Here is a 71910-nt window from a genome sequence, read left to right as displayed (position 1 = left end):
TCTGCACTGGGCTACGAGACTAATGTAGATAATGAGTAACGTAAGTCTATCTCAGCCAAAATGTCTCCTGTAATATACACCCAAATCATAATATACATGCTTCAAACAACATTGATATGATGACATTGGAATTGTTGTGATCCAATATGGCCGCCACATGACATCTCAGCTAATGTGGTTTAGTGCTGTGTATATATACAGTGCACTTAACAGCTGGATGTGGGTCCGAGTCAAAAATCTACAGGAAGTCATATCCATCAAACACATCTTGGCAGATCTATAACAATTTGAGTGTGTGTTTGTGTAACATTTTTATGAAACTGTTACTGACACAAACGAAACATTGCTGTTTTCAGGTGGAGGATCACTCGGACTGCAGGATTCACAGCGGCCATTTCATTTCCCCGCTCGAACACGTTGTCCCGGGCATTTTGCCAGCAGAGTCGGTGAAAGCCAGGTAGCAACGGCAATCACACAGCGGCCCGAAACAAAGACTTTGTTATAAGGCCATTAATCAGTAGGTTAAAAGGCGCCATAAACTAATTTCCTTATAGCTTTCAGTTTATAGTTCCCAAAAAATGGAAGCAGCACAGACCGGTGTGTATCCATCTGGCAGGAACAGGAGACCATGTAAGTAAACGTTTTGCATGTATAGTAATGGAGCTGTGATTTAGCATTTCATTTACTCATTTAACAGAGTACAAACACAAAGGCAATAGTAAAAATGATTATTATTACCATCATCAATGTCAATAAATAAAATGCAAAAAATAAAAATAAATCCAAAGTGCTTGACTGCTTCAGTAAGGAGTTTAAAAAGCAATAAAAAATAAGAATCACGTAGGGACATCATATGAGCAACAATAATAATAATAATCCTAATAATCACAATCATATTAATATAAGTAATTAAAGTAAAACAACATGAGAAAAATAATAATGAGAGTAAATATAAATAAAATTATGTACTGTAGAGTTAGGGGAAAATTAAAATAATTAAAATAAAATTCTATCTAAAATAGTTTGGAACAAGAAAATAAAATGGAAGGAATAAGATGAGATAAGATAAACTTTATTGAACCCACAAATTCCCTCATTACAGCAGCACAATTGCACACAAGAGATAAGAAAGAATACACATTAAATGGAATAGAATAGAAAAATGTAAAAAATAATAATAAAATAATAATAATAGAAATAGAAGAATAACAGTAGTAATAGTAGTAGTAATAATAATAATGGTAATATGTATACTATATAAACACCTCAATGTATGTACAGATGAATAAGAATATGAATATATACAGATGAATAACACCTCGTTCATATACAGATAAGTGACAAATGGAATATTGCACAATTCACAGTAAAGCCCTGAGCAACAAATTGCAGAATATTGTCAAGTGTTGGCTGATGATGCAAAACAGCCAGCAGTGCCACATTATGTTGTTTTTGCATTAAAGAGTCTGACTGCTGTAGGGATGAAGGATCTGCGGTAGCGCTCCCTCTCACACTGAGGGTGCAGCAGTCTGCTGCTGAAGGAGCTGCTCAGGGACCCAAATGTCTCATACAGGGGGTGAGAGGAGTTTCCCATGATTGACACCAGCTCTGCTAACATCCTCCTCTCCACCACCACCTCTATGCTGTCCAGAGGGCAGACCAGGACAGAGCTACTCTTAACCAGTTTAAGACGTTTCCTGTCTCTCTCTGTGCTCCCGGCTCCCCCTTGGAGACTACTGCATAGAAGATAGCAGATGCAACCACGGTGTCATAGAAAGATTTTATCAGGGTCCTGCACACACCAAAAGACCTCAGTCTCCTCAGCAGGTGGAGATGACTTTGGCCATTTTTATACAGGACATCTGTGTTTAAGGACCAGTCCAGTATATTGTTGAGGTGAACACCCAGGAATTATGTCTCCACCCTCTCCATGTCAATACTCTGGATGTTCACCGGTGTGGTCTGGGGCGGCCTCATACGGAGGTCAACCTCCGTCTCATTTGTCTTGCTGCCGTTGAGGCAAAGGTGGTTTAATTCACACCAGTGAGTTAAAATGAAATAGAGTTTGAAAAAAAAAAAAACGCAACCCCGAAACATTCCTATAAAATTGTTTGGAAGAAAATAAAACAATAAATCAAATGAAAGTCTGAAAAGCAATTAAAATAGAAGGAATCATATGAAGCAGTGTTTGGGGGAAAATGAAAACAGAAAAAAAATTGCATTTTTATTGAGAATAAAAAAAATTCAAACAATAAATCAAATGAAAGTTGAAAAAAAACAAGTAAAATAGAAAGAATTGTATGAAGTATTGTTTGGAAAAGAAAATTAAGCAGAAAAAAAATCACCAGTAACTGAATATCTGAAAAATTAAATATAAAAATGTATAAATTAAAGTTTGATTGAAAATCCTTAAGGATGTTTTTATTCTGTTTTTGGGGTATTAGAAGACTAATAATAATGGACATGGAAAACATTTAAAAACACGTCTGGGCTCTTGGGGGCAAAAACATTTCTGGCTCTGTGTGTGTGTGTGTGTGTGTGTGTGTGTGTGTGTGTGTGTGTGTGTGTGTGTGTGTGTGTGTGTGTGTGTGTGTGTGTGTGTGTGTGTGTGTGTGTGTGTGTGTGTGTGTGTGTGTGTGTGTGTGTGTGTGTGTGTGTGTGTGTGTGTGTGTGTGTAGTTTTTCTGGAGGAGGAGGACTCTCATGGCCAGACCCATGATCAAAGAAGCAGGAATGGCGTCCCTGCTGCTGGAAAACCCGTATTATATCCTTTAAATCATACAGTACAGTGTGTGTTCTGAAGATCTGAATCATTTTTCAGTGTTCAAGATTCCTTGACTCTGAATTGCACATGGATACCGAAAACCCAAAGACCAGAAGTGAGTGTTGAAACATTTCAAATCACAACTTGCAGTGCCAATAAAATCAGGTGTAAACGTCACACTTATGTATGTAATCATGGTTTGGTGCCTACCAGAGTGATTGTACCCGAGCACCTACAGTATAGCAAAGCGCCTCGTGGCTATGAAGCGACTCTGCAGCCTTTAAAGGTCTCCGCTGCGTCACACTGCTCCTATTTCAATTATCGTCAAATGCAGATTCCATCATTTTTCACAAATGTCCAAAATAGTGTGTTCTCTCTGATGAAAAGCAGTAAATGTCCATATAGAGGATAAAGACGAGTGTTTGAACTGTACTGTTAGCTATTACGTACTGTTACTGTTTGGCTGATGGAAAAGTTTGCAACCCCTTTTGGTTACTGTGTGAGAAATGTACAAAATCAAAGCAGAAATCTGTGTTCATTTAATGTCTTATGTATTTATTTATTTACTGAAAACAGGCTAAATATTACAGCGATTAAGACAGCATTTACCTTCAATAACACACTTGAATGTATGATTGGTTCAAACATTCCAAATCTTAAAACCATTTTAAAATAATGCTATCGTTTTGCTATTTTTAATGTGGCTGGAAAACTTAGTTTAAAATGGCTTTTTAAAAAATAAGGGTGTGCAAACTTTTGCACTCACCTGCATGCTGCCACAATAAGTCATTTTAACAGGATTATTATCTGAACAGCTTTTAAAACAAAGCATTCTTCATCATACTGTGTGTATGTGTGTGTGTGTGTGTGTGTGTGTGTGTGTGAAGGCGGTCAAGTCTGAAGAACGTATCTGACCTGTTTGTGATGGGCGGAGCTCTCATCTTGGAGTCGGCTGTGCTCCTGCACTGGTTGGAGAGAGAGGGCTTCTGGCCTCTGGGCATGACCGGCATCTCCATGGGAGGCCATGTAGGTTCCTCATCCAGTCAGATACTATTCTGGTGCTTACTGATATATTGGTACTGCAGTATATAAAAATATTTTCATTGAAATTTTTCTTTTATAATACATGTGGGGTGGCCTAGAAAACCATTGCCATTTGGACACTTTCTACAACCAGTCCCTCCAGAATCGCAGAAATGAAAGACAAATCAAGCAAACGCCGCAGTATTCAGAGGAGCTTGCAGTTTTTAAAAATTACCACGGATTACCAAGACGTGTCATGTGACGTCATTGCAATGCGCATTCAGCCAAAACTCTATTCGGTTCACGTGCATCGAACATGATTACAGTTAAAAGGTCTCATTTTAAGAAACATCACCGCAAAAGACAATTTCGTGCAATTCAAGTAGTTTTCCGCAAAAAAGCATTGCGTATTTAGAAAATATCCGCAGCAAAATCAAGCATTAATCCTGTACGGGCAGGAAAATACGATGTTCTGAAAACTATACATTTCTGTACAGATTCCGTTTACCTCCAAAAGAGAAAAGGGAGAATAATCACATTTAAATATTCCATTCCACTAACACCAGTGCACTGACCACTTGTCTAAAAGCAAGTTATATTTATTGCTTCCATTTATTGCTTTTCATTTGCTTTTCATATGTGAGAAAAGATTTCTTTATATACAGTCATGTGAAAATATAAGTACACCCCTTGGAAATTGTGTGTTTTTGTTTTTTTTAAAACATTTTTGCAAGCAAACATTTGATCCTATTAATAAATTTGATAAAGTATATCAAATGACACATAAAACTGACATTTTGTAGTAATTTTCACAGTTTAAATGAACAAAAAACAGATCAGTCACATGGAAAAAGTAAATACACCTCTACATTTATCATACCTTCAAATCCATAAAATTAGAATCAGGTGTTCAAGATTGGGTGCCACTGATTAGAACCTGTTTAGGGAGTGCAGGTGGAACCTGTTATTTATACCCCTCTCATATCTAGTGTCTGGTGTTGCCTTTGTTATTGAGGTGTGTGGTGTCATCAGGCCAAGATCTAAAGAGTTCTGTAAGGCCTTCAGAAAAAAAAGGCTGTGGATGCCAATGAGTCTGGCAAGGGATTTAAAAAGATCTCCAAATTATTTGAAAGCCTTTGCTGTCTAAAAATAACATTAAAGCAAGACTACACTTTGCCAATGAGCTTACAGGCAAAGACCAGGCATTTTGCAATAATGTGTTCTGGACAGACAAATCAAAGTTAGAGTTGTTTGGCCACAGTAACAGCAGACAAGTTTGGCGCTGACCAAAGACAGCTTTTCAGGAGAAGCACCTCATACCACCCGTGAAGCGCAGTGGTGGAAATGTTATGGTTGGAGTTGCTTCGCTGCCTCAGGGACTGGATAGCTTGCATTCATTGATTCAAATATGAATTCTGCATCATAGCAAAGAGTGCTTGAAGATAATATGGGGCCACCTGACCGAAAGTTGAAGTTGAACTGAAAGTGAACCTTTCAACAGGATAATGATCCTAAGCACAGTAGCAAATCCACCAAGCAATGTCTCAAAGTGAAGAAATGGAGGGTAATGGGATGGTCTAGTCAAAGCCCGGATTTGAATCCCATTGAAATGTTATGGGGGGGGGACTGTAAATGGACAGTATATACAAGAAAACCCTCAACCATCTTACAACTGAAAGAATATTGCATGGAAGAGTGGTCAAAAACTCCAGCAAGCCAATGTCAGAGACTGGTGGACTGGTTTATGCAAAACACCTACAAGAAGTTATTTCTGCTAAAGGGGGGCAATACTAGCTTCTGAAGCCAAGGCTGTACTTACTTTTTGCACAAAACAATATCACATCACATATTTCTGTTGATTAAATGATTGGAAAAGCTACTTTTAATTGTGGTTTTATTCAAGTATTTCAACTTTATTAATAGGCACTGTTTCAAAGATGATCAAATGTTTGCTTGTCAAAAAGGTTATATATGCCAAAAAAGCCAACAATTTCCATGGGTGTACTTATTTTTTCACGTGACTGTATTTATGGCTTCTCAAAGTACACTTTATAGACAAAAGTATTGGGGGGTGAGGGGGGACCAAATTTAGGTAAAAATAATCCAATTTTATTGTTTAAATGATCTCCTTGGGCAACTGCTGAAATGATTGCATTAATGAGCATGTTTACTCGTATTCTCATTGCTGTTTTTTGTTATTACTGTTTTTTCCACACAGATGGCATCTTTAGCTGTAACCAACTGGCCCAAGCCGATTCCTCTGATCCCTTGTCTTTCTTGGACTACTGCTTCGAATGTTTTTACCACTGTAAGATATCAATCACGCTTCCTTCCGCCGTTTATATAAAGTATGCTTGCTGTGTGTTTAGGTCACGCCGCAGTAGACCTATACGGAGCAGTTTAGTGGTCATTGTGAATTTCCCTGTGTGTGAGAATCATTCCTCACTCTGCCCTTCCACAGGGAGTGTTAAGTCGGGCTGTGAACTGGAGGGAACTGGAGAAGCAGTACGCCATGCACACCGTCTATGAGGACGAGATCATCCATATGCTGGAGTACTGCGGGGTAAGACGACGACCAGATTAAATCGTAGATCCATCCTGTCTCTTCAGCATTCTCGATCGAAATGTGCATTTTCCGATTCTTGCGTCTAGACGGACTCTTTCCGGATGGGCCAGGACTTTGTGCGGGACGCCCCGGGCAGCTTTGACAAACTCTCGAACGTGTCCCTGTCTTCAGAGCTGCTACTGCAGCAGAGGGACTCTGTGGACGGGTTGAAGCGCATGCTGTCGTCTTCTGTGGGTGGCGGTCAGACACACATCGACACACTTCACAGCAAGAGAGCAAGCCACAGCGCAGGCCAGCGTCGCTCGCTGCAACGGGAGTCACTCTGCTTCATGAAGGGTGTGATGGACGAGTGCACACACATCGCCAACTTTTCAGGTTAGGAGAGGATTCAGAGGAGAAGAAGAGGCTTTATTGTTATCAGGAACGTCTCTGTGTAGGTCTAGTGACCCAGAGCTTTAAAAAATGTTTGTTTTAACCTTGGATGAGATATCTTGGTTAACTTGTCTAACACTAACACTATATCTGACCTGTTTGTCTCATGTTTGATATTCCTCTGTCATTTTTTACTCAGTGTGGCCCTCTGTCTGTCAGTTTTTATACTGTCTCACTATCCAACCCTGCTACCCCTCAACCCCTCTATATGACCATCCATCCACCCCTCTACCGTATTGTCCGATCTTCTTTTATGTTATCTTTTACCCCTCTATCTGACCTGCTACCCCTCTGACACTTCATATGTGCCTTATATCTCCCCCTCTAGTCGTCTGACTCTCTGTTTGCCTCTTTACTCCTCAGTCTAACTCTCTATCTGCCCTGACTCGGTTTGACCTTCAGACACACCTTCTACCCCATGTCACACTGTTCAACCCTCTGCCCATTTACCCTCTGTCTGATATTCTGTCTGCCCCATACCCCTATCTGACTTTGTCTGCCTCTCTATGCCTCAGACTTTCTATCTGCCCCTTTACCCCTCTGTCTGTCTGACACAATGTCCCAGCCTCGATCTGCCCCTGTACCTCTCTATAACCCCTTGTGTCTGGCCCTATGATGTGCTGTCTGTCTGTCTTATTGAAATTCTCTCTGTCCCTTTACCTCTTGTGATCTTCTTTCTGTCCCGTTCCCCCTTTCTGACTATCCTACTGCCTCTATACCCGCTCTAACCCTCTCTTTGCACCTCTTTGGTCCACCTAATTATGATACCTCTGTAGCACCTTTACCCCTTTCTGTCTGCTACTTTACCCTCTTCTGCCCCGTTTATCTCTCTACCCCATGTCTGATCTTTTATTCACCCCCTCTACCCCACTCTGACCTTTTACCCACCTTTTCACCCTCTTTCTCACCACTTAGCTGCTGTTTTACACTGTTTGACCTTTTATTTGCCCCTAAACTCCTCTGTCTGAGCTTACATTTGCCCCCTTTCTCATTTCCTATCTGCTCCATTAGCCATCTAATCTCCTATCTTGTCTTATCTGTTATCTTCATCTCTGATGTTCAGCCTGACCTTCTATTTGCCCCTGTACCCCGCTATGTGATGCTCTTTCTACCCCTGTGTTTTCTCCACAGTGCCGGTGGATCCAAATCTGATCATCGTTGTCCAAGCTAAAGAGGACGCCTACGTGCCTCGCTCAGGTGTGCGCAGCCTGATGGAAGTCTGGCCTGGCTGCGAGGTTCGCTACCTCAACGGGGGCCACATTACTGCCTATCTGTTTAAACAGGCAGTGTTCAGGTGGGCACGAATCAACACACACACACCTCACAACAGTACACAATAGTTTTGAAGCATTTTATTCCTCTTATAACACAGCAATTTGCCAATAATTACAATTTTTAATATATTAGTGACCGACTGTATGTATGTGTGAGGCAAGTTAGTTCCCTCAACAGCCGCTGTTTTTTTTTTCCCTTGACCATAATAAGACGAATAGAAACTTAATCTGACCAATCAGTATTCAATTTTGTTATATTTTATTTTGGCTTGGCATATTTTTATGTTAAACTATCTAATCAATTCTACAAGTATTGGCACCCTATCTGTCTGTCTAATCAACTCTACAAGTATCGGCTATCTATCTATAACTCTAGAAGTATTGGCCCCCTATCTATCTAGCTAATCAACTCTACAAGAATTGGCACCCTATCTATCTGTTTAATCAACTCTACAAGTATTGGCTATCTATCTAATCAACTCTACAAGTTTCGTCACCATATCTGTCTGTCTTTCTTTCTTTCTTAGCCAGTCTCAAAGTTTAAAATAGTTTTCTCAAGCCAACATCAAACATTGTTGTGACGAACGTTATCTATTTTAATATGGTTCAGTATTTAGTCATAGGATTGCTGCTATAGTGGTCCACTAAAAACAGACAACAATGATCCTAAAATGTACTAATGGTTTTTTTTTCTTCTGTTGTCTGACTCAAATCTGCAGACAGGCCATTTACGATGCTTTTGAGCGTTTTGTCCAGAAGTATCCTATATTATTATAACCACATATCCTCTTCCACTGTGCTCTGCCGAGGACACGGTAAAGGAAATGAATGAAACATAACATAAAACAACACAACACACCAGGACAACGGATCTGAACCGAAACCTCTCCACACCTCGGTGCTACTGAAAACTGAGTGGTATTTACACATCATTACAGTATAATGTTTTATAGACATTTAAGTCTATAATAACTATGTCCTTAATATCTCATGTTCTGAATTTCATTTCTGCCTTCTATCATAGTTCACTTTTTTTTTTTACCTCCTCAGCCTTTTCTTTGAAAAGTGCATTTATTAATCACAGATCACTGCCAATCGTGAGGGAGCATCAGATTATAAATCATGTTTTATTATTTGAAATAAAAGTATTAGCATTTTGCAATGGTATTATTATTTTTATCCCTTGAACAATTTATTTCCTACATGAAATAACTACTAATGTAATAAAAAAAACCCTTTCAACCCTTTACATTTCTGTATTTCAACTCTGAAATAAAAAAGCATACTTTGAAGCCTGACCTTATTGCTGTTTCTCTTATCTAAAAAAAGACATTTTTCCTAAAAATCTAAATTTGCAGGCTGGAGCCTCTTGTAACTGTAAGATTTGTTGTGAATAGAGCCCCAAATACGGTAGAGAAAGATTAGTTTGAAAATCACTCAAAGACTACAGTAAAGAGCTGATCCAGTGGTGACTGAACAGTGTGCATCTGATTGGAAATGACTTTGGGTTCACTGTGTGTGCACGATTCATCTTTAATACACTTTCACACCATTCACAGAGCAAAACACAACACTGTCAGATGACATTTTGTCCTTGAGAAAACTCCCACATGCTCCTCAGTTACCGTAATGTGCGATCATAGATATAGTGTTTTTCATCGTTTTAACAGAAAGCAATATTAGTGGTTAAAATTGCAATATTCGAGAATCAGGTGTCAGCCCTGAGAGTTCTTTATTTGTCCCTCTGGAGAACCCTATGAGGATTTCCCATTTACAAAAAACTTCCAGCTAAAACCATTAATGATCCAAAGAACACTTAAGGATTTTTTTAAAGAATGTTCATACAATGAATATGTTTTTTTTTTAATGTAAAAATATAATATAATCAAGATAACCTGTTAAATGAAGAATTTTTCATTGTCAATGTTTTCTGAGTGAAATATAAACAACTGTTATGTTTAGAGGATAGAAGTGTGGTTGAAGGTTAAAGTTATTAGACAATCACATCCAGAAATAGATTTTTTTAAACCTCTACTGCCTGAATCATCACATTTAAATAAATAAATTAATTATATATACACATACACAAATGGACTTTTATTACTTGGATTAGTTCAAGTAATAAAAATATATTAAATATTTTTTTTAGGGGAGGTAGTTGCCGTATGGCAACAATGTGCAATGGTGGAAAGTATCATACAGTTTAAAAAAAAAAAAAAAAAAAAAAAAAAACACCCACAAAATATATCTGAAATTACAATTCCAGTTTACTGCATTTTCCAGACTACAAGTTGCAGAGTTTTTTGCCACATAGTAAACATGTAAATAACTTCTAGAAAGGAATTACAGTTGTAAAAAGTATGTGGATTGATTTACTCACTCAAAATATGTAAAAAAAAAAAAAAAAAAAAAAATTAGATCCAAACAAGTTTAGAAAATAAGGTACAATTGCAAAATGTTTTAAATTTAAAAAATCCTTTAAGTAATTTTGCCTAATTATTGAAAAGTAATCACATTTTGAGAGCCCTCTGATGGTGACCTTCACCATAGAGTGTGATTACAGAAAAATAATTTCCTGGTCATGTGACATGGCATTTTTTTGTTGTGTCAAGGCTAAAAGACCCCTTTTTCCAGTTACACAGGAAAAGAGTAGTTTTGTATTATCGCCTATCAAAAAATTGGAGAACAATTAAGTGTTGCCATATGGCAACACCATGCAGTAAAGGGTTAATTAAAAATGTGTTAACATTTTTTACTTTATTTTTTGTGATGATAAATTAATATTTGATAATAAATTAAACCTAACATGTTAAATGTTGCACTAAATTTCTGTTTTGTACTAAGGGTACGCAAACTTTTGCACTGAATTATGCATATGTCTACAGTATATGAAAACTGTGCTTGAGGTGAATATTTTACCCTCTGCCCGCAAAAGATCAAAATAACAGTAATAATAATAATAATAATAATAATAATAATAATAATAATGGGGTGTATGATTATTTTCGTATAACAGCACCGTCTGTAGTGTGTTATCACAGCGATTTGCCAACAATTACCATGTTTATTAATATAAGAATTGTTGCACATTTTAACGGTTTATAGTTAAATTTAATTTTGTGGAACATCCGAGAAACAAGTTAGTTCCTGTTCTTATTTATATAATAGCTACTATAAACAGTCATTCCCTCACCAGTCTCACTTTTTTTCCTCTCTTGTGCAGATCTCTCTCTCTGGTAATTGGTCATTTATAATAAATTGGTAATTTATACATGTCAGAATTACATGCAACATCCATTTCATTTTCTGTCCAAAATTATTTTAAATAGAAGAAAAAAAAATTGACATATGTTTTTTTTAGACTGGATTCAATGTAATGTTTCCCCAAACATCAAATCAAACCAAAAATTTAAATAAGAGTAGAAATGTAAAAAATACGTTGGTGATGTCTGTGGTCTCACCCCGTGTTACCTGTACACTTTGCCCACAGTCAATATGGCGGCCAGTGCATGTTTTCAAGTCTGCTGAAGCCATTTCGCCCTCACTGTGCGTGTGACCTCTAACCCCGCGCAAACGTGCCATCATGCCAGCCCAGTCCGCCATATTGACTGTTGTCGTTTGCCTTGAGAAGAAGATAAGCAAGAACATTTGCGGCGCTTGTAAAAGAACAACAATTTTTATATATATATAAAAAACAAAACAAACCGAAACCGCTTTTCCGTCGAGCTCGCAAATCAGCGCAAGTCCGTGGCGAGTGGGAATTTATCGAGATGGCTAGGAAGAAGAGCAAACAGGCCGGAGTTGGGAATAAAGAGCAGAGTTTGTCGAAGAGCCTCGGCGGAGGAGGAGATGCAGGAGCAGCAGCTGCAGCCAGGAGCACTCAGGTAGCGTTAGCTCAACCGGCTAATCAGGCTAACTCAACCATGGGCTGCATTCCAAACGCCTTCCTGGTGGACTTATGGTACACTATGTAGGGCGTAGAATCCATTATCACACATCCTACACTAGTGCACTTATGTGGGGATTCCGGAGCTATTCAGGATGCGACTACAGCTTGGCTCCATCGCTTGCTTTACCTTATAGATCTTTTTTATTTAGACATTTCCCTATAGATTATACATGTTTCACTCGTACGCTGTTTAACGACTTGTCCGCCTTCGAGTTTCAAAAATTGTAAGTCATAAACATGTTTGCACTTAGCGAGCAAAGCCAACATTATATTCGGGCGGAGCACCTTGCCTGCTACCAGCCCGTAATACATGCATATTTTATTTCTTAAAACACAACCACTTCAGTGCAAACATTTGAACAAACTAGTTGTGCTTTTCTAGCTGTCTAGACGATTGGTTTGTTCAGGACGGCCTTACGTGCAAGCTGTAGAAACACGAAGCGTTATTTTCTTTACTCCGCACCCGCATTCGTGAAAATCCCTCCTTCCGCGCTCGATTGTGACGTCCTCCAAGGCAGCTTGCTGATTGGGTCCTAGGAACGTCTGTTTGACGGATTGATGTTAACTAGCCAATCAGACCGGAGGAGACAGAAATTTGTTGGAATACGGGTGGTGGTGATGGGAATAACGACTGGTCGAAGCTAATGTCCTCGTCGCTGAAGTCCAGCCAGTTTGTTTATGAACTTAATTACTTTTTTTTTGTATTTGTTGCTAGAAAAAAATTACCACCGGACTTTAATTTTGGGGTGAATAAACCTGTTTCTTGAGCATCCCTGCTGTACTTTCAGTTTCGCTCCAACACAATGTGACAGCCGCCACACAAATGAGCAAGGGCAGTAGGAGAAAAGTCACCGCGTTCAGGACACGTTTATAGGAAAAGTCCACTCTGGAACACATTAAAAATTGTTATATTCACCTGTATGTGATGTACACATGGATTTGTGGTGCTGGTTTGTTAGTTGGTCCTGTAGGGTCACTGTTCCTGTCAGAAGTTAGGATTTGTCCCGCTCTGACATCACAGGGTGACTCTGTAATCGCTTGTGCTGTCACACTGGCGTTTAAAACGAGTACTAACGCTCAGATTTTGTTCTTGGCACTTAAAAACGAAAGAGCGACCATTTGTTTTTTTTTTTTGTTTGTTTTTTTACTATAGACATTTTCTTCCAGATGTTTAAACGCCGGATTAAACGTTCCAGAATGCAGTGCGGCTGTATGACACTGAGCTGCAGCAGGGACTTGAATCAGCTAGTTCGTGATTGAAGAGGTGACGATGGCGTTGATGTTTACGTCGACATCAGTGTGAAAGTCGCAGCCAGGTTAGCTGATCGGTATGAGCAGGCAAGAGAGCTGGACAGACTGAAATACGAAAGCGTTAAAGCGCTGCTGCATCGCTCTCTTTAGAGATGAAACTGCTCCACGGTGGTTACTTTTCATAGGTACTCTTGATGTTAATAAGACAAAAACAGCCTAGGTTTATGGGAAAAGACTCGGATTATCATTTTTCCTATGAAGTGTTGTGGCCTGAGTTATAGGGTTGGACTTGGAGGTCATCACTGAGCTAGGGGCATGTCTTTTTAAAAAAATTTTTTTTTAAAAATTATTTATTTATTTTTTGATTGACAAGCTGTCTGAACAAACAAAAATCAGATGCACACGTAGAGATGATGTTTAAATAAAGACCCATCGGTTCTGTCACATTCTGCAAATCATACGAGGACACGTCATGGACGATCGCTTTTTTAAAAATTATTATTATATTGTTGTAAGGCTTGTGTCAGCGCATGCTGCTGCTGATCGTTAGTACGTTCAATTATTATTTTAAACTCATTACTCATCCAAGAGCTGGAGACAGTATACACATGCGCCTCCTGTAGTGAGTGTCCTCACTAAAGACGTCTCTGTTCATGAAGAACAAGAGAGAATTTTTTTTGTACCCATATTAATACGTATAGGGTGTACATAATTTAGGATTATTTCTACACATCACTTTTGAGTAAGTGTAAAAAAATAAAAATAAAAAAAAGTCAGGATCTTCGCAGGCACCCAAGCAAAATGGTGGAAATGTTTTATTTATTTAACGTATTTGGAAGGAGTCTCCAGTGTCAGCGCTTTGTAACAGCAAGAGGTAAAGCTCTGATTTTTTTACATTTTCAGACTTGGGGGGGAAAGTTTTCATGATGGACGACTTCTGTCTTACTTTTTGTCTTATTAACTTCAAGAGAGAGGAAAAAGAAAGGCTGGAGGGAGAACGACTGTGTATAGCTGCTATAACAATCTCAGACATTCCACAACATTAAATGTAACAATAAAAGGATCAAATAAATAAAGATGTTAGGATTTTTCAGATTATTTTCCTATAACTGCATGTGCCCATATGTTATATTCTCTGCTTAATGGATTGTTAAACAGTTTATCCATCTTGTTGGATTAGAGACTAATTTCAGTTGGTTTATTTGTGTTTTATTGAGCTCAGTCATTTATTATTGGGATATTTGTGCTGTTTGTCATTTTCCACAAAATATAGAATCTCGTGTTTGTAATTTTTGTGTGTTTATTAAACCGACTAGAGATTACAGTGAAAAATGTATACCGTCTGAACTGAACTCCTTCCTGCCCCACAGTCGGTGCACACGTGCTGCTTGCTGTGCCATCGGGAGTTTAAGGACTGGGGTTCGGGCCTGGCGAACGGGCTCCCGGGCCATGGCTCCAAGCTGGCCGATGCCGTCCCGGCGCTCTCGCAGGCCCTGCTGAGGGAGGCGCCCGGGCGCAAGCTGGCCGATGCCGTGCCTTCACTGTCGCAGTCGCTGCTGGGCGAGGTGCCGCTGTGGATCTGCCAGAGCTGCCGCAAGAGCGTGGAGGAGGAGGAAAGGAGGGCGGTGCTGGAGCAGAGTGCGCCGGTGAGTAGGGAAGGGACGAACTCGGGATGCCTCTTTCTGTACGCACGTTTATTAAGAAATTTTTGTACAAAATGAAGCATCCTTGTCTGTTTATTCACTAATTCTGAGCTGATTCTGGAAACATTACCCATGATCCCACTTTCTGGTGTCTCAAAGGTGTGTAAATTTTTAGAGCGATGAACAAATTCGCATCTGTTCTGCTAACATCATATTTGGACCGGTTTGGAGATTTTGAGCTACCTCGGCGACCTCCTTGCTTGTGAAGGTCCGGATAAGCAACCGAAATGTCCACAATTTCAGTTTCAATGCTTAACTGTTAATGACTGCTGTAAATAAGACCTCAGTTAGTATTGGTTATGTTTAGTTTAATGCTTCACGTTATCGCTTTTGACTAGCGCCAGGAACTCTGAACAGACGAGACCTCTGAATTAAACTTAAAACTGAGATTAAACGCTTGATAAATAATAGTTAATAAACACTTCTCTGACTTTAAACATTGTTTTTGTAGCTCTCTCTCTATCTATCTATCTATCTATATATATACATATAATATGTGTGTGTGTAATTTATTTATATATATATATATATATATACACACACACACATACATACATACATACATACATACATACATATGTGTGTGTGTGTGTGTGTGTGTAGAGATATATATATATATATATATATATATATATATATATATATATATATATATATATATATATATATACACACACACATTAAACAATCCATGTTATCAGTTTGCTAATCAGACCAGAGAAGGTGAACAAAATAAAAATCTGTAAAAGTATCTAACCCTTAAATCCATGATTGGTTTGATGCTATGTTAGTAATTGTAGCACTGGAGCACTTTTCCTCAGTGTGATGTGACTTCCCCGAAGTGACACACGGAGACGATTATAAGATCACAGCGTGTCACTTTCTGCCACACTTCTGCACTGTGGGGGGAAAAACCAGTCGTGCAGGTCGTGGCGCATGAATGGTACGAGCGATAGACTGGTGCTCAAAATAAACATCAGCTATTAACTAGTGTTGCGTCGTAATAACTAACCTAAATATCAAGATTTGCTTGAAACTCATTCTTCTTATACTTTTTCTTCTTCTTCTTCCTCTTATTATTATTATTATCACAATTATTACGTTTATTGCACTGTATACCACAGCACTGTTGAATTCATTTTTCTATAACAGCACCTCTGACGGCGGTTCACGCAGTGAGTCACAGGTTCATATGAATGCCCTCATTCTAATACATTATCGTTTATATTGAAACGGCTATAATATAGCGGACGCTTCATGTAATCGGGTTAAAAACCGTGTGTAATTGGAGATCTGGAAGGAGTCTCCAGTGTCAGTGGTAAAGGTGTTAATGTCAGTTCCTCGTTAACGTTGTTTTTGTCTTATTGTAACATACAAACGTAACTGTAAAGTGGTAAAAGTATGACGGCATCCTTAAATCATTATAAAAGCTGTAATTGTTGTCAAATTGCTGTGGTATATGAGGAATAAAACACTTCAGGATTTGTTGATTTAAAAAAAGAAAAAGATTACTTTTTCATCAGTAAAATAGATGATTTGATATATATAATATGTCAAAAGTGTTTTGTGGCATAATCATAATATGGATGTTCTTTATTTTATCGTCATAATGTCATGTACATTAAACACAACAGTGCATATGATTACTGTACAGTACAGTGCAGAAAGGCATCAGTCACACAAATACTGCCGGTGAAACAGTGTGCACATGATGCTGAGAATATTACTAACTTTATCTGCCTAACTGTGATCATCATTAAAGAGTGATTAATTGTGCGTCGTCATGTGCACGATACAGATGTTGGGTACAAATGCTAAACAAGAGCCACATCGTTTACTATTAAATTGAAGGCGCTTTCAAGAGCACAGTATTTAATCCTCTTATGATTTATTGCTCTGTGTGAGAGCTACTAAAACACAGCTCATGAATCTGGCCTTGACAGTTCAGACTAATGTGAAAACCAGCCTTGTTATTTACCACCCAGATTATAATGTTTAGTGCCTCCTTCATCATCATCATCATCATCATCATCATCATCATCAGCCTCCTGCTTCTTAAAATAGACTGAAATTGTACTCATCAGAGAGACAACGGTGTAACGGACGCTGCTCCATGTGTTTGTTAAACACAGTCAGTTTTGTCATCAGTGCTTTAGGACTGTTAGGAAAGTAGTAGTGATAATAATATTATTATTATTATTATTATTATTATTATTATTATTATTATTATTATGTTTAAACTGCATCTCAGTGGTTTAAAGCATGTCAGAAAAACAGAATAAAGAATTAAAAGGTAGCCACAAAGAAATGGTACAATAATAAATACAGCACTGACACTGGGGAAGTTTTATTTATATATATGTATATGTGTGTTTATAAATATAAAATTTGTCAGTGTAATTTAAAATGCAGCTCAGTGCTTGAAGTTTTTAAGTTATGAAGAAAAGAGAGGCATTTTAATAAAAAATGCAACAAATAAAAGAAAATATGAAATGTAAAACTTTTATAATTTTGATACAAATTATTTTATTAACAGAATTATTATATAACTGTAATATAAAAGTAATGTAAATAACCTGCTAGTAAAAGTAAGTCAATAGATATTTACTACTAATAAAATAAACATAATAAAATAAATCGTGACATCTTTTTATTATATCTTTTTTTATATAATGATGAAATGAATGGACCTTGGAGGCAGCTAATTGATTCATTTATTTAATTGTCTGTCTATTTGTCTGTCTATCTATCCATCTGTTTGTTTGTTTGTTTTGCTAAACCTGAAATGGTAAACATTGCACAGATCCTACACACACAGGTTCTTTTTTTTTTCTTTTTTTTTTTTTATTTCAGCTCTACTCTGTCATGAGCATAGAACAAACCTGTCTCGTGACAGTATTGCGGTATGATAATTTTTTGTAATATCGCCCACCCAGAGTGAAAAATATGCTTTAGCTGTTTCTTTTTAAATGAGTGACAGATGGAGCCTGATGGATTTGTCCTTGATAATGTGTTCCAGATCTTCGGTGCATAAAAACTGCAAGCTGCTTCATCACTGCTTTCATACGTTGAATATGGAGAAGGTTAAGACTAAACAATCCTGATCTTAAGACATAACCTTTATACATCATTTATCAATTATTCAGAGATGTCTAAAGGTTAAGAGGACCTATTATGCTCTTTTTTACAAGCTGTAATATTAGTCTTGGGTGTCCCCAGAAAATGTTTCTGAAGTTTCAGCTCAAAATACCCCACGGATCATTTATTACACTATGCTGTAATTTCCCCTTTTTTGGGTGGAAGCAAAAACACGCTGTTTTCATGCGTGTCTTTTTAAATGCAAATGAGCTGCTGCTCCCCGCCCCCTTTCCAGAAGAGGGCCTTGCCTTTACAGCTCCTGCTTCGGATACTATGGCAACAACAAAGGTGGGTCAAGTACACTGTGTTCAAGAGCAGCCAATGAAGACCAGAGGTGGAGTTTTTTTTGGTACAAACCTACGTAAGTCTGGAATTACTGATGACTCGTTTCAGGCTGTTCAGAATCGGTTCTTTCTTTTGGGAGACAATATACTCCATTTGTTGTGCACTTAGATTTTTTTAAACTTTGTGGACTTTTTACATTCACAAACCACTATATAACATACTACATGAAAGGTAATATCCGAAAAAGCATAATTGGGGCGCTTTAAAAAAAAAAGTTTTATAGTCAGTTCGAAAGGAAAGATGGACAGGCGTGATCCTGATTTTGAAAAAAATTTTTATAGTGTTAATACTCTAATACATGTTACTTTGATCTTTATTTTTGAAAAATTATGTGAAAGCTTGAACATGGCACACAGAACTGTGCCATAATTTCTAAAACCCTATTTTTCAGCCAGATAGCTTAAGGACCTGTTTCTGAGCTCTAAAAGGCTAAAAAATACCTGTCAATCAAACAGAGGAAACTCCTATAAACACTACAGCTTATGGAATGTATGTGTGTGTGTGTGAGTCTGTGTGTTCGTCCATTAATTCTTTCATTGTGCTGTAATAGTTTGTATTACACGCCTTAAATGCCTCTCACACATCAGTGCGTCCATATTAGGTTTTAGCTCAACTCACTATCTCATAACGTTGTACTTTTATACAACCGGTTAGTTCCGGTCCACTAAATTGTTTGGACAAATGGCGTTCCAAGAGTGCCTTTATTTACTCTAAACTCACGGGACGACTCTCCGCTCGTCTGTGTTCACCATGTAAAATTCCACTTCCTAGTTCGAACAAAAAACGGTTACTACATTAGTCATCAGCGAACACCACAAACGATACTTTTGAGTTAAATTATGAAAGCTCATCTGGTGAAGATGAAAAGGAAGAAGGTACGCTAATTTTACCGGACGCACCTTTAACAGGAATGTACAAATCAATGTGATGTCTGCACCGAAGCTACGACACTGATGTTGCAAACCAATACAATTTTCATCCAGATGTTAACTCTGATTATACGTACGTATTCTATGGCAATGCATGCCACAATCAGTGTGTTTTAATATTAATATTAAATTATGTAGCTTAACAGTGTTTGGGGTTTGAAGGCTTTGGGTGTGAACTTCCATTACCTGGTAGTAGGAGTTAGTGATGTGGCAAATTTCCGATCCACAATGCTTTGTGATTTCAGTGTTTTGAATATTTTCATGACACATGATATGTATATACACGTTTTCTAAGGTTTTGCTAACAAAGCCATCCGTACAGTTTTTTGTGATGCTTGATATGCTTGATTTAGTTGTGGCTTTTTGCACAATTTTTTGTGTTTTAAATTTTTTTTTTGCGAACAACTACTTGAATTGGCGGAATTGCAGTTGCACAATATTGTTTTGCACGGCCTTTCAATGTGACGTTTGTTCAGTCCCGCCAGGATTTTGTGATAGCAGAAATTAACATGAAATCAAGCAAACTCCGCAACGTTCTCAATTTTTCAAAATTACCACAGATGTTCCGCAGATTTCGGCCACGACGCGTCTTGTGATGCCATCACGACACGCATTCAGCCAAAGCCCTCTTCGGTTCGCGTGCGTCGAACATGAGTACAGCTAAAAGGTCTCATTTACCAACAAGCATCACTGAAAGACCGTGCGAAACAATTTTGTGCGATTACAATTTCGCCATTTCAATTAGTTTTCTGCAAAAAAAGCATAAAAAAAACTAAACAAAACAAACCGCAGCTAAATCAAACACTTTAGGCGGCAACAATCACAAGAAAACTCACCAAAATCCTATGGAGTGATTGCTGGTAAAAATATCTGTACTCATGTTCGACGCACGTGAATCGAAGAGGCTTTGGCTGAATGTGTGTCGTGATGACGTCACATGACACGTCTTTGCCCAAATTCTGAAAAATTGCAAGCTCCTCCAAATACTGCCGAGTTCATTTCTGCGATCGCAAAATCCTTGAGGAACTGACTGACAAAGCGCCAACAAGGGCCATTACAGGTTAAGAGACTTTTGTTTAACATTTATTGAAATAATGTACGTTTTTCCTCAAAGAAAAGTAGGGAAATGAAATGGTTCTAAAAGCACAGGAAGCTGACAATAACAGCTTCAAAAGGTTTAGTGTGATTTTATAACCTCACAGAATTTTTCTGCTGCCAAGCCCTGCCTGATGGCAACATTATGAATTGCATTGTATGAATGGCTCCTTCAAACATGCGATATAATCGTGTGACAAAATACAAAAGTCACCGCTACTTCTACATAGACGTGCCTGTGTTGAATATGACTATTTTGACCATGGTGCTAGTGTATATTGTGTATACAAATATATAAGCTACAGCTCTGATATGGTGCACTATTAGAGGAAAATCCATGCCACAGTCGTACCAGTGCTGTTCTTTAAAGGGCTCTTGCTAGATGATCTTATCCAAACAACGGCTTCCTGATAGTGCACTGATTATTTACACACCACAGCCGTTCAGTGGAAAAGGCTAAACTTCCGCCTCCCGTTTCCAGTTTTTATGTGTAAACTGTTCCACTGTGCTGGCCATTTATGAAGCCGTTGTCATGCGTTTCCGCTGCTTGAACAGACTCACTGGCTTTGTGTTTGTTCAGAAAATTTTAGTAATTGTACCTGCAGGTGACTGATATTGCAGTGTGTGTGTGTGTGTTTTGCAGGTGCCGTTGTCCCACTCGTCCTCTTGTAAGTCGCAGAACTGTGGGAATGGTTACCCCGAACAGAACTCTGTAGACTGGGATCCCAGCTCCTTTCTGTCGGCCCGGAAGCTCTCGGGCCTTTGGAACTCAACACACTCGAACACAGGAGCTCACTGCACCCACGGCACTGCTACTCACTCTCAGCAAGGTGGGACCTCCCTCTGGGTCTCACAGAGATGATTTCCTGCCATCATGTGATCATGATTTTAGTCATTTTTCTTCCGCATCACATTGCTCCTAACGTTCAGTATTTTCCTGGAGTGCTTTATGGTGTCCGTTGTCGAGTTCTCGAAACTGATTGGTCAGAAGGAGTTCAACAGCAGCTCTGATAGTAATTCGGTCTTCAAATGCAAATCACAGGTTTATATCCACCCAACGTGTTTTATTCCTTTCTTACAACATGGGAAGTTTACTGTATTTAACATTACAAGAAGCTCATTCTTCTACACATGTGACGTGATTTAGAGGCGACACTCCTTCCTCCTTCCTGCTGCCGCTCTAGAAATTTCAACACCTTCTGACCAATGAGAACGGCCCATTCGGCAGAGCCGTGCTATTCTTAGCCATAACAGGTCTAACAAGGTTATTTTTAGGTTATTCTTTCCATAATAAATTATTACCTCGTCTCAGCTATTCTACACAGGTCCCTTCTGGTCTATTTTTATTCAGGTCTGCTCTCATCCATTTCAATAAAGGATTATCTATTATTAATTTTTTTTCCCCTGAAAGGAATAATCTTGTGCGTTTTTTCTTTTCTTTTCAACCTAATCTCACATTTATACAGCACATTTATAGTATGATTTATTATAATCCATTCCCTTCTCTTGTGGTTAGTAAAATATTTTTTTCCCAAACCACTTCAATTTCAATGTCTTAAAGCTCCATAGTAGAGCTTCGTGTAGATCTGCGGTTATTATCCCTCACTGACTTTCCCTTGTGGCCGCTTGTGGTTGTAGCAGGTGGAACGGCAGGACCGACCTGTCACGATAAACGATCGTCTCACGAGGCATCCGGGACCAAAGTGTGTCCCTACAGTCACCCAGCGTCCCCCAGTGCCACATCCACCGCTACGCCACTCTCTACCTCCGCTGAGCTCTGCAAGACCTCGGCCAAGCACTTCAAAACCATGTGTAGGAGACCAACTCCTCCAGGTAGACATGCGCGCGCACACATGCGCACACTGGCTAAAAACATAAACTGCAGCGATCGTCACATTCTGCTCTTTTTATTTCCCCAGGTGAAGCGTTTCACCCAAACGAGCAGCACCAGCCGTCGGCGGATCTCTCCGTTCCACCCAACAGCCCGACGGGTCTCTCTTCTTCCCAGAATTCATCTCTGCTGCCCCCTTCCAGCAAACCCACATCCAATCAGCACGCTCCGTTCACTCCGCTAGTACCAAACCTTGGCGCCAAGCACTCGGCCGGGCAGGACAAACCCAGCGCCTGCAAAAACGCCAAACTGAGCTCCTCCATGATGGGCTGCAATCACCCGTGTAACGGACACAACACCAACGGCGCCGCAGCCTCCACTAACGTAGCTCATCTAACAGCCAGCTCGTGCAGGTACGCCCCACTATGGGGATGTAATGAGAGATGTGGGAGATTTTTCTTAATCCTTGCGATTTAAATAATTCAGTGTAATCCTTTGACCTCACAAGATGTCTTTTCTGAGGCAGTTCAGTACATTAGTGAAATTTTATTTTGACTACAGATTGGTCCAGAAACATGACTTTTTTTTTCTTTTCATTTTCGTTTCATTTTGAATTTTTGTTCTTTCGCAGCGTAAAGTGACGATGGCTGGGCCGTGTGTGTTTGTGGTGTTTATAGGGACCAGGCGTGTAAAGGGCACAAGCTGGTGAACGGTTCGTCGTTGTGCCAGCAGGCGGCGTGTGAGGGGGACGAAATGGAGGATGAGGACAGCGGCTCCGAGCGCAGCTCCTGTGCCTCCTCTTCCACGAACCAGCGTGACGGCAAATACTGCGACTGCTGCTACTGCGAGTTCTTTGGACATAACGCGGTAACTAAAATAAAGACATAAAGTTGCACTCAGATGAACTTGGTTATGGTCATGATTTAATATGAACCACTTGTTTCCATCCAAGTTACGTTTGGAACTGTGATATGGGAGATGATTTGGTTGTAGAGGAGCTGATATGATGTACCACAAGGTTCTGTTTTAGGCCCAATGTTATTCTCCTTTTATATCCAGCCTCTTGGATATGTAATTCCCAAAAATAATATTGCAAATAGTAATAATATTAATCAATCATCAAACTACTTTACAGTGCCCTCCACTAGTATTGACACCCTTGGAAATATGAGCAAAGAGGCCTGTGAAAAAATGTCTTTGTTGTTTAATCGTTATATTTTTGTTAAAAAATAAATCACAAAAATTCTTTGCTCTCAAGCATATCAAACGATTACAAACAGAACACGGGTTTATCAAAGAAATATTTGTTAAATATAGGTGTGCCACAATTATTAGCACCCCTATGAATTCATATGAGAAAAATATATTTGAAATATATTCCCATTAATATTTTATAGTTTTTAATACACCTGGTTGACTGGGAACAGGAAATTGTTCAACCCTGACTTCCTGTTTCACACGGGTATAAATATAAGGTAACACACAGGCCAAATTCCCTTAGGCATTAATAACAATGGGTAAGACCAAGGGATATATCTGTGATGTATGGCAAAAAGGTTGTTGAGCTTCACAAAATGGGAAGTGGCTATAAGGAAATAGCGCACGCATTGAAAATGCCCATTTCCACCATCAGGGTAATAATTAAGAAGTTCCAGTCAACTGAAAATGTTAGGAATAAACCTGGAATTGGACGTGTGTATATTATCTCAGCGCACTGTGAAGAGGACGGTTCGAGTGGCCAAAAAATCTCCAAGGTTCATAGCTGGAGAATTGCAGAATTTAGTTGCATCTTGGGATCAGAAAGTCTCCAAAACTACAATCTGTATATCACCTACATCACCACAATTTGTTTGGAAGGGTTTCAAGAAAAAAGCCTCTACTGTCATCCAAAAACATCCTCAACCATCTTCAGTTTGCCAGACGCTACTGGAACTTCAAAAGGGATCGGGATCTATGGTCAGATGATAGTTTTGGTGCACACAGAGAGGTAGACATTTGGAAAAGTACCTCATGTCTCTGTCAAATATCAACAGATATTAAATGAAAACTTGTCTGCCTCTGCCAGAAAGCTTAAAATGGGCCGTGGTCGGATCTTCCAAGAGGACAGTGATCCAAAACATACATCAAAATCAACACAAAAATGGTTTACTGACCACAAAATCAATGTGCTGCCATGGCCATCCCAGTCCCCTGACTTGAAACCCATATAAAACCTGTGGGGTGAACTGAAGATGAGAGTCTGCATGTGGAGAGATTCTGTATGGAGGAGTGGTCTCAGATCTCAGATCCATTGCCATGTATTCTCCAAGCTCATCAGGCATTATAGGAGAAGACTCAGAGGTGTTAACTTGGCAGCGGGAGGTAGAACAAAGTATTGACTAAAAGGGTACCAGTAATTGTTGCACATCTATATTTAACAAAGATTTTTTTGATAAACTTGTTTTGTTTGCAATTGTTGATATCCATTAGAGCAGACAATTTTTGTGATTTATTTTTTTATTTATTTTTTTAATCAAAAGTTTGAACAATAAAGACAAATTTTCACAGCCGCCTTTGCGGATATTTACCAAGGGTGCCAATATTAGTGGAGGGCACTGTAAATATTAAAAGATTAGAGTATTTAAAGGTATAATAAAGACACATTATACAATGTATGATGACTCATGCAATTAATATTAGCCCTTAAAAGCATTAGCAAGATCATACAATGATCAGAATGTTGGACAAACAAATATGGTCTTAATGTGGACGTAAAAGCATATGGCATTCCTGATGATCTGCGATTCCAGAGTTCCTGAGATTCAAGTGATTATCTGGATTAACAGAAGTGTTCAGGCTGGGTTATACTGGTTCAGGAGATCAGCAAGATATGCCTCAAATTGGATTGTGTAATGAATGCAAAACTTGAAAGATCTAAACTAGTGCTGTAATTAATTTTCTTTCTATAATACAGTACATCATAACTAGAAGCAATGTGCATGTGCAGTGAGTTATGCTAATAGCTAGCCTATAATCCTATAGTTTAAGCCATGAATCTGTTCAAAAGCTCGGGAAGTGCTAATAGGCCGAATTGTTTAGCTGATGCCGAGTTATTCTGTCAAAATAAATTTAAAAAATCACCTACATGAGGCATTTCGTCCTGCAGCCCCCTGCAGCTCCCACGAGCCGGAACTATGCGGAGATCCGAGAGAAACTCCGCTCTAGACTGACTCGTCGTAAAGAGGAGCTGCCTCAGAGGCAGGACCTGGACCCGGCTGTAACGAGCGCCATAGATCACCGGGACGTCGACGAGCTCCTCCACTTCATCAACTCCACAGAGCCCAAAAGGGTGAACAGCGCCAAGGCCGCCAAACGTGCTCGCCACAAACAGAAGAAGAAGGTACGGCTTCTTGAAGTCATTTGAGTCAATACTGAGGCACAGATTATACTAACAAAAACTCGCATCAAGTGTTTCTATAGTACAGATTTTAATATGGAATATTAATCTTTGCTTTTACATGCCTACGTTCTGTCCAGGAGAAGGAGCGTGCACTACAAGCATGCAGCGAGCAGCGTTTGTCCTCTTCTCCTCAGCCAGAGGAAGTGGAGGAACTGGAGGAGGAGGAGGAGCGTGCTCCAGATGGTGAGGCTGGACGGCTACTCGAGTGGCCTCAGCTGGAGCTGGAGCGCGTCAACAGCTTCCTAACGTCTCGCCTGGAGGAGATCAAGAACACCATCAAGGACTCCATTCGTGCATCGTTCAGCATGTACGACCTCAACCTCGACGTCAGCGACTTCCCCAAAAAAGCTGCCTCGCTAGAGGGCCAGCGCCTGCTGCCTCACCTCAACGGTTCAGCAACCGAGCCACAGCAGATCGACCTGGACCTCGCGCCGCTCTCGTTCAAAAACTTTAAAAAGAGCGTGAAGATTCTCCAAGGCCTTACCAGCGAGAATAACAACAGTAGCCCCCCTCCCACCCCCACTACGCCCACCCCCACAAACAACAATACCACCATCAACATCACTCCTGCGCCTAACGACGCACCCAAATCCAAAGATGAGACCAAGAACGCCACGGGCAACGCCGCCAAAGCAAAGAAGGGCAAGAAAAACCAGCGGCAGCAGCAGGAGCAGGTGTCCCAGGAGCAGCAGGTTAACTCCAAACCAGCTAAAGTGACATCTGGAAATCAGGAGAAAAGCAGTGAGGTGGAAAAAGGAGCCAGGGGAGGGTGCAGAGGAGCCCAGCAGCACGGGGAGTGTCAGAAAACCGGTAGCAAAAAGATAGAGGAGAGCAAGCAATCCTCCAAGCACAACGGCAACGCAGCCTTGAACGGGAACCATCACTCGGGTTCCAACACGCAGAGGGGGAAGAACGAGAACGAGACGCGAAGCAACAAATTGGAGCATGAAACGGATGGGAAAAGCAGCTCAAACAATGTATTCAACTTTCAGAACTCGCAGCAGCAACAACAGTCCAAAGGAAAGAATAAGAAGAACAAGAGCAAGACGGAAAAGTCCAGCAGTGCTATCGGTAAACGAATTTTTACAACAGGGTTGCACAGGGCTAAAATATCATACCACCATACTTGAGGACATTTCTACACAATATATAATTTAGCTAACAAACTGTCTGCAAAACGGTAGTAAAATAAACAAAACTTTTTTTGAATATATATACTTTTCTTTAATACCTACAGGAAAAAAAAATCTTAAATCAAATCAATGTAATCCATTTACTGTCATTTAATTTGTAATGATTAAAAACATAAAAAGTACTTCACCATACGAACAATATCTCAGAAAACTGTATTGTGTAATCATTTATCATGATGTCCATATTATATCAATATATGGACCAGCCATAGTGTTGTGTATTCGCAAAAAATGAGAGCCTTCTGATTATTTCTTTTTGTTTATTGATATTTTCTTGCTGTAGCCTTTCTTGTTTTATTTAGATCTATTTATATTTGTTTATTTATGTCAATAATTTTTTTTTTGCGCCTCGATAGATGATGTGTTCCTCCCTAAAGATCTGGATCCAACGGAGATGGACGAGATCGATCGCGAGGTCGAATACTTCAAGAGGTGAATCTTCATCTACAAATCAGCATATTATCCCGCTCAGGAGTGAACGAATCACACGTTCAAACGCACTTGTTTGCCGCACACCTACGAATAAACAACTAATATCCCTGATGCAAAATCTGCTTGTCCAGAGCTACTGGTTTGTGCACTCCTGACACTGATCTGTTGACGTACTCGTCTTAATCTCTTTGTGTCATTGTGTCTCCCTCCAGGTTTTGCCTCGATTCAGCTAAACAGACGCGACAGAAAGTGGCTGTGAACTGGTCCAACTTCAGCCTGAAAAAGATGCCGTCGAATGCAGCGCAGTAACACAGCACTCACTCACACAAACACACACAACACACACACGCCTGGATGATGGTAACCAGAGAACCCCACCAACTTCCCAGTAGGACTCGACTCTCTCGACCACCTGATTGGTCACTCTATAGTCTATAGCCACTGTACTCCTGATCTGATTGGCTGGAGGTCACCGTCTGTCTCCGCCCCTCCCTCAGTGTGCCACGGGACTGTAATAGTCACACAGTCTGTAATTGTCCACCGGAGAGTTTTTTTTTTTTTTTTTTTACTGTATCTCTTAGTAGAGCGAGATCACTCGCAGGAAATCTCATTGCTTCATTTTGTAGTGTGTAAATATAATGATTTTACAATAAAAAACAAAACAAAACTGGTTTTACACTCCAACCCATGGCACACCTCGGCCCGGTCACCCCACAATGTCTATTTATTTATTCTTCTGTTCCAAAAGGTACTTTTTAATTCTGACATGTGCTCATTGACAAAATAGTGCAGATACTGACAACATTACAGAAATGACATTGGGTGTTTTGGTCGCAGAGTGTGGAGGGGAAACTTTTTAGACTTGTCTGTATCAAACGTCTCAGTAGAAGCATTCCGAAATAAATGTTATATTTATTTCCCAGCACGTACCATTTTATACCGTTCTCCTCTCGCAGTAGTTGATTTTCCTTAAATTACGATGAAATCTGTAACTTATGCTATATAATAGCGCTATCAAATCTCGCAACAATTTCGCAGACTTGACCTGATTTTAGATCAGTATCAAGGGTGCCAACATTTTTATGGTTTAGACGCATTTGCGGTATTTAAGCAAAACACCGGAAAACTACCAAACGTGAATGAAAATCAAGGTTGTAATTTGAGAAATACACGTTTGCGGTTTCTTTTCTGCATACAGACGTTATTTACTACGTAAAATCTTGTGAGCCAGTAGAAATCAAGTAGGCAGGGCTGTCCTTTTTTTTGGGGGGGTTCTGTAGTAAGAGATGCTGCTTATTATGAAGTAGCACTCATGCTCTGTTTTATTACTGCTGCTTGGTGCACATTTTAAGGGGTGGATGGTGGTTTTTTTTAAAGTTTTTTTTTTTTTTAATATGTATCGCATCCACCATTATGTGCTAGATTTATTTTTATTTATTTCTGATTTGTTCCTCTGAGACGTGTGATCAATACAAGCCTGGGGACATAAAGTACTTAAAAAGGTTAGTGTGGGACCATGTAAAACATATTTGCCCTTTCCCCTTCTTCTTCTTCTTATTATTATGAGTATACTTGGACATGTTGGACAAATTTTTAAAAACGAAACAACAACAACAAAAAAAAAAACACTAATATATACAGCAATGGTGTATCTAATACCTGTGTCTAACACTTTCATCACATGAAATCCTCAAAGAAAAAGGGAAAAGGTCGATGAGACTTCCCTTGCATGCCTCTCCAAACTGACGGTTGGGTTCCAGATGAGCACTGAGCGTTCTCCGGGTTCAGTCTTGTCTTTGTGCTCCTGAGAATCCTCCTCTGTAGACGTACGGCTGTTCGGCTGCGTACCGGTCGCTCAGCCTCCCTCTCTCTGTAGTCGCTGCTTGTTGTAGTTTGGCTTAGACCGAGTTCAGATGGATTAAAAAAAAAAAAAAAAAAAACAACTTCCTGTCCCGGTGTTTTCTATGTCACGTTCGGTATCGAGGACCTGTATTTAATTTTTTTTTCTCTCTGTTAATAATCTTCAGCGCCATGGTACAACATTCATGGCGTTAAGCCTGATTATCGCTCTGCACGTGTTCGTATGTGTCGCCACCTTCATACCTTGAGTAGACAAAATCTTAAAATAACGATTCTGTCGGGACCTGGGAATTAAATCAATGACCGACGATGCTCCGTCTCTCTCGGCTCGAGATGAAAAACACGATGAGTTTTTTAAAAAATCTGTTCGAGCTGTCATTTTCCTATTCTACATCTCTGATGCTATCCAGGTTATATTGAAATAGGAGACATTATTTTAAATGTTTGGAATGTAGATTTATACTATACCATTAAAGGCCAAGTGTATGTTGGCTTTTTTTGTTGTTTTCTTTTTTTTTTTTCTTTTTTTTTTTTTTTTAATTATTCACTTTTGATACTGTGAAAATCTTTCATTCAGAAAGATTAAAACATGACAGTTTTGAAAAAAAGAAACAAGTGTCGTGTTTGATTTCTGTCGGAATTTTTAAGGAATTCTTACGATAAAATGGTGTAGTGTTGAGATCATTGGATTATATATGAAGAACAGGCAGACAAATCCACAAGTATTGGCACCCTTTAAGAGAACAGGCAGAAACGATTGTATAAAATTGTCAATCCAGTCAAATGGTAGGAAAAATTATCCTTTTTTTGTGTTAAAGCCACTGTTATAAAAAAAACATTTATATTATAATATTACCACTTGTGGCAAACTATGTATTTGTTTATTTTTGTATCCATCTATATAGTGATCTATTTTTTTAATTGACTCCCAAATATTTATTTATTTTTTATATAACTGCAAACAAATGGTCATTGTCTACAAAAAAAAAAAAGTTTTCAGTCTTCAGAAACTCTGCTTGTTGACTTATCCTGATGCGGTTTATTTTGCCTCTTGGGGTTTCAAAATCAAGCTGTTTGGAAAGGTTGCATGAAAGAAAACCTTCCTTAAGTGCAACACAGAAAAGTATTTTTTTGGTGAAAAAGGTGACATATGGAAACAATAAGAATATGACTGAAAAACAATCCATATTAACATCAAATGGCTACCTCATTCTTTGTATTTTAACATTATTGAAAATTTGTGGTTGAAATGTAAAAAGCCACAAAAGTCTCCTGTGTCTGCTTTCATTAGAGCTAAATTGGAGACTAAGTTGAACTGATTAAAAAGGTGAAATCAGGTGTGGATCCTGCTTGGTTGGAAATGAAAGCCTATACCCCCAGCCCCTTTGTGGATAAGAGTAAAGACTCCCTGCTTTAAAGGGTTTCTTCAACCATTACTAGATCAGCCTCAGTGATATAATAGTTTTCATCTGAGGCTTCAGTGAACATTAACAGTAGGGGTGCTATCCATCTTCTATACCGCTTATCCGTTTCAGGGTCACGAGGAAACCTGGAGCCTATAGCAGGGAGCATCGGGCACAAGGCAGGGTACACCCTGGGCAGGGTGCCAATCCATCGCAGGGCACAATCAGATATACACTCACACACCCATTCATACACTACGGACATGCCAATCAATAGGGGTGCTAATAAATTGTAAATCAGTGTTTGCAAAGTAAAACTTAAAAACACATTTTGTTTTAAATCAACTTAATGGTCATGTGTTGACCAACTAAATGTCACTTATTGCTTGCGTTATATGTTTATTTTTAATTGGTCAAGAAGGGTGCCAATAATTTCAGTATGGTTAATATAAATTAAACACAGTCTTACACAACCTCCAACTTCGTAAATTTCTATTGATGTAGGAGGCTTATAAACGACAAAGGTTAATTTTTCCCCCTCATTTTTTAATTTCTCTCCACACGTGTCTTCTCTCCATTATCGCCTTCACGTAAAAAAAAATAGATTGGCCCCTCCAGTTTGCCGTATGAACGTAATGCGTGCGTACTTTCCCGTTTTTCATACCCGTATTGTGCTAAACCCTGCATCAAGGAGCTCGATTAGTTAGTTGTCCTAGCAGAGGCGTGGTTGCGTGCAGTGTCCAATCAGCGCACTGCTTGTATGGCGCACTAGCAAATCTGCACGCTGGATGAGAGGTATTTCAAAAAGGGTAGGATAGAAAATATAGCTCTGTAAACAGTATCTAGCATACTAGCCAAACACGAATCTGCTCTGCATATCAGCACGAAATATTTGCTCAGACAGATAGTTAAACAAATCAACTCGCAATGGATACCGAAGTCAAACCCAGAAAGGTAAGGTAGTTTCATTGTGTAGTTATTACTATACTGACTATATTTTTTATGAAACTGAGCAAACTAGCAAACGTTAGCGTATGTACGCTCGCTAGTTCCTTAGTGGTTAGCAAGCGTATAGCACATTAATACAGGTAATAAACTTGCTGTTTAATGTACGAAGCGTCAAAGCTTGATTTTTAAATTAAGTACATGTTTTAATGAAATGTGCTAGGTGATCGTGGTCTTGGTGTATCGTAAGTTAAATGCCGAGCTAACTGAGTTTATATAGAGAACGCTACACCCATCCATGCTGAAAAAAACAAACAGCTAAAACCAGTCTAAGCTGGTTGGCTGGTCTTAGCTGGTCTCCCAGCCTGGTCATAGCTGGTAGAGCAGGCTGGTTTTGGACACCTTTTTTTTTTTTAGATGGTCAGGCTGGTCAGTGTTGGTCAGTGTTGGTCAGGCTGGTCTTAGCTGGTCAGTGTTGGTCAGGCTGGTCTTAGCTGGTCATAGCAAACCAGACTTATCTGCTGATGTTTGCTGGGTAACATATAGACTAGTTCAATGTATTTAAAAAAAAAAATAATAAATGATAAATCTCTGATTGATCTGATTGACTGTTTGATTAACTGGTCACATGATGTCTTCTGTTTTTCCTGAGAAAATAGATTTAACTAAACTTGTGTGTGTATAGGATTACAGGGTTGAAAAGGAGATATAAAATGAGAAGTTTAAGGGGGTTAGGCAAGTTCCAATTTAAATTAATTCAAAATAAAACTTAAGAATTGATTACATTTGACAATCACATTAAACAGAAATGGAAAAAAATGATAGGTGGGGTCAGTTCTGAAAGTACTTCACATTCACATATGATACTAATGTTGTTATTTATTATTATATCAAGACTGTCTGTTTCACTTGCAATTTGTGTCGAAGTCTATTGAATACTGACATTTTCAAAATAAAAAAGCTGACTATATTTGGTCAGACAACCTATGGTGAATGTATTTGTTCAGACAATATTTTAATCCGGTATGGTTCACAGCATGCTACAGATTATATGCTCCAATTTATTTGTGCATCCAGTTTAATCATTTTGCTGTAGAATTTTCCGATATAATTTAGATTATTAACAACTGAAATAAGTAGCTATACTGTTTAGTTAAGTTATAATAAGTTAAGCTATACTACCAAGCCTGCCTGTCTACCCTTGTAATTACCCTTATCAGTAGATAGAACTAATAAAACAATCTAATTAGTAAATAGATAAGATGAACACCAGCTTGACGGGGAAATCAGCTGACCCATCATTTAAAACCATCTGAACACCAGCTTTGCCAGGCTGGTAGACCAGCTAACCCACCAACCATCTAAAACATTGAACACCAGCTTTGCCAGGCTGGGAGACCAGCTTAAACCAGCAAAGACCAGCCAACCAGCCTAGGCTGGCTTTAGCAGTTTTTTTTTTTCAGTAGGGATGTCACGTTTTTAATAAAAAAACGCTGCTTCATGAAGCTTTGAAACCTTTACGAATCTTCTGTTTTGAGTCAGTGGTTCAGAGCAAGTATCAAATTGGGCAAGTCTCGTGATTTCAGCAAACGAGGCTTCGTTACGTCGTTACTGTTTCGAAACTCTGATGGTTGCCACTAACTAGGGGGTGTTAATCTCAAAGTGAACCAGTATCTACTATGGTTTTAACTAGTGCTGCAACACCTAATCAATAAAATCGATAATAATCGATTATGAAAATCGTAGTCAACGAATCTGATTATCGATTAGTTGGTCTGCGCGGCACAGGGGAGATTTACTCATTACATCTGTTCAGAAAACACGCTTCGGAGAGTAAATTCTAAAGTTGTGTCTCAAATGAAGTACTATACACTTACACTGTGCACCGATTACTCTACCATCTAGTGTGTGGATTTTAGAAAGGTAATATCATCTCAAATGGAACACTAGCAGGTTTTTACTAACCGGAAGTATAAGCCACTTCCTAGTCGGTGGCGCTTGACGTCACACGCACGTAATGCGACACCGCTAGCTTTAGCCTTAGAGTCACAGACAATGACTTTCTTCACTTTACTGTTTCTGTCAGCGTCACCTTTTATTCCCAACATGACCTCAGTCCTCATCAGACGGAGCCGAAATTATCACGTGACTCAGGAAGAAAGTGCGTCCTCTATGGCAGGGGTGGCATTTTATATTAAACACCGCCATTTTTTATTTTAAATAAACAAAAATAAGGCACTGAAAGTTTACCCCGCCCCATCTGATTAATCGATTAATCTAAACAAACAAATAAAAATAAGTAAATAATCGGCCAAGTAATCGATTACGGAAATAATCGGTAGATGCATCCCTAGTTTTTACTGATTTCGGGTCAGTTTTATTATGTATGTTAATAAAACTGAGATGAATCAATTGTGTTTGTACTGATCCATGATCAGTGCTCACTGCAGGATGCCTAGTTAATCACCTGTCGTGAAATCCCGCCAGATTTTACTATTAAACAAACAAAAAAGCCACAGCTAGATGTTGTGGGTTGTAGAGTTGGCAGGGAGAAAATGGACGATTTGGCATTTAAAACATATTGTAAAATGAGTGGAATAAAAAGACCAAGGTTGATTGTGTGGGAACATTTTGAGAACTTGGAAAACAATATTGTGAATTGTATGGTTTGTGATCAACACCTGACATTCCACAATAACACCTCAACAATGTTGCGACACATGCACTTCAAACACCCGCAAGTAGCTGATGGGCATCCTTAATGACATTTTTGTCAGTTTTAATTTTTGTAAACCATAATTTCCCTTTAACACACACACAGGCTTATAAGGCTTGAAACAACATATGTCAAATGAAGTGCATTGTTACAAACCATACCTGGACCTTAATATCACCACACTACTTCTCCTGAGTCATAACATTACCCCTTCATTTTGCTAGTGTTTTATAGGCAGCTTTAATGACAAACACGTGCGTGTATAATTAAAAAGGTAGAGTGATAGAAATTGCATGCAAATGCTCTGATTAGCAAAGACCCTAACTTAAACACCGAATACAAGCACTAATATTTAATGATTTGTAAATTATATTGAAAACATTGCACTGTTGTGAAGATATTTGCAATTGTTTTAAAGGTGCCGTTATGTTTGGGCCTAGAGCTCGTTGCTTTTACACGGTTTTGACCAGCAGGCGTCGCCAGCGTGTGGTGTTTCGAACGCTTCGAAGCAGTGAATCATTTTGCAAAGCAATTAGTTCAGTTGATTCGAAGCTTTGAAAAGCTTTGTTTAATGTACTATTAAATGGTACAAAAAACGTTTTATGTATCATTTAATGGTTTATAAATGAACAACTCGGTATTAACCGTCTAATTTACTGTATAGAGTTGCTCAAATGGTTGTTTATGTACTAAATAATATATATAAAGTGTGATTTAATATGAGCCATTTTTACACTAAGTAGTTTAGAGGTTGACCATCTGGTTTTACCGATAACTAAGAGGGTATTACCTGCTGATAACCAATTAATCAACCGATAGTTTTTAAAATTGATACTGAATGAAAACATAACACAAAGTAAAAAAAATTAACTTTATTACAAAAATACTGACACAAAAGTACTGACTGTATCATGAAAATGTACTGTACTTTTAAACATTTAAATACATATATAAATATCAGTATATGTTAACTACTAAGTAATATCAAAGTAAATAAAATATATACGTCCAAACTAGGGATGCACCGAAATGAAAATTCTTGGCCGAAGCCTAATATAATTAAAAACTTGGCCGAAAGCTGAAGGCCGAATACTGAACACTTTTTTTTTGTTTTTTTTCCATTTATTTTGCCTCTTTTTTTTCACCATTGCATAAATCAAATAGTCAGAATGTGCTTTTTACTATTTTGTCTTGCTTTTCAAAGAAAAAAATCTATTCTAAAAACAAAATTTCCAAATATTTATTTAACACAACATTTTTTTTTTCATTCCAGCAGGCATAGGCTACCAACAAGGCACTTTAAATAAATAACTGAGTAAAATAAAAATATTTTTATGTGGTCATCTTTGAGCCCCCCTTGAATAGCCTATGTTAGGCCTATAACTGACTGCTGAAAGAATGGAACACTCTGAAGCCTACAACAAAAAAGTGCAAAAAAAAAAAATGCGGTCACTAAATGAATTCTTTTAGTGACCGCTTCTTACTTGGTAAATTTCAGAAGTAAATTTATATAAATAAAATACCAACCATTAATTGTTTTACACTCAGTATTATACCTACAAAAGGTAGCTTGACAATTTTGATTGTATACTACGTATGATTTTCCTAAGTCAGTGGTTCTCAAACTGGGGACCGCATTGAAATTCTAGAACATTTAGTTTTTTTTTTTAAATTGATTTTACCTGTATGTAAGTCGGGATTGTGAACCTTTACACTATGATGCACAGAAAGATGAGAAATGTTAATAAATGAAATCAATTATACACAGCACACTAAGATGCACATCAAACAGAGACATCTGATGATATACCAATGTATAGTACTGTTAGCCACATGCTGATAAAACCTAAGACTATTTAAAATGGATAAGTTTTTCGATTGAGAACGTAGTCTCTTATCTGAGAAAGTTAATACAGAAGAGCTTAGCGTGGGGGGTAAAAAAAAACTATGCTGCGAGTCTCCACAAAGGGATGTACTCTGCATGGTGGGGGGGGCGCGCCTTGTGAGAATTAGCATAATCATGTGACTCCTTGTCAAACAAATTCACTGGGTAATGTTCACTGGGCAGTAAAAACAGTTGTAGCTTTTATTTTGTAGCAAGAGTGGAACATATAGTAATTTAGTACAATAAGCTACTGATAATTAAATTATAATTATGGAAAATTAAGTCAACATAAAAGACATTGACGAATGAATGATTATCCATGACCTGCCTACATACTACAGAAAGTATATGAACCATTTTAGCACTGCGCAAGTTAAAAGGTGATTTCTCGACAACTCTGTGCGACTTTTCGAATATTAAGTTTGTCATGATATTTTAATTTCCAGCGAAACTACACAGAGGAAAAGTCCGCTTCAGAGCCTTCAGACGATGATGACTACGTGCCGTATGTTCCTGTTAAAATTAGAAAACAACAGGTGGTACGTACTAAATGTTACCCCCCATTTCATCATTTTCATCTGTATTCTGATTTTATGTATTCTCGGTGCATGAATGATGGACATGTTGGGTTTTTGTTTGTTTGTTTGTTTGTTTGTTTGTTTTGTTAATCACAATTGTGTTCAAATTTGGTGTTGAACATGATGCATCATTTGCGATGTGGGTTTGGACTCTCAGTTGCAGAAGATGATGCGTTTCCGAGGCAAGGGTTTGACAGAGGAGGACCAGAAGGACAGCGGAGGAGAACAGAAGGATGAGGATGAGGGTCTCGGGCCACGCTCCAACGTCAGCCTGCTCGACCAGCACCAGTACCTGAAGGAGAAAGCCGAGGGTAGCGTAGACACTTGATCCTTCTGTGGCTTCTCATTGTAGAAAAGCATTTACAAGAAGGGTTTAAGGTGTCGACTTGAATCCTTGCTCTTAGAACTTGAGTTCTGTCCTGTTTGTTTGTAAGATGTTTTGTCTTCTAATAGTGGAATTAGATTTTTGACTGTTTGTGTGTTAGAGTTATGAACCGGTTCGTTTTTTGCAGCCCGGAAGGAGTCAGCAAAGGAAAAGCAGCTGAAGGAGGAGGAGAAGATTCTGGAGAGTGTGGCTGAGGGCCGAGGTGAGTGCATTTGGGAGATTGCAGGCAATTGAATGCACATGTAGTAAAATATGTAAATTGGGGATTCCTGAGTGGTGCAAAAGAAAAGCATTCACAATATCATATGGAGATCATGAGTTTGAATGCCACAGCCATCCATAGCCCGGAGTGTAGAGGGCAAAATTGGCCGTGCTCTCTGGGTGTGAGGGATGGATGGTATACACGCTCACCTGTCAAACACAGCGACACTAACCAATCGTGGGCATCTGTGAGCTCATCATGTGACACAGCATGATGTGGGAGAGCTGGTTAGTGGATATTTGGCAAGACCAAACTCTGGGAGGGGAAAAAATAAATTGATGCTGTGGTCAAGAAATCAGTTTATTAGAAGTTAAAGAGTTGATAAGCTCTTATTGGTGTTAGTTGAGTTGTGGTGAGGGTCAGGGTATGTGGTCATGGGGGTATTCACTGATAAAAGTGTAGATGTTTCAGTGCCTTAAAGAGTGATGTATAACTTTAAACAAGTTTTAGCTGGCTTTAATGCCAAGTAATGTTAATTTTATAAATTAATTCATTTAAGTTGAAAGGTCAAAAACACTTTTGTGTACTTGGCCAACATGCCATATGTGAGTAAGCATACATAAAATATATATGCATCATATCAGAATTTTGTGTGTCTATTTGTCCCCTTTAGCTTTAATGTCTGTCAAGGAGATGGCAAAAGGTATCACCTATGAAGACTCTATTAAGACCAGGTGACATATCTTCATCATATTGTACTAGTTATTTTCTGTATCTGTGTGATTATATCTTGCATAGTAGAGTAAACTATTGTGTTTTTCTTGCTCTGTTAAGCTGGAAAGCTCCTCGTTACATATTGAACATGCCCGTAGTGAGGCACGACCGGGTGAGGAAGCGGTACCACATCCTGGTGGAGGGCGACGGTATCCCTCCGCCCATTAAGAGCTTCAGAGAGATGAAGTTTCCTCAAGGTAAAGGAAAACCTGATGCTAAATTTCTGCAATATATTCATTTGCCACTCTGTTTATAAGACACATGCAACTATAAATCAGTGCAGGTCATGTTAAAATTGTAAATAATATTCTAATGTTATAATGACTAACAGCAGTGTCTAGAAGCAAAAAAGTTTTTATTGCACTTTTATTTTAAATCAGAAAACCACCTTTTTCTCTAATTCTATCAATTATAGCAGTGACAGAAAGAAGAAACGAAAACAATATAATTTTGTTTAAAAAATTGCATACCAAGAAAAGTATAATTATTAAATACATTTTAATAATGTAAGGGAAATAATAGGCTGGTTAAAAGCTAATGTGAAAAAAGTTTTTTAATGTATCTTTTAAACTGTAAATATGATTTTACTAGTATTTAATGTACCATGAGTACAATAGATATCGAAAGTGAATAATGACCTATGAGCTAGTTTTAGTTAATCTTTACAATATTGCAGTTATGTGATTAATTATGCCTAACTTTATTACTTAAAATAGTTCAGTCTGACAGTCATTTAAGTTAATCTTGTATATTATATATTTAAGTCAAATATTCACCAATGACTTTAAAACATATTTTGCAGCAATTCTTAAAGGTCTTAAGAAGAAAGGAATTGTGCATCCAACCCCCATCCAGATCCAGGGAATCCCGACTATGTAAGATCCCAGTACTAAAAACGTAGAGACGCTACGATTTGGTAAAGAGAAGCATAACGTGCCTCTGGTCATCGTTGTTGTTGTTTTTGTCAACGGTTTATTCCTGTCTGTGTGTAGTCTTTCTGGCAGAGATATGATTGGCATTGCGTTCACGGGCTCAGGGAAGACTCTGGTGTTCACTCTACCCATCATTATGTTCTGTCTGGAGCAGGAAAAACGCCTGCCCTTCTGCAAGAGAGAAGGACCCTACGGACTCATCATCTGTCCTTCTGTACGCTCGTGCATGTACACATGCCATTTTAACAGCAACGCAGTGAGAAGTAACAGGATTATACAGGGATATGAAGTTTGCTGTGCCTTTCTTTTCCTGCAGAGGGAGCTGGCGAGGCAGACGCATGGCGTCATCGAGTACTATTGCAAGCTCCTGGAGGACGAGAGTGCGCCTCAGCTGCGCACTGCCCTCTGCATCGGGGGCATGTCCGTCAAAGAGCAGATGGAGGTGGTCAAGCGGTAAGTGTGTGTTCTTAGAAACACTTTACTCTGCAGAGCCAAGACACATTAACTGCAGCTGTTCTCTGAAGATGAAATAGCATAATGAACACGTGACTCCGATCAGATCAGATAAGTTAAGTACATCCTAATCTGAGTGTAATGACGTGTTTTTCAGCGGTGTACACATGATGGTGGCCACACCGGGCCGTCTAATGGACCTGCTCAACAAGAAGATGGTGAGTCTGGATATCTGTCGATACCTGGCACTGGACGAGGCTGACCGGATGATCGATATGGGCTTTGAGGAGGACATCAGGACCATCTTCTCTTATTTTAAGGTGAGCTGTTTAATCATGGTTTCTAGCTTTTAAAGCTGTGGTCAGCCATTTTTTTTTAAATCTAAAATTTTCATGTAATATTTGATTTTTTTTCTTGTAATATTTGAAGTCCTCCTCAATAAAATTTCTGCTCAGAGGAGCTCCTTGGTCTGGAGAAACTGGGAGAAAATATATGATATGGCTCACTAAAAATAAACCAACCAGGTGAAAGAGGCGTTCATTGCTAGCATAATTCTAGCTGTGTGTGTGTTTTGGGGGTGTGGCTTTGTTTGTTTCTGCTTGCCACACAACTGCATTTTAGCCATGTCACTAGCTGCGTTTACATGGACAACAATAATCCACTCTTAATCCGATTAAGGCCATACTCTACTTAAGAAACTACCATGTAAACAGCAATTTTTACTTAGCTTAATCTAATTAAGGTTATAATCGAAGTAAGCAATAATCTAATTAAGACAGGTGGAGTACTCCTGTTTTAGTTGCATTATGGACTTGTATTACAGACATGTAAACACCTTAATCACATTATGAGCGTCATGTGGGAGTTTTCACTGCATTTTGCGACAGGACACGATCACACATGGCGGTGCAACTGTTTTACGGCGAACAAGAGAGTTCGGCTGCGTCCCAAAGCGCATACTTTCCTACTATAGGCCTGTAGTTGGGAAAAATACATGTATCTCGGCTACTATATAGACCGTAACTACGCGATTTAGGACACACCCATGGCTTCAAGCAGTTGTCTGTTTGCACGTACAGCATGACGAATAATTAACTGCACTTAAAGCGTTCGTAAAAAATTTAATAAAAACACCCAAAACTGTATACGGTACCATAACAAAGATGAACTTTATGTTGATACGTGAAATTCTGGAGGGAGTCGGACGGCGTGGCGCGGTGACGTAATGACGCGCTGTTAATCTAATTATGATCTATAACATGTAAAACGGGAACATGACTGGAGTATTCTAAAAGCGACTCATGTAAACACCTTAATCACATTATTATCTTACTCAGATAAAGGTCAATAATTGGATTAATGCTGTCCATGTAAACGTAGTCACTGACTGCGTTTACATGGACAACAATAATCCACTCTTAATCTAATTAAGACCATAATTTGATTAAGAAACTACCATGTAAACAGCAACCTTAATCTAATTATGGTCATAATCTAATTAAGCTCTAATCGAATTAAGACAGGTGGATTACTCCTGTTTTAATCGTATTATGGACGTGCATTACAGACATGTAAACACCTTAATCACATTATGAACGTCGTGTGAACGTTTTCACCGCATTTTGCGACAGGACACGATCACACACAGCAGTTTTACATTTTACGGCGAACAAGAGAGTTCGGCTGCGTCCCAAACTGCATACTTGCCTACTATAGGCCTGTAGTTGGGAAAAATACATGCATCTCGGCTATTATACAGTAGGTAAGTATGCGATTTGAGGCGCAGCCCACGGCTTCAAGCAGTCGTCTATTTGCACGTATAGCATGACTAATAATTAACCGCACTGAAGCATTCATAAAAAATTTAAATAAAAACACCCAAAGCTGTATATGGTACCATAACGAAGACGAACTGTACGTTGATGCGTGAAATTCTGGAGGGACGGCGTGGCGCGGTGACGTAATGACGCGGGCTCTTAATGTAATTATGATCAATAACATGTAAAACGGGTACATGGCAGGAGTATTCTAAAAGCGACTCATGTAAACACCTTAATCACATTATTACCTTACTTGGATTAAGATCAATAATTAGATTATTGCTGTCCATGTAAACATAGTCACTGAGTAAATGATTGAAATTTGTGATCTTGCTTCATGTTGCAGTTTTAGTTGTAAAAATAATCGCACACCAAAATTAGGCTAGTGCAAAAAAGATGGTCATATAGTTCTCTATAGTGTCCGAAACTATGCTGTGTTCACTATATAATGCAGTATTTTTTTTTTTCCATGTTCTGTTAAAAAAATCTAATGCACTGTTTATCCGAGGGGGGGGGGGGGGGCCGTAATGTTTGGTTTGATTCGACTGCACCCTCACCTCTGAGAAACAGTCAGTTACTAATTCAATGCCTCGTGTCGTAAAGTCATTTTTGCAATCAGGTGTTTTCAATTTAATGTTGATGATAATTGAGTCTTTTATTGGTCACAGCACAGTGAAATTCTTTTCTTCACATACCCCAGTAAAAGGCCCAACACTGGCAGCTTGGCAGTGCTGACTCTTGAACCCCCGACCTTCCGATCAGTAACCCAGAGCCTTAACCACCACGCCTTTATTTATAGTTTATAGTTGTCTCTGTTAATTTATCGTCCTTATGGTTCATGTGAATATCAAAGTTAACTAACGTGGGTGCTTATGTAATAAAATTGTGAAACATGGAGCACTTTTTGACACTCTACATAGATTATTTAGATATATTTTTTTAAAAACCCTATGATATCCTCACCGTTATATGTAACTGTATATGGATTGAAAATTTTGGGATTGAAAAATTTAGGGAAGTACACAAAATTTCTAGAGAAGCGTGTTTGCCTACAAACATTGTGTGCTTTACTTTTACTGTTTTAATATCGCAAGGTTTTTCCTGGGTCCAAAATAGTCTTCGGTGGTGGCTGACGGGCATGATCATCCACACACGCAGTACAAAGTACCCAACCCACATGATCTGCGAGCCCAATGCAGACAGTAAATTTCAAATAAATGCAAAGAAACAGTTTGAGATTTTTGCTTATCCTATTTATTCATGAAATAAAAGAACAATCACGGTCAAGACAGATAAACTATTTTTCATGTAAATGTCACCATTACCACAACCTGCAGATGAACATTTAACTCATGTCTTTTTATTAACACTGTAGAACCTTTTCCAAGGAATCTGTAGTCGATTTCATCTTGATGGGCCCCATCCACAGCCACCTTGCAGCATACATTCTAAATGTTGGTCCTTAGGCCTGTTGCAGTTCTTGTTATACACCGATTCAGACTGTGACATCTCGTGAGTTCAGTATTGGACAGATCAGTTGTTTTAATCATTCAGTAAAATGAATCAGTTCAAAGGAGTCATTGAGTCACGAATTGGAAATTAGTGGACGTGGACGTGTTGTGTGCTAATCCCAACTTTTAGGACGTCACAAAAGATTTGTGACAACACAAAACACTTCTTCACTGGAAAGGATCATTTTTTCCGTTTTTTGAAAGTGTGGTTTATGTCACCCGCATGTGCAGAATGCTTGTCAGAGAAGATAAGGTGACCCCTTTTTTTGAGCACAATTCACACCCAGCAGTAATTCAGGGACAAAAATGCCAGACGTAACATGGATTCGGTCTTCTGACCTTTTACCATCGTGTCGGTTGATTTTGATTAATATGTGCGAGGGAGAGAGAGCAAAGACAGTGCTTAGTTTGAAGACAGAGAGAGCGCGCCAGGGAGGGTCTCTCTGCTCGTTCTCTCCCTCAGTTAACGTGCACCCTATCACAAGCATAGCAGTCATCTACATCACTCCTAAATCAAAACAACTGCTCAAATGAGGCTTTGGCGGGACAAAAATTCGTTTTGGCGTTCGGCAAAAAATTTTCAGTGCTGGGGAAAAACCCTGTATAGTATGTGTAGTGTTTGTAAATATGGTTGTTTTTTTGTTTTTCTTTGATGGCCTTATTTTGTGATTTAGGGTCAGAGACAGACGCTGCTCTTCAGCGCCACCATGCCCAAGAAGATCCAGAACTTCGCCAAAAGTGCTCTGGTCAAACCCGTCACCATCAACGTGGGCCGAGCCGGGGCTGCCAGCTTGGATGTCATTCAGGTAAGCGTTCTGTGCGCACGATAGAACAAATTGTAAATCGCGTATTATCTTGAGATTGACCGAAATTTATTTTTTTTAATAACCGATAGCGATATTTTGCATGTTCATGTGCCCGATAACTGATTTCTGAGCAACAATTATAACATGCTGTATGTTGCATGACGTTAAGTTAAAGCTCTGGGTTACTGTTCGGAAGGTCGGGGGTTCAAGCCCCAGCACTGCCAAGCTGCCATTGTTGAGCCCTTGAGCAAGGCTCTTAACCCTCTCTGTTCCAGGGGTGCTGTATCATGGCCCTGCACTCTGAACCCAGCTTCCTGACAGGCTGGGCTATGCGAAGAAATCTACTGTATATGTGACCAATAAAGACTCATCATCATTATAACACGCATTTATGTAACACATCTAATTTGTGCATTAATGGCTGTTTATGTTAAATAGTTTATTAATTAAAGCAAAGCAAGTATACTTTACCCGTTTAGTGCTGCAATAATGCTCCTGCACGCAATTCTCATTACGCCCACAAACTGGCGCCATTTAGCGCGTTTTCCGATATTACAATACCGATAATTATGAAAAAAATGCTTAATATCGGGAAAAATTTCCGTAAAGCCGATTATCAGTCGATCTCTAGTATTTTCATAGGGCAGCAATAACGAGAGGACGGGTCTGACTCCAGTCTTGTAGCTTTGCGTGGGTTGGTGACTTCACTGTACTCAGAGTGGAAACTTAATTTTGCGGTGTTGCGACAGGAAGGTGAACCTGACGTAGAGCTTGTAGTGCTGATAAAGTGGGTAGTCATTGCTATAGCGGTATTTCAACATTGCATCTTATTTCATTGCTTAATTCTTCCACAGGAAGTGGAGTATGTCAAAGAGGAAGCAAAAATGGTGTACCTTCTAGAGTGCTTACAGAAGACACCACCTCCCGTATGTACCCCAAGCTTTCTCACACATTTTATTAGAAGAATACTTGGACAGGACTAACTAGTACAACCCCCTGTTCTCACATTATCACAGCTTTTTTTGTGGGGGTTTTACATTAAGCTATCTTGGTTATCTTTACAGTCTTTCATGTGGCAGAAGTGCGATGCAAAAATAATCACGCAGATACATGTCAAGAGCGTAGGCAATGTTCATATAAGAGATAAAAAAGGGTGGGGGGGGAAGTGTGCTCTCTGTGACTTTAACCGTGACCTGGATGTTGGTATCTGATGGGCTGGTGCTGTGTAAACTCTAGAAACTGTTGTGTGTGTGTGTGTGTGAAAATCACAGGAGAACAGCAGTTTCTGAAATACTCAAACCCGCCCATGTAGTGAAGTTTGATATGAAAAGTACCCAAAGCGCTTGAAGCCGTATCTGCATGATTGCATTGCTTTGCGCTGCTGCTACATGATTGCGCTGGTGTTCCTAATAAAGTGGACGGTGAGTGTATATTATATTGCGTTAATAATACACGTGTCTGAAGTAAAGCCGACAGCGTAATTCCCTCTCTGATGGAATGAATGACAGTTCTCATAAAATTACGAAGATGCGCTCCAGTAGAGGACAAACGTTTGCCTTATTTCGTATAATCCTCTCTCTCAGGTGTTAATATTTGCTGAGAAGAAAGCAGACGTGGACGCCATCCATGAGTATCTGCTCCTCAAAGGTGTGGAGGCAGTGGCGATCCATGGAGGCAAAGGTAAAACACCATCTAACATACTTCATAACAGCAGTATGAACTTTTTATTTTTAGTGAAATAAATAAATCTGAATTCAATTAATTCCTTACTATACAATGTCTTAGTGCAGAACTAATGCTGAGCCAGCTGTGACATGGTATGTAATTTTTAGCTAGCCGAATTCCAAATGCACTTTGATGAGCCTTCAGCTGACCCCACCCTATCGCTCAAAAACACATATGCCATGTAAGGAAACTCTTCAGCGGAGCTATTTTCTGTGCCGGAATTATATAAAACAGCACTCTGAAACAATCAATCCATCAAGAATAATTACCTGGCAACAATGTCATTCAGGTTTTTTTTTTTTTTTGGTTTTTTTTTTTTTTTTTTTTGTTCTAACGGATCTTCAAATTTGCATCATGATTTTAGGTTTAGAAAAATCAAAAATTTATAAAACGCAATTTAGCGGTTCCTGAATCCCGTTCTAATTTTCCTGTCCTCATTCTTCAGACCAAGAGGAAAGAACAAAAGCCATCGAGGCCTTCAAGGAGGGAAAGAAAGATGTTTTGGTGGCCACTGATGTGGCGTCTAAGGGTTTGGATTTCCCCGCCATTCAGCATGTAATTAACTACGACATGCCTGAAGAGATTGAGAACTATGGTGAGAACATGAGCCAAAAAAATGTAAATAAAATACACCACCATGGTTGCAATATGCATTAGAGACTGCAGTATGGCTGTTCTATGTATTATTATTTTATGATATAATAAATGACAGACAACTGTCATGCAGAAATCTGTTGTGTGTACTGCAACCTTGTTGTTGTTTTTGTTTTGTTTTTTCTTCCGTTTTGCATGTTTCAATGCGTATTAATTACTGTAAATTCTTTTCTCTGCCTGTTTGATAGTCCATAGAATTGGTAGAACGGGTCGATCGGGCAAAACTGGAATAGCCACAACGTTCATCAACAAGGGATGTGGTAAGAATTAACAGTTATATACCTCTACATTATATTTAGGTTTACTTACTCGGCTAATGCTTTCTTCTAAATCTTAACCCAGTACAACCGACATAAAGCTGTCAGTCATACTAGCATCTGTGGATTAAACTTCGATGTAGCAAACGTTAAATTTGTACTAAATAGTCAAAAACAAGGAAATTCAAATGGAGTTTACCGTGTGTGAATTCTGATCTTGTACCCTCACCATCGCAGAGGAATCAGTGCTGATGGATCTGAAGGCCTTGCTGGTTGAAGCCAAGCAGAAAGTTCCACCGGTTCTGCAGGTGCTCCAGACAGGGGACGAAGCCATGCTGGATCTTGAAGGTGAGCATTTCATATCATTAAATCTCTGCTTTCAGATGTGCCGTTTGAATTCCTGGCGCACCTTGCTCAATTTAACACTATTGTTGAAGCTTTTATAGGATCTGAGAAAGGTTTAGAAACCTGATGTCTGAAACAAATTGGGAACAAATTTCTGAATAAATCATTGGCAGGAGCATTTACACAAGAAATGTGGTGTTCATGAAAATTTGAGTCAGTTTACGCATGCGGCGATTCACTAATGTGAGCCTAAACTAATCGATTTTAAATCATGAGCTTGTTTTCAGATCTCTGAGCGTTCTGGGTGTCACGGACAGTATATTTTGTGGTAGCGGAACTTTTGTAAATCTGGAGGGAATTTAGTTCACTTCAGGTACTGCTCCTAAGTATGCAGTATGAAACTCACCATTGTTTTCTCCTCTGTTTTTTTTTCTCCCAGGAGAGAGAGGCTGTGCGTTCTGCGGCGGTTTGGGTCATCGTATCACCGATTGTCCCAAGTTGGAGGCCATGCAGACCAAGCAGGTTACCAACATCAGCCGCAGGGACTGTCTGGCCAACAGCTCCATGGACTTCTAAGGCTCTGGATTTCCTCACTTTGTGGAGGGGGAGCGACGAGATCTTTCTGCGCGTGGTACTGGAATGACGTGAGGTGCTGGTCGGGAGAAAAAAAAACATCTCGCAAAAGACCCAGGAATTGCGAATCAGCTGAACATTTATTCCTGTGCAGTTTTGTTTTGTCTTTTGAACCGTGATTATGACTGGGTTTGTAAAAATGTCCATATTAAATGTCTGTCTTGTCACACACTTTACATTACTGTCCCAGTGCTTCTACTACAACTGCCTTCTTCCTGTGGGTTGCTTGAACATTTTAAGTTGTTATGATTGACTCAAACTTTCTAAGAAACATGACAAGCTCTAACCACAGAACACGATACATGCTTCAGTGTCCTTTAACAGACACTTCCTCATGTGGCATTGGGATACGTGGAATTACAAGTTGCTTTCTGGAAAGAATTCTCAACAAAATGGCAGAGTTGGTTTAAGTGAATAAACTTAAAGACTTTTGTAACAGAATCCAGTATATTTAAACTGATCATTACATCATAGCAAGTGATTAAGCTAATAGTAGCTACACAAGGAAACCAACATATTTTTCAGTGTGCTGTTGTTAACGGAATGGGATTGGGTAAGTGTATTTTTCCTTTATTATTTTTTCATCTGTATTGTGGTTAGAATACACCCTGATGAATCTGTAGCAGTTTTATTTTAAAAACTGCTTTTAATTATTTTATTTTTTTACTTTTAATTTATTATTTTTCTGTATTCAGTGAGGAAAGTATTAATAGTACAAAAATGTAATATTTTTCACGTTGTAACATACCGCCTACCACTAGTTTTCCTGCTTCAGCTACGAAATGTCATTTAAAGTGAATCTGAAAGCATGAATTGATCCTCTGTGTAGTTGTTAATTTCACAAGATAAATGTATTGTTAAACCAACTGTGCTTTTACTTATGTACTTGCTTAACATTTGAAGTGTCTTTTTGTTTTTTTTCATGCCTCATATAAACAGGAGCTGTGCTGATGTGAATCTGGAATGGCGTACATCAGGGGTGTCCAGTCTTATCCTCAGAGGGCCAGTATTGATGCAGTTTTTCATTCCAACCAAGCTGAAGCCACGTCTGAGTCTAGTGAAAGTGAAACTGATTAAACAGGTGCGATCAGCTGTGCCTCCTGCTTGATTGGACTGATTGGACTTGATTGGACCTGCACCCACACCAGCCCTTTGCGGATAACATTGGACACCTGTGGCATACATGTTTTGAACCCCCTCCAGAATTAACGGACACCCTGGAAACCCCACCCCCTTCCACCATCTAACCTTCAGTAATCCTCTCGTCTCTGCTCAGTTTTCCTGTTTGAAAGATGCACTGACTAGGCATCATCGCTTTCTGTCAAGAAAAATATAAATGGAGAATGTTTTGAGTTTGTTAATGTTATATAGCTACCATTGGTTAACTTGGTATTAGGAAAAGTTTCAGCCGAAAGAGTACACACACAATCATTTACACCTAGGGGCACTGTATTATATCAAATCAATCTTATTTTTGGGAAGGGTGTGTAAGATCACTTTTTCTCACATACACATGGTGTGAAAAAACACTATAAAAATAGACATGTACATAAGACATATGTGTGACCAAAAAAAACAAAAAACAAAAAAAACCCCCACAAAACAGCTCGCAGGTTTAATCCTTTTTCTGGACTTGATATTTTTGAACAGATTTTCCATTGTAATTTTACATTAACATTAGATTTTTCCATTAAACTCTATACTGAGTTGCCAGTTTATTAGGTACACAATGAGTCCAAGGTTTTTAAAATCAAATTGATAATTATTAACGGTATTATTAAATGTTTTTTGACTTGAGAAACGAAAGGAACTATTTGTTAAATGGAAAAATCTAGATCTAAATGTCATCTTTAGCACTCTAGTTAAGTCAAACCACAAATGTTTTATAGTTTACACTACTTTAAGAAATCTGAGAGCGAGCAGTTAATAACGTCCACAAAAGGTTCGCTTTCATAATTTAATTGCTATTATTCTGTATCAGTCTGTGATCGCCAACTAACTTGTTTTGCAGACATGCATCGATCTGTAAGTCTGTTTTACTCCAAAGCACATTTTTTAAGCCTGTATCTGTAATCTGTAGCCAGTATAGCATATATTGTGAATGGAGTAGAACATTAGACACTTGTCAACATGTGCATAGCAACAGATACAGCTACAAGGTGTCCTATATAAGTAGCCCCTGATGAAAAAAACAATAGAAACCATCATAGAAATTCTAATGGTGTCCAATGCAAATACCATTACAAACCATCAGCTAACCATTAAAACCATGACCATTATTGGTTCTTAATGGTATCCACTACATAACATGCCACCAATAGAAGGCAACAAGTTACCAGTCAAGACCCACAGGGACCATTACAGTTCCATTAAAACCGGTAGAATTCCCCATATAACCATTATTACACTTACACATTATTACCACTATTACAAATTCTATGAGGCTTTCTATAGTTTCTTTCAGCAGGGGCATGTGTTGAAAGTGTAGTTACACATACATGTATTTTACAAAACTTGCACCTCGATGTAAAATGATACGTTACAAAACATTACTTCTGTATATGTTTCCTGCCACTTGAAAATAGATCTGGTTATGATTGATATCTTGCTTAGAAACACCCTGGTGGCAAATGGCGCAACATGCATGCGGAAATTCACATGAAATTTTTTGGCCGCTGGTTGGTAACATGCTCTTTAGTTCCCCTCAGCTTTAGCGTGAGAAGAAGAGCTGAAGGATCTGCACTGAAGCTGCATGATGGATATATTAGTGAAAGAAGGCTCGCTGTTTTTACAGGGAGTCAAATTTGGAAAGGTGAGTCTTAAAACTTACCACTTACACTAACTAAAAACTTCATAATAGTTGTGGTCATTATTAATGTGAAAAGCTTCAGTGTGCTGTACCTGCTGTTTTAATGATCGTGGCTTGGATCATTACTGCTAATACTACAAAATAATAAAAATGTAATGCTGATAATGTGACTCAGTAATATTAATGTTAGCATGATCTAAGATATATAAAAACGATTAAATACCTTTGAACACTTGCATAATTTTTAGAAATACCTCGTACTAACATATGAATATAGATATGATGAGAGAGTGTTATATATATATATATATATATATATATATATATATATATATATATATATATATATATATATAATAGAAATGTGATGTGAATATATATATATATATATATATATATATATATATATATATATATATTCACATCACATTTCTATTATATATATATATATATATATATATATATATATAATAGAAATGTGATGTGAATATATATATATATATATATATATATATATATATATATATATATATATATATATATATATATATATTCACATCACATTTCTATTATATATATATATATATATATATATATATATATATATATTCACATCACATTTCTATTATATATATATATATATATATATATATATATAATAGAAATGTGATGTGAATATATATATATATATATATATATATATATATATATATATATGAAATAAATTTCTCATTTTTATTGCTTATTTTCCCTGATATTGTGATACTGACAAAGTCTCCTTAAAAAAACAGACCTGATACACAAATTATAAATGATAATATATATGATAATAAGGTAAGTAAATGATTAATTGTTTAAAAATGTTAATTAAAATGTTCTTATGCTCTTAGCACATGATAAGAGCATCTTTCTATTGTTATGTTCTTATGTTCTTATCACAGACGCTAGACACCATGCACTGAATGTATTTGTTAATTTTATCCTTGAAAACTCAACCCTGTTACCTATTTAAGAACAAAATCCAACAAAGACTGCAAAGACTGTTGTAAAAATCACTCTGGACATCTCAAAAATGTTTTAGGCTGTATTTTTATATACTATATATTTTGTCCACTTTTGGTACACTTGTGGTTATCACAGACAGACAGACAGACACACGTCTGTATTTTTTCCCCCACCCAAATCCGCCGGCGTTAAAACGCTGCTAAATAATTCATAACGAATCGTGGGAACTTGAGAGTGTCAGGATAATATTAACATGCTGCATTATTGATGGGAGGAAAAGCCGCAGCTGTTTAGGCACCCAAGGTGTCTCCGTATGCACAATGGCGTTTATAAGCTATGAATCATGCATGTGAGAGTAACTCAGCGCAGCGTCTCAGCTTCTCACCTCCAGCACTTAACTGGTCTCGGTGCAGAAATATGGGAACAAACTGGGATATCATGCTCAGTTCAATTACAGCAGAAAGGACTTAATTTCCCTCGGCATTAAACTGTAAACTTACATGAAAGGACCTGATCTTTATGTAAATATAAAAATAGATATGGTATGCTCTTTGGCCACATCCTGCTTGCTGCCACTTATGTTGCCTGTACACATGTTCACAATATTTGTGGTCCCCAATGCTCTAATGATGGCAAATGTTTTTTACCAAGTGACACGAAAAAGAGGTTAAATAAGTAAATACGTAAAGAATAAAACACTTGGGGGATGCTTTTATAGGAAAATAAGCAACAACAGTGAATGGAATGACACCTTTTAAAGTGTCAAAACACCCACAAAATCAACTTAGTTCCTGTTATCACTTACGTTCTAGCAGCTATACACAATCTTTCTCTTAACAACCTTTCTTTTTTCCCCCTTTCATTTGAATGCAGTAAAAAAAAACACAGCGTCTCATTTTACAGATAAACCACAAAGTGAACTGTTTGAGTGTGTAAATGTTACAGCTTTCAAAAAGAAATACTTACAAAGCGCTGACACTGGAGACTTCTGCCCAATGAGAATGGAGAATTCCAAGTGCTGTAGTATAATTATTCTATCAGAGTCTCATAATGAGAACTCATCGATGAAAGACTAAAGCATAATGCCGGTACCTTTCCATGTCTCTGTGTAATGAATAGAAGATCTGGAGGAAGATCTGGGTGATGGTGTTTAAGCCCAGCCAGGTGGGAATCGGTCGCATTGAGATGTACGACGTGCGGGAAGGCACGGGCGTGTCGGCGAAGCTTGCCATTCTGAAGAAAACTGAGAAGCGGGTGATCCGGCTGGCGGATTGCCTCAGCGTGACGCCTGCGCTGGGTGAAAGCTGCCCGGCAGGCTGCACCGTCTTTTACCTCAACACAGCTCAGCGCATCTACACGCTGGCAGCGCCGACGCAGGATGAGTGGGTACCTGCCCTCTGCTCTCTGGCATTTCAGGTAAACTCATGTGCAGTAAAACAAGTGCAAGCATTATAAAATCAATAGTGTGTGTTAATGCCTTAAAGAGTACAATCACGGTAATATAATTGGAAAGCCATCCGATGGTCACTATTTTGTTGTAGTAATACCAATACAAGTTATGTTCAGCGGAGGCTGGTATAAATGAGCTAGCAGGCCGAAGTCTTTCAGAGACAAAAATGTCTTATAAAACAGTTGCAAGAATCGAGACGTGAAGCTGGGGTTGATTTCTTTCTAGCCCAGACTATAAATTCATGCGCCAATAAGTGACAGTAGTGTCAAGTGACTGCCCAGAGGGACACGCCCCCTAGATTTGCTCTCCATGTGTGCTGAAATTTTTCAGACAAATCTGTAACATGTCATTAGCAGTAATTTAGTAAGCGTATGTGAAATACAGTCGAGGGTGTAATGAATGCAAACGAGGTGTCATAATTTTTCAACCCAAAATGGCTTTTGAGAAGTAACGTAAAGTAGATGTGTCCTGTTAGATTAATTGTTTAAACAATAAATAGCTCTGAACATCTACTCCTGATTTGAGCCTTCAGTTTCACCTGTGAAGATTGCATCTGTTATTATAAAGGATAAACCAACATGAAGATCAGGAGCTGAGAAAAGAAGGAAAATCAATCAGAGGCATTGCACAAACATTAGGCATAGCCAATACAACAATTTGGAATGTCCTGAAGAAGAAAGAAACCACTGGTGTAGTGAGAAACTAGACTGACACTGAATGGGTCGGCCAAGGAAAACCGTCAATGACGGAAACACTGTGAGAGCTGTGAAGGAAAACCCTAAAACAACATTCAGTGACCTCACCAACAACTTCCACAGGGCAGGGGTGAAGGTATCACAGTCCACCTTTCAAAGAATATTTAAAGAGCAGAAATATAGAGGCCATACCACAAGATGCAAACCACTCATCAGCAGTAAGAATTGGAAAACCAGAAGGCATATGCAAAGAAATACAGAGGTGAGCCACATAAGATTAACCTCTACCAAAGTGATGGAAAGGCCGAAGTGTGGAGGAAAAAAGGATCTGCTCAATGATCCAAAATATTCAAGCTCATCTATGAAAGATGGTGGAGGTAGTGTCATGGCCTGGGCTTGCATGGCTGCTTCTGGAACAGACTCACTGATCTTTATTGATGATGTAAACCATGATGGGAGCAGCAGAATGAATTCAGACGTTTACAGGAACATTTCTTCACCAGTTTATAGAGAAATGCATCCAAATGAATTGGGAGTAACTTCATCATGCAGCAAGACAACAATCCAAAACACACTGCCAACTCCGCAAACTTCATCGGGTGGGGGTGGGGGTGGGGGGGGAGTGAAAAGTTTTAGACTGGCCAAGTCAATCACCAAATCTTAAACCAGTTGAGCAGCATTTCACCTCCTGATGAGGAGACTGAAGGGAGAAACCACCTGAAACAAACAAAAACTGAAAGAGGCTGCAGCAAAAGCCTGGAAAAGCATCACAAAAGAAGAAACCAAATATTGGTGATGTCCGTGAGTCACAGGCTTGATGCAGTTATTGCAAGCAAGGGATATGCAATCAAATATTAAGTGTTATTTATTTTAATTTACTTCTGACTATCTGTTCCTATGCATTTGTTTGCCTAAAAATTGGGTGGTCTGATACCAAAAAATTCTGTTTTATATTGTTTAACACATCTAGATGTAGATATCAGGAAATAAAATCTGAAATCCTAAACTCTCTTCTCATATCCATCTTTTGATCTCAAACCCAAATGTCTTTGGTGTACAACACAAACAAATGGAATGGCCTTGCCGTTCCAATAGTTTCGGAGGGGACTGAAATTGGGTTAGAAAAAGTAAACTGAAACCATGAAGTAAATTTATTTGGCATTCACAGTTTATTTATAAAAGGCAGAAGACACAAGCTGTGACAGTTAAATAAGGCAATACATCAGCTGGAACTTTGTTTTCCAACACGAGAAAGTATTTAGGACATAGGAGTTTGTATTTTCTACTTTCTCTGCAACATGACAAGGTGCATTTTTTGTCTTATTAACTTCAGGAGAGAGGAATAAATAGAGGCGAGTAGAAAATGACTGTTTATAACTGCAAATAACTAGATAACAGCAACTACTGTTGTAACAAATAGATATTTCACAACATTACATTTGAGAATTAGAATGTGTGTCGTTATTTAATAGATGTAGATCCGGTCATATCGCACCACTTCGTCGTGGATTATTTTCCTATAACGTCACACCTTAATGTTTTATTCTTTACATAAACCACATTCAATATTCTACGCTAGTGTGCTACATAGCACAACTAATTATCAAGTGTAGGGTATAGTGTTAGTTTAAACACAGCCTCCTCTGAAAGGCACCATGAATTGAATTCAAGAACCACTCCTAACAGGACAAAAGTAATGAATAATACAAACTTCACCCTTGCTTATTTTAAGCATTTTTGCCAGGTGATAAAAAGCTGAATTGAATCAGGACAAGTATTCCCAAAGCCTCCCTAATTACTGTCAAATAAAACTGATACCACATTAACAGGTCTTGTTGTGTTTCAGCTCTGTAAGACCACACAAGCATAAATGAGCTTTTGTACAGTCTGATAATAAAGCAACAGATGATTTTACAGCTCATCTCACATTGAGCACTGAATGTGAAAAAAAAAATCATCTTTGCTGGGTTTAGTTCCTGTGTGATAACTGAACCTGCAGAATGAGGAAGTACTGGTAAACTTTGCCTTGTCTTCACATCTAACTCTGTTGCTTGCACAAGATCTTTTCTGGCTGCTCTTCAAAGATGAGGTGTTAAAAAGAGGAATTGCATATGCTGACCGTTTTGTAACATCTCTGTTTATTTTCTCAGTGGAACGAGGGTTGTGGTGAAGCCAGGGGAGTGCGAGAAGATGGTGATGATGTTGATGCACCCATGACAGAGAATGACATCTACTCGTCTTTGAGTCCAGGTGAGATGGAGCTCCTTGTTTTTTTTTCCTACTTTATCAGCTTTATCATTAACTGCTTGGGGCACATCACTAGTTTTTAAGCTTTTAAGTGAATTTTGCTGTCATTTCAGCCATCTCTGAGGATTTAGTCTGAGTCATGCAGAGGCTGACCACAAGTCATGATTGTTGTCAGGGTTTTGCAAGAGAATGTTACCTAAAAGAAAACGCACTAGTGTCAAATCTATGTGTACATTCAATACAGTCAGTATGGCCATGTAAATGATAATTGGTGACGTCATGACTCGATTATGACAAATTTTATTATTAGTCATAGATCTACTGGAAAATGAATATTATAACATGAACTCAAGTCTGGTCATTTTGTTTCCATTGATGACATTTGATCTGTAAGTAAGATTTTGGATGCTAGGGGCAAGTTAGCATGGCCGTTCCACCTACCGGCATGTTTTTGGGAGGTATGAGGTAAATGAAGAATCAGGAGGAAACCCATATTGATATAGGGAGTACATGCAAAGCTCCACAGAGACAGTAACCTGAGATTAAGATTGAAGAGGGACCCAGGAGCTCTGAGACTACACCTCACCATGCTGTCCCAAGCTGATCTTTCTGTGCAAGAAAGCTTGATTGTATTGAAAGGACTATTACATTAATATGTGCTCTCATTCTGTGTACAGGTCAGTTCCAGGTGACGGTGGCAAGCTCAGAGGCATCCATGCGCTGCTGCATGTTTGGATCATACCTGCTGTCCCCTGAGAAAGAGTCCCTGTGTCTGCTGAACATGAAGACGGGCCATGTAGCATTCTGCTGGCCGTATCGCTTTCTCCGCAGATTTGGCCTGGTCAAGGTATGCATATGTAGACAAGTTCAGATGGGCAACTGTAGGTCTTGTTTTTAGGTTTATATTATTGATTCTTTCATAGTCGTGGCTATGTGACATTCAAAGCCACCAACACCTACATTATTTACTGCATACTGCACGGGGCATCATTTCTAACATTTCCTCTAACAAGTTCCAACAATTATGAATCAAATCAAGGACTTGTGTTCCTTTACCCTTATCTACTTTTCACCCCTCAGCATTTTCGGAAAGTTCTAGGTTCTCAAATTCAACAAAGGCCTCATACTTTTTTGTCAACCCTTTTACAGGAAGGACTAACTATCGAGGCTGGCCGTCGTTGCCAAACAGGAGAGGGCCTCTTCATTTTCCTCTCCAAGCAGGGGCCACAGATCTATCAGGCTATCGAGGAGGCCATCATGCATCAAAGTGTGCAAGACTTGCTGTCCAAAGCTACTGCTCTGCCGCAAGACAATACGGACCACCTACCAGTGCAGACAGCCAGTCCAGCACCTCCAAAAATAAGCATCTCCCGAAGAAACCTTGCTCTTCCTGCAGTCCCCAGCACGAAACCCCCTGTCATAAGCCCTGAACCTGAATGTGATCAAGCGGTGTATGCCAAGGTGAAACCTCTGCCCAAACCAAGAAAGATACCGGCACCTCCACCTTTGCCGGTGTCCAAACTAATGGCTGTGCCAGAGACAGAGACAAAGCCGCAAGATTTGGACATTAGTGACAAGGAACTTGACTGTGCGTCCTGTGACTGGAACCAGAAAGCCCAGTTGAGGCAGGACAGTTCTGACAGTCAGCTGTACAGCACAGTTAGACCTCTGCTACATACCAGAAGAAAACCCGACATAGATACCAACCAAGAGAATCCTATAAGCAGCCAACAGCCTCCCGTATTTGGCTACAAAGAAGTCCCGGTCAACTTCAAACAAATGCTATCCAATGTTCTCTTCAAAGACGTGACCAGAATCGTACCATCTCCTACGCCCAAATCATACAGAGAGAGCTCAGATCTCTTGGATGAACCGGAATACTATGAGATCCAGAAATGAGAGAACCACTATTAAAAGCAACCCAAACCTAGTGTTTTTGAAAGTTTTGAAGCAACCTGGATCTGATTTCCCAGCTTGTAAAGGTTTCGTGCAAAAATGCTTTTTCTATCAGGTCTCAATTTGATTTATCTGGTACCAATGGAAGGATGGTATGAAGGAGCTTGAAATAGTGCAGACTGATGATTGATAAAACACTATCGTGACAGAACTGTCCTGATAATGTCTCTGACTACCAGACACAGCTGTGCTCTGTAGTGTAGTGACTGTAGGTCAAAGTTTCATTCGCTGTTAGTCTAAATGAAAAAGTTTATACATTCCTTATGATAACAACATAAAATCCACCATTGTAAAGCTATACTCACGTTCAGGTATTTGACAAAAAACGCATTCCTATGTGTTTAGAGCTGATCAGTTTCTCAAAACTGATGTGAATGATCAAACAGTACCTAAGTCCATCTTTAATTGGCTGATGTAAGTATGCATCAGTGTATGATATGGCCAGATATGGACTGTGTTTCATTGTCATTGAAATGAATGGTTTGTGAGTAAGTTTGTCAGAAGATATTTATTGCACTCTGCCTGATAAAATAGCTTCTGAGTGTTGCTGTATTAAAGTCTTGGCACCCCTAGCTCTGCTTGGGTCGCTTGCTATTACTTCTGTTGGCCAACAAACTTGCTGTATTGCTCTTGTGATTCACCCTATTATGGAAACAACCAACTGAGCCAAGAACATCTGAATGTACAATAAGTCATATGTTGTTTTTAAAAAATATATCATATCAAAGAAAATGAACATTTTGAGTAGTACTATATTAACTATGCTCATTACTAGTTATCACAAAAGATTGACAAATTGACTTGACAAATTGTGCAACAGGTACTTTCGGTTCCAAGAAGTGACCGATTGACCCCAAACTCAAGGAACGCTCTTTCCGTAATTACCATGATTAGATCTAGAGCCTTCCTTTGCACTATCTATACAGTAACTGCAATAAAATTGAAAATATGTAAAGAAAATTATTTAAGGTTATCTAAACATGATGAGTGTGTCAGAAGATATACACATAATGTAACAATATATAATATCTGTATATTTGATTTTAATCATAACAGAATGTTAATGGTGTATACATTAAAACAGTAAATGTTATGCCTGTTTAAGGTTTTTATTAAACAATTGGTAGGTTGGTTAAAAAAATTAAATGACATACATAAATAGCAAGCAGTTGGTTCATTGGTAGTGGATTTAAGTTATTTGTGGATCACAATGCTCAGGTGATAAAGTGCAGAATTAGTGCACTTTAATTGTGCACTATTGCCCCCCCCCTTCCCCGCCCCCGACAAGCAAAAAAATAAAATAAAATAAAATAAATTAAAAATAAGAGCAGAGTTTCACGGTAAAGGTCATTCTGTGGGCCATCTCAAGTTCATTTTTTATATTAATTTCCCCAACAGGCTACTTTAACATCTACTGCATCTGTCCCCTTTAATGTCTACTAAAACACAGACAGAGATAATAGTTTTATGAGCCCACACACAATAGCAGGTTTATTTTTAGGGCTGCAATAATACATTGCATGTGAAAGTTTATTGCTGTGTTATTGGCCTTTACAATACTGGTATATCGGAGAACACCTTTCAGATAATTTGACCAAAAAATATTAAAAACAAAACAAAAACCCACATTATTTAGTTTTGGTCTTCAATTGTACATTTCAAGAAGTCATAAATATACTAATATTAGTAGAATAAATAAACTGACTCTAATGCTAAAAAAATATTTCTGTAGGATTTTCTGTCCCTTCTTTTTTTTCCTTTTTTAATTTTTATTAATTTTTTTTTTTTTTAAGAAGTCCACTCTATGCACAGATTCTTTATTTAAATTGGCTATAGGCTAATCATTAATAATGTCTCATAGAAAACAAAGAAATCAGAAATTAGAGGAAAGGTTTTACAGTTAGGAAATGAGAGCTAGAAAATAAAAGTAAAGTTAAGGTGAGCTTCCTTCGTCAAAGCTTAAACTAGTTTACACTGAGTAAACACTTGATCATCAGATAAAAACAATCGATGTGGTTGTTTGCACAGAAGACAAGAAATGAGAACAATAAAAGTAAAGGGAAGTGTGTTTACAGTGCAATAACTGATAACGCCCTGCATTAATGATATAATGTAAAATCTGTGAACAAACGCTCATTTAAATTTAGGATTGGCACGGATAGAAATCTCACTGTCATACTGCAGCCTGCAGACGAAGGCCTCGGCTGGGCAAAGCCTCAGACTGGACAGAAGTCTCCGCTTGTTGTTAAGTTTAAAGTGTGAAACACAGAGGAATGAAAAGTCTGCTGTATCCACATCAACAGTTACATTATATAAGGAATAAAACATTTGGGAGGTGTGTTGTTATAGGAAAATAATCCACAATGGAGTTCCTACCAGCACAAAGTTTATTATTTTCCAATAACAGCACATCCTTTTGTTTCATAGCTCAGCAAATTTTAATTTATGTCATACATGTCACACTTTTTATCTGTTTACATTACAGTTACACTTAATGTTGTGAAGCCTTTCCTATGGCATGGCGGAAAACTCTCCTTAAAGAAAGCTTCCATATATATGGAAATTTGTTAGTAAAAAATAGTGTCCTCGTCCACCCAATCCCCCCTCCCCGTCCATCAGGCGCTCACTAAGTTCCCGTGTGTCCTTCCTCGGCATCACTGCAGTGGGAAGACTCTCCGTCACTGCCGTTGGACGCCGCAAGCTCCATTTTTTCGGGATCAAAGTGAGCTGAGGGTGCGGATAGGATCAGCACGTGTCCTTCGGTCACTGGAGCGGCGGATGGCGTCGTCGTCGTCGTCGTCATCTTGGCGTCCACGGCGTACCCGGTGCAAGGCGTCTGGAAGCACCGGCGCGCGCGCGATGCGTCCCCGGTACCACGCGCAGCCACACCCTCGAGCAGATCGGACAGCTCGGCGATGTAGATCTGCGCCATCTGCAGCGTGTCGTACTTGGACAGCTTTTTGTCGTTCTCCAGCGACGGGATGACGCTGCGCAGGCGGTCGAACGCGCGGTTCAGGCCGTGCATGCGCCGCCGCTCGCGCGCGTTCGCCGCGACTCGCCGGTGCCTGTGCGCGGCGCCCAGAGAGTGCTCTTTAGGGTCAACGGCGGCGACAGGGTCCGGCGAGGTGTCCGGAGTAACGTCCGGCGAGGCGCGTAATGCGTAGTGACCGGGACGGGCCGCGGCGGGTGCATGCGCGTGCGCGCTCATCCAGCCCCGCGGGTCACTGCGGGTCAGCGTCGCGCGCTCGGACTGGGGGATGTCCTGCAGGCGTTTTGGCACGTGCGCTTCCGACCAAGTCAAAACTTCAGCATTGGCCATCATGGTCAGAATATAAGACTTGGTGGAAAATAAAATGTGGGTCAGTTGTATTAATTCCAGCAATTATGTTTTTTCTTTCTTTCTTTTTGGTAAAGCAAGGAAAAATAATTTCAAAATATTTAAATATGGAACAAAAATCCTTGATGCTCTCCAAAAGGCACTTTTTTTTAGAAATCCCAACACGTCTATTTTGAGTTAAATGAAGGCGGGGGAAAAAATAAAAAAAAGTGATTCAGAAGTTTGCAGGTGAAGCAGAAGTCCTTGATACTTGAAGTTTCGCCTCCTCAAACTGCCTTTTCGAAATCCAAGCAATTCTTCTATGAGTTTAAAAAACCTCCTCAGCTGAAGACTGAAAGATCTTTAAGGATGGTGCATCTACTCTGATCTAACATCAGACGTGGAGACACTTCCGGCCTGCATCCAGGTGCCTTGATTGCTCCTTTAGTACCCATTCAGAGTGGACCCTCCTCCCAACGGAGCTACAGTCGGGTGTTTCAGGGCCAATAGGAAAAGTTCCTCCCACGCCCACAGACGAAAGGAGGACTTGTGGTTTTGACACTTTAGGAAGGCAATTGTTCTCTGGTGATGGATGATTTATTTATTTATTTTTTAATTATTTATTTATTTATTTATTTATTTATTGGGTGGGTGGGTGGGTGGGGTTATACATTATAATATGAATTGCATTATGATTCTTCTTTTTGGAGAGTAAAGATTATTCCACCAAAAAAAAGATGATTGATTATTATTATGTATTTTGGTCTCCATGTAAGACAACATACTTGGGTAGATGTCTTAGGTGAAAACAGACCACAGGATCTGACTTCAGTTAGGCAAAACTTTCTTAGTGCAAATTTCAAGATTTCATATCGCAGTAATAAATTGCATATCCTAGTTAATGTGTGCAAAACTTTTATACTAGAACTGAACTGACTGTTGAGCAAACATCCTTATACACTGTAATCAAAAGTCAGCACCAGTAGGGAAGAAGCTGAGTTCCTACAACAGCGTAATGTATGATTGTGTCAGTTCTCAAATAAACTGTAAAAGGGAGCAGCAGAGTGTTTAAGGCTATAAACTGAGCAGGTGGAAGGCGGCTCGTGAGGCACACCTGTTGTGCCCCGTAACTCCAGCCCAAACAATGAATCATTCGGGTCAACAAGATAGACTCAAATAATAACAAGTACTGAGCCAAGATCGTCAACTGCTGTGGCATGTTGCTGTGGAAAGGTGATTCCTTCCAATGTAGTGTTGTGCTATATATATATATATATATATATATATATATATATATATATATATATATATATATATATATATATATATATATATATATATATATATATATATATATACATTTCTTCATAAAGTGTACACAAAAATTATATATATAAATATAAAACATAAGTATTTATATTTAAAAAACTAAATTAATATACTTTATATAATTATCACACTTTTACATTACATTTTTTAACCATTTAAACCATTTTAGCATATAATATGCTATTTTAACATTATTTATTGCGTATCCAATTCATTTAACATTTACATAAAAATATATAATTTTTTTTTATTATTTTAATTATCCAACCATTTAATATGTTAAATAACAAAATACAATATTTTAGTGTATTTGTATATCATAAACAATATAAATAGCTAAGTATTTTTAGTCTAAAAGATTTCTATCATTTTATTTCACATATACATTTATATGACACTGTTTTAAAAACTATTTTAACATATTTATTGTGTATTGTATTAATTATTAAAATGCATTTGATAAACATTAAAAATAGTTAAGCTTTTTTTAAATGCATCTATTTTGTTAAGAAAATGAATGGTTTTATTTTATTTATTTAATATATACAATTTACTTTATACCATCTATAATTAAATGTCAATTTGCTTTATTTACTCTAGATTATTAAAATAAAATATTATTTCTAATATAAAAATCTGTATATAAACTTAATTTACCTGCAAATCCTCTTAAAGAGTTGAAATTGCAAATGTTGCAAATGATCAAGAATCTCTAAACATTTACAACCTGTAAGTGCATAAACAATAAATGATAAATGCCAACGCAGAGCAAACAACGATGGATTAGTTTGAGGCAGGTCTTCAGGGTCGTTAATATGTAGCTCTGCATTTCCTGCCTGTAAGCGTTTTTGCCTTTTGGCTCAGCAGACACCCGAGGGCTGAGGTCCATCAGCGCTGTAACACTCGCAGCCTTGTGTTTTGGCATGGATGGTGGTGGGGTGTGGGATAGATCATCGTAAGTCACTCGGTCCCCAGGGGCCCAGAGAGGCTGCTCATCTGATGGAGGGATGAAAAGGGGCACAAGGCAGGTTGCCTGGTGTCCCCTGGCACCCGTCGCCCAGTCTGAGGCTCGCTGCACATCTCCCATATGCTGTCATGGGTTACGGTTAAACTTTTTTTTCTGGAGTGCTGGTGAAAAGTTGACGGCTGCATGGGGTGAAAACAATGATTTCAGTTACAGCTCCGTGTCTAACACTCTAATAATATAATAGTAAAATGATAAAGTTGATTTATATAACACCCTTCTCTTCCTGTATTAAAATGTAACACATTTAAATGTATTTACTATATCTACTGTAAATATTTAGATGTACAAAATACAGTAAAATCCCTTCAGTGTGAGATAGTTCCTATACTGTCAGTCTGTGTGTGTGTAATAGAGAGAAAGCAAGAGTGAGTGTGCGTATGTGGTAAATATTAAAGTTAAATAAGGAAATCAGCATGACCTGCTAGCCCGTCATCGGGTTAATGAGCCTTACACGGAGCTGAATAAATGGGCACGCTCTGGGTCCATTCATTTTCGTCCACGCATGTTTAATCCTCGCCACCCTACTGGCGTGCGCAACAGCCTGCAGCCCTGCCGAATAGGCAATGAGGAGAGAGAGTCCCACTCCCCATCTGCTGTGGCCCGGAGACCTGGGGGAGTGAAAGATGGCAGGAGCGTATCAAAGGTCAATCTGGAAACAGCCACCCGCCGTGCCGGTGTTTGAAGCCCACTGAGGCAGACGGCCATGCACGGGCCAGCAGACTGGAGCTGGATCTCAAATGTACACCTGAAACCTCAGTTTAAAAAAAAAAATCAGGTAAAACACGTCTTGTTCAGGGATAAATATCTGCAAAAGCAGTTTAAACACCCTAACTATTTTTGAATAAAAGAAATCTACATAACAGCTTTAATTAACACTTGTTTTATCAAACTGTTTTTTAAAACTCAGAAACTTCATGGGAATGTAGAAGCGCAGATCTCTCATCTTCTTTGTCCTTCCTTTGCCTTGGTAAAAGCAACCGTATCTTATAGCCTGTGACCCTGAACATTACCAAATCAACACCTCCGATCCTGTTCATTAGCATCCTAATCCCACTCTGCTCTTCTTGCTGTTGGACAAATGATATCACCTTGGTCATGATACGTTTTATAAGCCTGTGTCATCTCTCAGATGCTAAGACCACTCAGATAGAACAGGCCTTACAGGCCAGAAATAGACAATGCTTTAAAAATGGGAATAAATTCTATATCAGTCATAGGTACTCAAAAAAGGTTTACATAGCATAAATCTGTTAGACAAAATGGATCCAGAGGAAAAATTTTGAAGTTAAATCCTATAGGATATTTAAAAATGTTACTACTGTTAATGCACTGCATGGTATACAGCATCTGAACAGGATGCTAGAGAGCTTATATCTGGATGCTATAGAAGAAGAAGAAGAAGAAGAAGAAGAAGAAGCCTTTATTTGTAACATATATATCACAGAACAGTGAAATTCTTTTCTTCGCATATCCCAGCTTGGTAGGAAATTGGGGTCACAGCTCAGGGTCAACCATGATACAGCTATACGGCATGATACTCTATAGAGCTTGTACCTGGATGCTATAGACCTTATATCTGGATGCTATAGAGCTTACACCTGGATGCTATAAACCTTATACCTGGATGCTATAGACCTTACACCTGGGTGTTATAGAGCATATATCTGGATACTATAGAGCATGTACCTAAATGCTATTGAGCTTATAACTGGACACTATAAACCTTATACCTGGACGGTATAGAGCTTATACCTGGACGCTACAGAGCTTATACTTGGACACTATAGAGCTTATATCTGGACGTTATAGAGCTTATACCTGGACATTATAGAGCTTATATCTGAACGCTATAGAGTTTATATCTGGATGCTACAGAGCTTATACTTGGATGCTCTAGAGCTTATATCTGCACACTACAGAGCTTGTGCCAGGATGCTATAGAGCTTATATCTGGACGCTATAGAGTTTGTACCTGGACACTATAGAGCTTATACCTGGATGCTATAGTGCTTTTACCTAGACACTATAAACCTTATACCTGGATGCTATAGACCATATTCTTGGACTGATATTGCCCCTAGGTGTGAGTGAGTGTGAATGTCTGTGTATGGTGTCCTGTGATGGACTGGCGTTCCCACCCAGGGTGTATTCCCGCTTCACCCCCTAGTGTTCCCAGGAGAGGCATACGATCCAGCATATTGTGGTGGGTTTACAAAAAAGCATACAGTATTTTATAGAAAAGGTGTGATCACTTTTAAACCTCATCTGAGAGCACAGAATGCTTAAAAGCATCTCAGACAAGACAAATAATAAAACATTGAATTTAAACCTTAGTTCTTAAATTCAGACGGTAGCCAATGGAGACACAGGAAATATGCTTTTTGGTACTAAGCAGTTGCACCACAGCAGTACTGTGGACAGTAAAACTGCATGTCAAGTGTTAATGCATACCTTCTTTCCCAGTTCTACACCTGTATTGCACATTTCACTGGCTCTGAACCCAAGTGAAAACACATCTCTGCTGACACATTTGATTGCCTTTCCAGCTCCAGATTAAACCCATCAGCTCATTACCAAGCCCTTTGTGAGTTTAGAAGTGTGTGTTAAAGTGTGCAGTACAGAAGGAACCACAACCACTGGCCTAGTTGATCTGACAAGGTCAATTCATTTAAGAGATTTTAATCTCTATTGGCCTGGAAAACAGTTTAAGCTGGCAACTCTGAAACCACAATCTGTGCTTTACACCATCTTTACAAGCTATGCTGTGCAATCGAGCACATTCACCACTTCACTTCAACACTTTTGGAAAAATAGAGTACTAAACCCTACAGTTGTCACTTATATTTTCTACAATTCTAAGTTAAAGATACATACTAACAGTATATATTAAAAATGGTGTACTCTCGAGGGTGGGACAACAGGACGAGGAATTATACAGTTTAGTACTGTTTTTTTTTTAATCCAAGAGTGTAGCAATCAACAGAATTTAAAACTGTATGAAATTGTTTATACTATTATCACAAAAAATGAACTTGCACTAGCTAACTTCTGTTATAGTGAACATATAGACTTTAACACAAAGGCCTAATATTAATAATATTTTTATTATGTATAATTATTACTATAATTATGTACTTTCTGCTTGCATTTGTTGTAGCTACACACCATCAACACATATAATGCTGCAAGTATGTAACAATAACATTATTTATAATTATTTTTATTTTACAGATGTTTTTTTTTTTTTCAAATAATGCATTCTATAATAAAATAGCAGAAAAAAAAGCTAAAAATATACATTTGGTCTAAATGTAATAATAATGGCTGTGTGTGAGTGAAACAGTGCGCATGCGCGCTACAGAGCCAGTAGAGACAGGACCATTTATATGCTTATACGGTGTTTACAGTAATTTAGCCGTCCTGCCCCTGCCCTCTCTGTGTGTAGGGGGGGAAGCAGAGACGAAGGGCTCTTTTATGAGCAGGACTCAATGAAGCGAGGTTGAATGAGCCCCATCTAACCACCGGCCTCGAGTTTAATTAAAGAGCCGAGCTGATCGGACATTTCCACTTTTCACACAATACGAGCCTATATAAGAGGAGCAGTGAAATCACACACACTCTCCTGAGCTTCATGTTTTGGGCAGTGCAATTACTCTGTTTCACCCCGAGCAATGGAGGCGGTGCAGGCGCGCTACGTTTATATGCGCGACCGTTTTTACCCGCAAATTAAGGAAATTAGAAGCGTCGTTCCTGTTGGGGAAGTGAAGTAAGACGCTTTTCCAGCTAAGAGGATCATTAGAGTCAGAGCTATCTGGGGACGGTAATCAATCAAACTAATACTCTGGACAATTTGCTCTGAGGAATTGTCTGCCCCATCATTAAAGAGCAAACGCACGCGGAAAGCACGTGACGTCCCCGGTTCTTGGTGGACTCGCGCTTATGCTGCGTTCATGATCACTGCAAGTTATTTGTTTTTCTTTTCTTTCTTGAGTCGAAACCTTACCTCTGAGCGGAGTGTCTGAGCATTTAGGGGGTATTAAATTACATTTTTCTCATAAAATCATATCATTATATGCACGAATGATCAGAATTAATATTTAATGCTATACTTCAAACTACATGGCTAAAAGTTTGTGGACAAACCTGACCATCACAGCCACATGTGGCTCTTCCCCAAACTGTTACCACAATGTTGGAAGCATACAAATGTATAGAATGTCTTTGTATGCAGTTTCATGACAATGTCCCAGTGCACAAACCGAGCTCCATGAAGACATAGTGTGCCAAGGTTGGACTGAAAGAACTCAACTGCACAGAGCCCTGAACTCAACCCCACTGAACACCTTTTGGATGAACTGGAACTCCGCACTCAACATCAATACCTGATCTCGCTAATGTTCTTGAATGAACACAAATCCCCACAGCCACACTCCAAAATCTAATGGAAAGCCTTCCCAGAAGAGTGGAGCTTATTATAAGAGCAAAGCAGAGACTAAATCTGGAATGTGATGTTCAACAAGCACACATGGCTGTGATGGTCAGGTGTCTACCATCCTTTGGCCATATAGTGTATCTTAGATGAGTCAACATGCTACTGTTAACTGGCTTTAGATACTATGAAGTTATCCACAAACTTTTTTAATTTTCTAACTAACTTACTAATTCACTAGAATTTTTTTTTCAGTTAGCCTACATCAACAGGTGAAAGCAATATATATGAGCACTTCATGTTCACCGCTTCTTTATAATCTTCTGACATTAGTTACAGAATTTAGTTCTGTAAATTGAAGTTTCTATTCTTAAGTGAGTCCTGTGACTGCCTGTTACATAAACCTTTTTGCAAAATGATAGTAAAGTGTGATTTTATTTTATTTTTTGCTTGTCTATTTTAAAAATCACGCTGCCCCCCTTAGTGATTAGTATGTTTGCCTTGCTTCTCTGGGGTTGGGGGTTTGAATCCCGCCCTGTGTGTGTGGAGTTTGGATGTTCTCCTTGTGCTTCTGGGGTTTCTCCTGTTTCCTCCCCCAGTCCAAAGACATGTGTTGTAGATTGACTGGCATTTCAAAATTGTCTGCATGTGTGAATGGGTGTGCAATTGTGCCCTGCAATGGGTTGGCACCCTGTCCCGGGGGGTCCCCCACCTTGTGGCCTGAGTTCCATGGGATAGGCTCCAGGCTCCCCCAATGACCATGGCTGCATCCGAAATCGAGTACTGTGACAGTACGTACTGCATTCGATGCAGTGCCTACTGCACAGCCGTTGAAACAGTGCATACTAATCAGTATGTGTGTGTAATCCCGGACAGACTACAATCGCCATGTTGTCATGTGACCTTCGACGTCATCATAAACACAAAAATCTTATAGGCAAAACTAGAGGAACTCAACCGCACTAATGGCAAAATGCACATCAGGAAAATTAAATGAATTAGCAATTTAATGTGGGCAGTGTTAAAAGGCTCAGGTAAATTTGTTGCAGTTAGTTTGGCTGGCAAAGGAATGATGGAGAACTGGCACCCTGTCCAGGGTGTACCCCGCCTTGTGCCCGATGCTCCCTGGGATAGGCTCCAGGTTCCCCATGACCCTGAAAAGGAGTAAGTGGTTGAAGATGGATGGATGTATGGATGGAATGATGGACATCACAAATAAGGTTTCGAATGCTGTGACAACTGTTTTCTTGTTTAAAACTTCAACAAGTTAACAATTTATTTGAGTATTGTTAAACAAGTCCTGTTTAACCAAAGTTTAATACTTAAAAAGAGCCGACGCGCTGTCTTCCACAATTTTTTTTTTCTGAGCTCATCCGCACCAATCCCGTTGCACTATGGGATTTTTTTACTCGTGTTGTTTTCTTGTGACGTTGACATAACAAAACGTTGTTTTCTCATGACAATTTTATCACTAGAAAAATGTTGCTGTCTTCGCCATCACCATCATAAATTTAATAATTGCCCACTGTAGAGATGGACTTTATCTTGCTGTAGACCTGACAGCCTTATTCTCAAGTGCCGGACACTAATGTGGAAGTTGTCAATCATTGACAGACACAGCGCTATTTGAGCTGGAGTGAGTCTTTGATCAAAGTAAAAACTAATTTGTTCATCCATGATGCTGTGTCACTGTGCTAAGCTTTTGCTGCACCCAGAACAATAAAAACAACATGTTTTGTCGAATACACCGAAAAATGAAGTAGTATGTAAAATAAATATTTTGATATGTCAAGATCATGAGAAAATGAAGTTGATCACTAGATAACAGCTTTTGTTATATGGAAATCACCAGTAAATTAAGTTGAGATCATAAGCAAGCAAGTGTGTAGTGAAGCCCTAAGAGGCCATGCATTATTATTATTATTATTATTATTATTATTATTATTATTATTGCTGTTTTTTCCCCTAGTTTTCTTGTGTTCATGACGTAATTTTTCTGTGTACTCGACATATCAAAATTATGGAAGCCCTAAGAGGCCATGCATTATTATTTTTTCTTTTCTTGTTTTCTTGTGATCACGACTTAATGTTCTCGTGATCTCCACCTAACAAAAGTTGTTTTCTCGTGATCACGACTTCACTGATCACACATGTTTTTAACAGTTTTCAACTGCTGTGGCAAGTCATGATCATGAGAAAACAACTGTTTACGGAAGCCTTAAGAGGCTATGCATTGTTATTATTATTTTTTTCTCATGATCACGACTTAATTTTCTTGCGATCTCGACATAACAAGTTGTTTCTCATGATCACGATTTTAATATACACGAGAAACAACTTTTGTTATGTTGAGATCACAAGAACATTAACAAGGAGAACAGGATTGTGTACAAAAAAGATTGTGGCTTTTTAACTCTGGTTAGTTAGTCAATTTATAAATGGAACAGCAACAACCACATTTCATTAAAAAAAAACCAACAACAACAAAAAAAAACACTGTGGCTTTTTAAAAAATATATTGATGTTTTTTTTCTTTTTTACTCACCCAGAACCCATGCTGACTGCAAACATTTGTGCTCAATTATATATTTTTTGTAATTAAATAAGAATGAACTACAGCCACAGAGCAGCAGCAAAGAGGCTAGCAGTCGACTGCAATAGGAAAATATTTAATTAATTGCTTTTTCATTTATATTTGGCCATCCATCATGTGTCTTATTGAAAGGCCTCTGAGATTCAATAAACGCATAAAACATGACATAATAGACTCAAGTAGCCATTTTGTTGTTTCGTAAATCCAGTTAAGGACACACAAACATTATATGATGAAGTCAATTTATTGCATTTTTCTTCTTTATTGTAAGCTAAAGTCAATGCACCCTGTGTGTTAACGTAACAGCCTATAAATGTGGCGCTCGCAGCAGCATGTAATTGGGATGCTTCTCCTCGGCAGGGGCCTAGGATCCATTCAGCATCAAAGACAAAAGGGCAGAGAATAAAGCTACAAGCACACCCAGCAGGAACGCCTTCAGTCTTCTCGAAAAAAAACAAAACCTTTCAATAAGACAGCTAGGCTCGAGCGCAGGGCCAAAGCTTCAACACAGCAGCCTGAATATTAAAAAGCCAATGTCCGAGAGAGGAGCTGTCATCACGTCAACCTCCACTCCTGTCTGATTCTCTAAGCAAGAGCCAGGAAAAATGAGATAAAACTTGTAACAAACATAACAAAAATCAGGTCCGAGGTACAAACCCTATCCAGCAGTGGTTCTTAAGGTCCCATTAGGTAACTTAAATGGAATTTTAAAGGGTTTAAAGGTACACTACAACCTGACATACCCCCAAAATAAAAAGAAATATCCAGAAGATATTCCCTTGAAGGTACTCCCCAGTATCCAAGTCAATTTCTTTCTAAAAGTTTTAGACCCCATAGTAATTTTTATCATATTGTATGACCTAAACAAAGAAAGAAAATGGCAAAAAAAAAAAAAAGTTAAAGATGACAAAGAAGTTAGACTGGAACGATGTCATTATGCATATTTACGCATATGAATACGTTTCAAATTGTAATTTAATTAATGAATTAATTTAAGAATGACTCATTGTACTTTTTAACCTGTTTGTAGTTATATTTAACATCGTGGAATGTCCATGAGACAAGTTATTGTCACTTACGTTATATCAGCTATGACATTTGCTAGCTAGCCTTTCTTTTTTTGACTCTTGAAGATAAAATAAACAAACAAACAAACAAAAATAATGCTGCTTGTTATGTTATGGAAAAACTCCTCTGTCCTGAAGACTTTCCTGTGGTGGAAAAAAGCGCTGACACTGGTGACTCCTTCCAGAATCTCCTCAACATATCAACAATTATTTAACAAACATTTGTTAAATAAAAATCATTTATTTGAGTTATGTCTGCCATATGAGTGCTGGTGAATGCGTTGTTACTACAGAAACAATTATTTGAACGAGAACGAGCGTATTGATATTCACCTGTGATTTGTCTTGCAGCCGAAACTACATTCAGAGCTTCAGAGAAACTTTCTGTCCAATCAGCATTTCCGTGGTAGAATTATTTTGTAATAGTTGTCTTTTTTTTAAACTTGTGATTTCAGTTGTAAAACTGTAATTATTCTGATCAGTGGTTAGTGTTCTGCGCCATATAGGTTGTGGGTTTAAATCTCACTTTGTCACACAGCCACCGTTGGACCCTGTTCAACCTGATCAGTTACAGTCTCAGATTGTGTCCTACGTCAGTGGCTTTGTCTGCCAAATGAATAAACACAAATTTCAAGCCAAGAATGTATAACATCATCTCCGAGGGAAGAAGCTGAAGCAGTAATGAGCCTGCAGTAAAGCTGTCACACCAGTCGCGTCATGGTGGCATATGGGGACCGAGA

At 38.7% G+C, this 71910-nt stretch overlaps 5 protein-coding genes across 6 annotated transcripts in view; 4 read left to right on the top strand and 1 right to left on the bottom strand.

Moving 5' to 3' along the window:
• abhd18 (abhydrolase domain containing 18) overlaps window positions 1-9356 on the top strand; it is a 12593-nt gene extending 3237 nt beyond the window's left edge. The window contains exons 4-13 of the mRNA XM_053688534.1: window positions 357-457; window positions 555-630; window positions 2679-2765; window positions 2853-2878; window positions 3651-3789; window positions 6005-6094; window positions 6248-6349; window positions 6439-6727; window positions 7916-8078; window positions 8778-9356. Coding sequence (XP_053544509.1) covers window positions 357-457; window positions 555-630; window positions 2679-2765; window positions 2853-2878; window positions 3651-3789; window positions 6005-6094; window positions 6248-6349; window positions 6439-6727; window positions 7916-8078; window positions 8778-8835 — 1131 coding nt within the window. The 3' untranslated portion in view covers window positions 8836-9356. The remainder of the gene's footprint in view (window positions 1-356; window positions 458-554; window positions 631-2678; window positions 2766-2852; window positions 2879-3650; window positions 3790-6004; window positions 6095-6247; window positions 6350-6438; window positions 6728-7915; window positions 8079-8777) is intronic.
• A 2294-nt stretch (window positions 9357-11650) lies between these two features.
• fam193b (family with sequence similarity 193 member B) lies at window positions 11651-29956 on the top strand. Of its 2 annotated transcripts, none has more exons than XM_017489660.3 (10): window positions 11651-11942; window positions 14629-14904; window positions 21112-21298; window positions 22110-22301; window positions 22388-22712; window positions 22977-23166; window positions 25445-25678; window positions 25816-26809; window positions 27288-27363; window positions 27576-29956. In XM_017489660.3, exons 1-10 carry the CDS (start codon window positions 11829-11831, stop codon window positions 27670-27672), a joined length of 2685 nt encoding a protein of 894 aa, XP_017345149.1. In that variant the 5' UTR covers window positions 11651-11828; the 3' UTR covers window positions 27673-29956. The 2 variants fall into 2 exon arrangements, with proteins under 2 accessions (XP_017345149.1, XP_017345140.1); XM_017489651.3 differs by having other exon boundaries at window positions 22107-22301; window positions 27576-29955.
• Window positions 29957-31406: 1450 nt separating this feature from the next.
• Window positions 31407-48113, top strand: LOC108277179 (probable ATP-dependent RNA helicase DDX41). The gene is made up of 17 exons (XM_017489672.3): window positions 31407-31580; window positions 36619-36711; window positions 36908-37061; window positions 37263-37337; window positions 38011-38071; window positions 38172-38308; window positions 38914-38986; window positions 39104-39257; window positions 39360-39496; window positions 39654-39816; window positions 43502-43633; window positions 44488-44559; window positions 45217-45313; window positions 45804-45953; window positions 46201-46272; window positions 46507-46617; window positions 47054-48113. Exons 1-17 carry the CDS (start codon window positions 31554-31556, stop codon window positions 47188-47190), a joined length of 1845 nt encoding a protein of 614 aa, XP_017345161.1. The 5' UTR covers window positions 31407-31553; the 3' UTR covers window positions 47191-48113.
• A 135-nt stretch (window positions 48114-48248) lies between these two features.
• Window positions 48249-58502, top strand: dok3 (docking protein 3). The gene is made up of 5 exons (XM_017489685.3): window positions 48249-50059; window positions 52181-52477; window positions 55357-55456; window positions 56131-56300; window positions 56603-58502. Exons 1-5 carry the CDS (start codon window positions 50000-50002, stop codon window positions 57350-57352), a joined length of 1377 nt encoding a protein of 458 aa, XP_017345174.1. The 5' UTR covers window positions 48249-49999; the 3' UTR covers window positions 57353-58502.
• On the bottom strand, window positions 57375-61307 carry atoh1b (atonal bHLH transcription factor 1b). The gene has a single exon (XM_017489780.2). It carries the CDS (start codon window positions 60729-60731, stop codon window positions 60036-60038), a length of 696 nt encoding a protein of 231 aa, XP_017345269.1. The 5' UTR covers window positions 60732-61307; the 3' UTR covers window positions 57375-60035.
• Window positions 61308-71910: the final 10603 nt, after the last annotated feature.

Source organism: Ictalurus punctatus, chromosome 2 (assembly GCF_001660625.3).
Source record: "Ictalurus punctatus breed USDA103 chromosome 2, Coco_2.0, whole genome shotgun sequence".
Classification (NCBI taxonomy): Eukaryota; Metazoa; Chordata; class Actinopteri; order Siluriformes; family Ictaluridae; genus Ictalurus; species Ictalurus punctatus.
The sequence above is the reverse complement of the archived record's forward strand: the minus strand, read 5'-3'. Positions and strand labels throughout refer to the sequence as shown.

Excerpts from the sequence above, each read along its gene's own strand:
- atoh1b (XM_017489780.2), bottom strand. The coding sequence starts at position 60,731 with ATGATGGCCAATGCTGAAGTTTTGACTTGGTCGGAAGCGCACGTGCCA.
- LOC108277179 (XM_017489672.3), top strand. The coding sequence starts at position 31,554 with ATGGATACCGAAGTCAAACCCAGAAAG. Across the intron at positions 38,987-39,103 it reads ATCCAGGGAATCCCGACTAT|TCTTTCTGGCAGAGATATGA; the intron begins GTAAGATCCCAG and ends GTCTGTGTGTAG. Across the intron at positions 45,314-45,803 it reads GGCGATCCATGGAGGCAAAG|ACCAAGAGGAAAGAACAAAA; the intron begins GTAAAACACCAT and ends CTCATTCTTCAG.
- fam193b (XM_017489651.3), top strand. The coding sequence starts at position 11,829 with ATGGCTAGGAAGAAGAGCAAACAGGCCGGAGTTGGGAATAAAGAGCAG. Across the intron at positions 23,167-25,444 it reads AGTTCTTTGGACATAACGCG|CCCCCTGCAGCTCCCACGAG; the intron begins GTAACTAAAATA and ends TTCGTCCTGCAG. Across the intron at positions 27,364-27,575 it reads GAGGTCGAATACTTCAAGAG|GTTTTGCCTCGATTCAGCTA; the intron begins GTGAATCTTCAT and ends GTCTCCCTCCAG.
- dok3 (XM_017489685.3), top strand. The coding sequence starts at position 50,000 with ATGATGGATATATTAGTGAAAGAAGGCTCGCTGTTTTTACAGGGAGTC. Across the intron at positions 52,478-55,356 it reads TCTGCTCTCTGGCATTTCAG|TGGAACGAGGGTTGTGGTGA; the intron begins GTAAACTCATGT and ends TTATTTTCTCAG. Across the intron at positions 56,301-56,602 it reads GCAGATTTGGCCTGGTCAAG|GAAGGACTAACTATCGAGGC; the intron begins GTATGCATATGT and ends ACCCTTTTACAG.